General features: G+C 41.9%; 5 protein-coding genes across 7 annotated transcripts in view; 2 read left to right on the top strand and 3 right to left on the bottom strand.

The window, feature by feature from the left end:
- Positions 1 to 1,320: 1,320 nt before the first annotated feature.
- Positions 1,321 to 7,416, bottom strand: LOC134080497 (protein shisa-5-like). The gene is made up of 4 exons (XM_062536977.1): positions 7,355 to 7,416; positions 3,299 to 3,444; positions 2,663 to 2,890; positions 1,321 to 2,392 (listed from the first exon to the last, which is right to left on the bottom strand). The coding sequence occupies exons 2-4, from the start codon at positions 3,432 to 3,434 to the stop codon at positions 2,331 to 2,333; spliced, it is 426 nt and encodes a 141-aa protein (XP_062392961.1). The 5' UTR covers positions 3,435 to 3,444; positions 7,355 to 7,416; the 3' UTR covers positions 1,321 to 2,330.
- Positions 7,417 to 11,365: 3,949 nt separating this feature from the next.
- Positions 11,366 to 22,259, top strand: LOC134080495 (kinesin-like protein KIF12). The gene is made up of 20 exons (XM_062536975.1): positions 11,366 to 11,452; positions 11,629 to 11,680; positions 11,760 to 11,838; positions 11,973 to 12,097; positions 12,440 to 12,515; positions 12,833 to 12,967; positions 13,577 to 13,712; positions 13,966 to 14,057; positions 14,800 to 14,941; positions 15,205 to 15,323; positions 16,072 to 16,176; positions 16,398 to 16,539; positions 16,827 to 16,935; positions 17,569 to 17,676; positions 17,995 to 18,121; positions 18,463 to 18,534; positions 18,921 to 18,998; positions 19,184 to 19,302; positions 20,617 to 20,782; positions 22,041 to 22,259. Exons 2-19 carry the CDS (start codon positions 11,652 to 11,654, stop codon positions 20,768 to 20,770), a joined length of 1,947 nt encoding a protein of 648 aa, XP_062392959.1. The 5' UTR covers positions 11,366 to 11,452; positions 11,629 to 11,651; the 3' UTR covers positions 20,771 to 20,782; positions 22,041 to 22,259.
- A 91-nt stretch (positions 22,260 to 22,350) lies between these two features.
- Positions 22,351 to 27,300, bottom strand: vtnb (vitronectin b). Its single transcript, XM_062536976.1, has 9 exons — positions 27,142 to 27,300; positions 26,821 to 26,937; positions 25,836 to 26,078; positions 25,592 to 25,731; positions 25,166 to 25,322; positions 24,613 to 24,768; positions 24,005 to 24,227; positions 23,614 to 23,771; positions 22,351 to 23,242 (listed from the first exon to the last, which is right to left on the bottom strand). The coding sequence occupies exons 1-9, from the start codon at positions 27,197 to 27,199 to the stop codon at positions 23,121 to 23,123; spliced, it is 1,374 nt and encodes a 457-aa protein (XP_062392960.1). The 5' UTR covers positions 27,200 to 27,300; the 3' UTR covers positions 22,351 to 23,120.
- A 4,678-nt stretch (positions 27,301 to 31,978) lies between these two features.
- On the top strand, positions 31,979 to 43,543 carry slc13a2 (solute carrier family 13 member 2). 2 transcript variants are annotated; one of them, XM_062536974.1, is made up of 13 exons: positions 31,979 to 32,120; positions 35,237 to 35,358; positions 36,603 to 36,731; positions 37,311 to 37,447; positions 37,862 to 38,082; positions 38,545 to 38,731; positions 39,130 to 39,252; positions 39,594 to 39,800; positions 40,131 to 40,324; positions 40,575 to 40,687; positions 41,690 to 41,851; positions 42,319 to 42,456; positions 42,603 to 43,543. In XM_062536974.1, the coding sequence occupies exons 2-13, from the start codon at positions 35,257 to 35,259 to the stop codon at positions 42,735 to 42,737; spliced, it is 1,848 nt and encodes a 615-aa protein (XP_062392958.1). In that variant the 5' UTR covers positions 31,979 to 32,120; positions 35,237 to 35,256; the 3' UTR covers positions 42,738 to 43,543. The 2 variants fall into 2 exon arrangements, with proteins under 2 accessions (XP_062392958.1, XP_062392957.1); XM_062536973.1 differs by lacking the exon at positions 31,979 to 32,120 and adding an exon at positions 33,607 to 35,150.
- Positions 43,544 to 45,531: 1,988 nt separating this feature from the next.
- unc119b (unc-119 homolog b (C. elegans)) overlaps positions 45,532 to 57,726 on the bottom strand; it is a 21,729-nt gene continuing 9,534 nt past the window's right edge. Inside the window, exons 2-5 of one of the 2 annotated variants that reach the window (XM_062536971.1) lie at positions 48,677 to 48,790; positions 48,152 to 48,242; positions 47,309 to 47,481; positions 45,532 to 45,799 (exon numbers count right to left, since the gene is read on the bottom strand). In XM_062536971.1, coding sequence (XP_062392955.1) covers positions 45,687 to 45,799; positions 47,309 to 47,481; positions 48,152 to 48,242; positions 48,677 to 48,790 — 491 coding nt within the window. In that variant the 3' untranslated portion in view covers positions 45,532 to 45,686. The remainder of the gene's footprint in view (positions 45,800 to 47,308; positions 47,482 to 48,151; positions 48,243 to 48,676; positions 48,791 to 57,726) is intronic. The other variant, XM_062536972.1, reaches the window with a different exon arrangement.

Genomic DNA, 57,726 nt, shown 5'->3' with positions numbered 1-57,726 from the left:
AGTCATAGGGTGAGTGTTCAGTTTCAATACGTGTGCTGCCCCCTGGTGGATTGAGAATCCTTTTCAGTTTTTCAGCCAAGCGATGACCTGTAGGCTTACAGAAAATGACTCAACATGAAACATTTTTCAAAACAAACAAAAAATGCTATGTTTTCTAGATCATATAGCACAACAACTTTCTAGTAGAGGATTTGAGCACTGTTCATTATTATTATTATCTTTAATAATTCAGTTTCCCTATACTGTAAAGAGTTTTTGGTTGAGGGTTGAACACACTGTGACAGAGTCTTGCTTCATAGAATGTACAGCAGAAAATATTGCTGCAGCAAAAGCTTTATTAGCAACATGAAATTGCTGCTTATGGTCAACAAAATATCATACATACATGGCTAAGTAAGTTAAATGTATGTTATAAGGCACAAAATACAGTTTACACTGACCACAGTGCCATACAGGTGCAAATTAACAGACAGCAACATATAAAGATTAAAAGAACACATCAAAATAAAAGTAATATAAAATAAATAAAATATTTTTTTAAAAAAGAAACGCAATCATACACTGACAGGGAATGTCAGGGAGAAGAGGTGTGTTTTTAGCCTAGATTTAAAACTGGTGATGGAGGGTGGCAGCTGATTCCACACACATCGTGCAGGTATCGCAAAAGCTCTATCACCTCTTTGTTTGAGTCTGGGGCATGGGACGTGCAGAAGACCCATGCTGCAGGATCTGAGGGCCCTGGGGGCTGAATGGAAATGGATGAGGTCTGTTATAGGTTAGGCCCAGACCATCAAAAGTTTTAAAAATCTTAAAATGAATTCTGTACTGGATTGCCAACCAGTGGAGAAAGGCTAGGATGGGGGTAATATGCTCCCTCTTTTTAGAGTCAGCAGTCAGCAGTCTTGCTGCTGCATTCAGAACCAGCTGTAGGCGTGAAATGAATGTCTGAGGAAGTCCCAGGTATAATGAATTACCGTAATCCAGCCGTGATGTAATAAAATAGAGAGGGTTTCAGTTTGTTAATTACTCTGAGCTGGTAGAAGCTGTTCTTGACCACTGTAGCAATGAGTGATGCTTACAGTCACTGATTTTGAAAATCTGACTGTACTGTAGATTATACAAAAAAAGATGTTGTATAAGTTGTAACATGACAAAACATGAAATAACATTAAAATAGTCTTCAGTGCTCTATTTAACAAGACATATGTGGCCCATGGGTGTGTAGCGACCAGAATTCACATATAAAAGATACATTTAACACAAATCAGAACTGTCACATAATATGGGTCCATGCGACAATTAAAACCACAAGACTCCCTATTTCACTTCCAGATCACAGATTTTATTGGCAACAGCGAGAGAGACTTGGATACACATATTTTTTTTTATTCCTCTGGTGCTCACAACACCACAAACATCACGTAACCCACACCCCTGCAGGAGTCTGGGTCTAAATGCACATTCCTTTGGGCACTTAAAGATGCATAGAATTAAAGGGTGATTCAATTTAGAGTTTGGCTCCAAGATGCAACATCTCCATTTTTAGGAATATAATAATGGATAATGTTATTTCATTGTGTATTTCGGAGAATATCAATAAAATTGCAGTTGTGCTATTTTGATTGAGTAAAGATAACTCAAATAACAACAACCCAATAGTTCCACATACTTGGAAAACAAAGTCATAATAATAATAATAAAAAAGTTTTGAAAATTCATTAAAATGGAGGATATACTGTTTTGGAACCAAATTCTTCATAAATAACACATAAGATAAGGAGGCACAGAATGTAAAGGGAATTCAAACAAATAACATTGACAAGCAACAATCTTCACAGCCCAGAACACCATAAAGCAATACAACGATTTAAAAACATACACATTTTCCACAGATCAACCCACACATTTTCGAACACATTACTGAGAAATTACATTCCACATGAAAAAGTATTCAATCGTTTCAGGATAGAGCTGGATTAGCCAAACCCACAAACATTTTCACATTAATAAAAATTTATGCTCATCATAAGTGTTCCTCTTCCCCCCTCGCTGCTGGTTGTTAAGTGCTATGATATAGCAAAACATCACATAATTGCTTCAAACAGTGACCAGTTCATCTGTAATTCCATACAGTCATTACTGAATCATAAGTGATTCTGAACAATAAGACCAATATGACCAATATGACCATTATCTTCGAAAATACACTCCAATCCGAACTGAAGTACACTTTGTAACTGAAAACTGAGTAACCATCTTGGAACTATTTTGCAGTAAGAGCCCTCGGTGTTGGTGGGTGTCCACCAGTGTCTTGACAGAAGGGTGAGTATTTAGCAGTAAGATGGTGGACCTTGTGTGAAAGCTTTCTGGTCGTGGTGTACAGGTGTGACAGCTGTTGGGACAGACATAACTCTGTGACAACCAGCACAGTGGAACTTACTGACTAACAACAACAACAGCAACAGCAACAGCAACAGCAACAGCAACAACAGCAACAACAACAACAGCAGCAGCAACAGCAGCAGCAGCAGCAACAGCAACAGCAGCAGCAGCAGCAGCAACAACAACAACAACAACAACAACAACAACAGCAACAACAGCATAAACCATTTAAGCAGCGTCATTGCTACCCCTGTTCAACAGATCGTATGTCTCCACTTACCACTCTCCGAGTAGGGGGGCGGGGGTCCAGGGCCATAGAGGTCCTCCAGCATGGGTGCAGATGGCACAGGGTGCCCCCCGTTCCCGGCAGGAGCTCCAGGCCAGTGCTGCATAGGCACGGGTTGGTACCCTGGGTACTGCTGGGCAGGGACAGGAGCATGGTGCGGTGCCTGGGACGGGACTGGGTTGTTGACCACCACCACTGTGTGAGTATTAGAAATCACCGCCGCTGTACAAAAAAGATAGTAAGTCAATGATGTGATGCTGGGTTTTTTTTTGTTTATTGGTTTTTACCATGGTGTTTTGTGTTTTGCTCCATTGTGTGTGAATAACTAAAAAGTCTTTCTAAAAAGTCAAGGTTGAATATAAATGCTACATTTAAACAACGTGTGTGTGTGTGTGTGTGTGTGTGTGTGTGTGTGTGTGTGTGTGTGTGTGTGTGTGTGTGTGTGTGTGTGTGTGTGTGTGTGTGTGTGTGTGTGTGTGTGTGTGTGTGTGTGTGTGTGTGTGTGAGTGTGTGTGTGTGTGTGACTTCTGTGAGGCAACTGTTGCTACTGTAATTTGCTGTTAGGCATTAGTAAAGTGGTCTGTGTGCCACCCAGAGCAGACATGGCTGTGTGTGCCAGGCGGGACTTACGGCGAGGCTTCCGGCACATCTGATAGAGGCAGCAGCAGGGGCACACGCAGCAGAACACGACGAGACCGATGAAAATGACGGCGATGATGATGACAGCAACAATCAGGAGCATCAGGACGTCATCAAGATCCAACATATCTGAATTACTTGGAGGAAGAGAAATGTTTGATGTTAAAAACCTGATATTAGGTTCGTCAAATAAACATTCCTCTTTTAAACACACACCACAGTACACACACAGCCTCTGAATAAGAGGTTAATTTCACTGGATGCCAGGATTCCAAATAAGATGTTACTGTAACTCAAGCCTTGAACTGTAACACAAGTAAACACTGGGCATTGAAAAACTCCTGTTCTATGTCATCTCTGGTTTCTCTGGTCTGCCAAAGAGACACTAAACAAAATGCACCCCAGAAGCATTACTGATATATGCCTTGGGCTTTCTTGGGCAACATAACGTTGATGTGAAAAATAATGTCAGGAATAAATTAAATTACAGAGGAGGTGCACACAATCAGGAAGAATAGAGTAGACTTGCTTATTCTAATGTTATTACATGATGACAGTTAGCAGCCTATTCAGCTAGACTGTATGATGCTGGTTTAAATGAAAAAGAAAGCATGAAGGCGTTGTGGTTTTCTATTACAGTTTTTGTTTTCAGTAGCTTAATGCACCATTTTGAAAGAAAGGGCTGTTTTGTCAAAGCACTATACACCATTAGCACAACACCACACCAGTGTAGCAGAACATCTCAGATCTTTTGCAAATGAAACAATGCAGTCAAAATGTTGCTGACATATTTTCTTAGGATGTAGTGTACACTTGCTTTTTTTCAGAGAAATTGTTAGAGTATGATTACTGGATAATTTAAAGGGTAAGAATATTGACCAAAGACAACAAACAAGACCAGACCTGTTAACTGAGGACTGGACTGTTTTCTCTCCACATATCCAGTGGTGTAGTCTATGATACACAGGACCAGTTATAAAGCAACAATATTTGAGTGTACCCACTTAAAATATCCAAGGATACGTATCAACACACTTTGGTGTCAAATTGCTGACATGAGATATTTTCCCACGAACAAGATGCCACAGTAATCTGAGTGCTGTATATGGGGAAAAAAAACTATCATTCATAAACAGCATGCACCTCACCCTCCTTATCATCCTGAGCACTTTACTGGCACTACTCCAGGCAACATTTCTAAAGCCTGAAACGGCGGAGAAATGCAACTGCGGCTGCACGTGTGTCAAAAACATTCATAATCAAATAAAACTCTCAATAATCAAGCCCTAAATGCGTTAACAAACAAAACATGTGTGATACTGAATTGAAATGTCAGCTGTTTATAGTTCAATATGCCTGAAATTAGCCATGGTTGGCCTACTGGCTTTCATAGCTTTCACCACATCACCTATTCATGGGTTTCATCAGGTCCCTTTCCACAGGTGGGTTAATCAAGCACCATACAGTCTGCATTCATAATCTCGGTGCTTGATGTTTTACACCTGTGGAAAGGGACCTGGTGAAACCCATGAATATTTCGGGGGATATCCTTCTAAACATCACCATGAGAAAACTACTGTATGGGTGACAGTGCCAGAGGTGGAAAACTCCAGTTTCAGTGAGTAAAAGTCGCAGTAAAAGCACAGGTGATCTCAATTAGCTGCTCTGCTAATTAGAATCAGCTGGTTTGAGAAAATGATGGCTGATAGTGCTAAGAGATGAAAAGCTGTGGCATGCTTGGTTAACATCACATAATATTGAGGGGTGAATGAACAACTTGCAGTATAGTGAAAACATAGCCTAGTATTGTGCTGATAAATCAAAAGTTGCCTATGAGTTGCAGTCATTTCTAATACAAACTGATTCTAGCTCTCCATTTAGTGTGTGTGCTTTTAAAAATAATGATGTAGCCTACACAATCCTACACAGTCCAGTCCTTCATATTGCTCTCCTTCTCACGATGAATATAAATTGTGTCTATGCCTACTGTTTGGATTTCCTTCATGAATTGCAGGTGTATGTGATGTGAATGCATATACAGTAATCTAGAGTATGCATTGGTCATAGTGGTGGTAGTCTGGGACTGCTTGGTGCTGCGCTGACGTACAGTATCTCTGGAGAGGAGGTGTGTGTGTGTGTGTGTGTGTGTGTGTGTGTGTGTGTGTGTGTGTGTGTGTGTGTGCGTATGTGTGTGCGTGTGTGTGTGTGTGTGTCTGGGGGTGTAATCCCAGTATATCCCATGCAGCAAACTAGACTACACCACTGCATAATATCCATTCATGAATGTACGTGGCTCAGAGAATCAGAGCAGAATAATCTAAATAGAATACACTGCAGTGAAAGTGTGGTAAAAACAAAAAAAGAAAAAAGACCCCCTTTCATAGACCCTGTATAAATTTGGTCACATGACTCACTCAACCAATTCTTTACAACAAATGTTGCTCAAATGCCATCTGATACATCTGAACCTCTTTGTCCACATAATCCTCCAGGTCTACCTCTATGGCTGAATCCCAAAGTGGACTAAGAACTAAGACTCACAAGCTTAATTGATCTCAGGTGCTAAGTGAGTGAGTGTGTGTGAGGCCACATGGGCTCAGATAGGTATAAATAGAATTGGGACAGCACTTCACAAGATCACATGGACCGTGGTGATGTTTAATAACAAAGACATTGCTTGACACTTGCACCATGCATGTGTGTCGTGCTGTTGTTTACAATTTCCAGATTTTCCTATGGTCTCTGTAAAAGTCACAACACTTTTGAACTGTGGATAATTCCCTGTGAAATCTGCACTGATGCAGACTGATGAAAAGGGCTAAGTAAGTGTGTACTCAAACCCTCACACCCTTAGAAATTTGACATTGGGACTAAGCCCTTACGAACGTGCACCAAAGTCTGTGAGTCTATGGGTGCCTCTCATTCGTGTTCTATACATCCTCCCTTCCTTCCTCGGTCCTCGTTGATCTAGATAAAGAATGATGGGGCAGCAACAATGGGATAGTCTATCTATCCAGTGCTAGTTGTAGATCAGTGGGAATGAGTCTGGAGGACCGAGCATCGAGGATCGAGGAGGGATGTTGAGAGAGGCCATATGAGTCCGGACTTTGGGATTGGGCCTATCTCTTCCTCTTCCTACGTCTCTACAGACTTCCCTTCTCACTCATCGTCCTCCCAATTTAAATGCCTTCCATTTCTGTTGAAGACATGGGCTCACCTGTTGCCTTTTACAGTGCTTAAGACTGATTGTTGACATTACAGCTATACAGTTGTCTTTACAAAATTGATCAATTGGTTCATGAGTGTGGTCATTTGGAAAGCAGTGCCTTAAAATAGTAATGAAGACATATAACATAAGAATTCTGTGGCAAAAGTAGAGCAATGTGTTATGTATTTACAAAATCACAGGGTGTAGTGTTTCAGGCTGAGAGGGTGCTCACAGTTCTGTAGATCTAGGCTGATGTTTTGCTCCTTGAGTGTAAGGTTTTGCTAACTGTGTAATTCTTGACTGAGAAAACGGTTGGTTAAAAAATATATGTCGACACAAACATGGTTCCATTTCTGCCCTTAGTTTCGTTTCCTCGTAGAACTCTAACAGTGGTGCTTTAAATTGAGCTGCGACGAGAAAAAAATATTTCTGTTCACATTTCCTAAACTTCTTCAGGCGGTCCTCAGGAGTTCTTTTATCTAATAAGTCTACTCATTAAACACTAATAACACCAAATTGAAGACGCGTGGTACTGGAGTTCATGCAGTAGCAACATTTTCCAGCTATATGAGCTGTGTCAGCTAAGAACACTAATAACTGCTATATTTATAAAACTAAACTATAACGGCTATATTTATCTATACACACAGTCAGTAGGCTTATATAGCACATGCCACTGCAACAATATCTATACATACTGCATACGAGCTAGTCCATGCATTCCCAGACCATTTTGCTTTTGTGTTGTATTCTGATGAAGAGGCTAACCTTAATGCACTCTAGTGCAGTCTAACACATTCCCTCTCATTCCCACCCATTAGTGTAATCTGGGCTCATACTTGGGACAGGCGTCCTGGACATCTTCACTGAGATTAATGATGTCACTGGACACCAACTCGAGCAGGGACAAAATGGACAGCAGAGTCTGACTTTGCAGGTGCCACAGCAGGACTGTCCAAATTCGCATACATTAGGCCCTTCCATCTTTCCAAAGGCATTATAGTGCCTCTTACAATTGACTTGACAGCTAAAGAAACGACAAAGAATGATATTAAATACTTGTCATACTTGAAATTTAAGCCAAATATGAGAAACACCACACATGTGTCTTTTACAACAGCATTTTCTTCAGCTCATTAAAATTAAATGTCTAATTCAAATGTCTACAGACATAAACTAAGCACATTTGGAATAGTTGAGGGCAGAGTGGGGGTATTTGGAAATTTACAATGAACAATGAACCAGTGGTCCCTAAACTATCTCAGATATACCCCTAAAAGCAGCCAAAATAAAAACAAACCATTAACGAAATGGGGCATGGACCATTTCGAGCTCATTAACAACCTTCACTTTTAGAGAAAACATAAGCCTATACCAAAAACACGAGCCTTTCAACTTACCATCTGTCACCTGCAACAGTGTCCTACTATACAACATCAGCGCAAACAGATACGACGTCATTGTCGAACAACTCGATCCAAAATGCCACTACAGCTATTTTACGAGGGCACTTCATATTTTAAGCCATGACTGTCTGGTACATACAGGTTGTGCATCTTCAAAACGTCTGTCTTGAACGAATCATATCCTTCCCAGGCTGTATATTCCTAGATGACATAAACGCTAGGTACTGGAAAATTTCAGGTAGCCCTACACCGACTTCGATCCAGCAGTAGGCAAGGCAGCTCTCCAGTTGGCATCAGCGTGAACGGCGTGACTTCACGACACCGGCGCGAGGAGGGGCTGGCTCTGTCGGTTGCAGATGTAGGCTATCGTGCCGAATATCTTGTCGAATAGATTTACCTTGTAGTGATACGTCGTCAGGCCGTAGCCTAGATCTAGACTTGCGTGCGCGATTTCTGTCCACAGGGTATTAACTATGCTGACGACATACGGATCCTTACGCACAAATCACAGGTAGCCATTTCACACCAAACATCGCATCTCAAAGGTATTCTGATGCAAACCCATTGCGTCGTTGTAAGCCTACAGGTGGTTACTTTCCATGCATGTCAGAAATAGGAACATATTGAACAAATGTGCATGAATAACTGTATACTGAAAGAAGGACATCTCTTCAGACGCCAAACGAAGCACTTGTAAGCAATGACCAAGGACAATATAAACCACACCAGGCAAAGTTTTATTTAGAGTTTGTTGGACATTGAAATGCAGTTGGTGCTTTCATTAGGCCTACAGTCATGGTATTGGAGGTGCTGTAAATGTTTCTTTCGATCAATTTAATTAGTGAACTCTTATAAATGCCGTCGAGTGCACTTGCTGATGATACACTGCGGTCCGAGCACTGTATCCCTCCTCGAGTATGCTAAAAATGCCCCTCCCCCTCCTCAATAAATTGGTCATAAATTGGTTTACAATAGCCTATCACCCACCACTGTCTGAAATAATCACTTACTGATGTAATCACAAACTAAACTTACTAAGAATTATTCATCAGAATAAATTCTTTAGGCCTATGTAACTAGCCACCAGCCTATAACGTAAAGCGATGGGACATTTATTGTAGCCTATACCAACACTTCATTTACATGCAAAAAAAAAAAAAATCCTGTGAAACAGGGTTTGTTATTTCTTGGCACATTATAACTAATCCACTCACATTTACACTTGGCTGTGATTGATGAGTGAAAATCCAATAATTGAACGCTCTGCTCTGAGTGCATTCGAGGTTCACACAAGCTGCTCATACCAGTATAGGTCTCAGGCATGGGCCTACACATTTGTCTGTCACATTGCTCGGTCTGGTGATAGCCAGGCTGGTGTTTTCATAGATATTTATCCTTCATTTCATTTTTTTTACACTTTCAGAAATGCCTTATCTTGGAGGCCATGGGGATTAATATCCTGACAGTAATATTCCTAGCCTGCCCAAATGTAGTATGTTCTCAGTATGGCTGGACCTTTACACGCCATTTGTACTGCATGCCCATTAGTTTTATGTAAGGCCAGAGCTTACTGTATATGGTGATATTCAGGGTCTTGTCATTTTTTTGTACCCACATGGCATTAATCAGTTAGTCTGCAAATACGACTTTATTCATGCTGAGCCAATATTTGAGATCTCCGTAACAAATGCATATGAAAATATGAAGGACATAACAAGGTGTGATTGCATTTTCCGGTAGTATTCATAGGGTAATATGTTTAATCAGGGCAGCAGTTTTCAGATTACATTATGTGTTTGTTTATAATTGCAAAGGGGTTCTTGACGTTGCCCATTATAATCAACCATTCATCAAATTTTCCAATGGCACATTCTGTTTACTAATCAGATATTATTTTAAAAGCCTAACTGAAAACAAACATTGGAGAACCCTTTTGCAATAAGTAACTAAGCACATAGTGTAATCTGAAAACTACTGGCCTTATAAAAAAAAAAAAAACAGTGCAACTGATCTCGGCTGGTATTCTGTCTATAATGGAGTGGAATGGACATCTCTAATTGACCCCAAACGTTTGGCCGATAGTGTACATTATATCAACACTTTTTTTGTATTGGAAGTTTTATGAAATATTTATACATATGTAAATTAACCATTATCTAATGAAATATGCAATAATTTGCATACATTTCAAGTACAGATATACTAACATAGGATGAAATCATGTTCAAAATAGCTTTTGTCCTTAATTTTGGTGACATATTTGAGTGAACATAGCCTACTTTGTCAGTAGGTGGCATCAGTTTGTAGCCTTTCTTCTTTGTGTATGTATCTGGTATCATTTGTGCTAGTTACTTAGTGCATGCCTTCTCATCAGCAAATACCTGTTGCTTATCAACCAATGACAGTGGCCACTGCAAGCATGCTTGTGCAAGAATAGACGTCAACCATAGCAACACAGACTTTCTCTTATCTTATGAGCTGTCACAAGCTTTGCCAATATACTGTAGGCCTTTAAACAAGGTTGTAAAAACTGAAGTAAAACAGATTTTGTTCTTTCCAGGAACTCTGTGGCCTGAATGGGATGACATACAGTATTTCTGTCATATTACACGCAGCAGGAGCATGCACGCACGCTGACGCACACACACACACACACACACACACACACACACACACACACACACACACACACACACACACACACACACACACACACACACAAACAGTTTACTTCTTTATTTGTATCCACAGTTAAGAATAAATATCATGTAAGGATACAAATTTGACAGATGCAATAATTGCTCAGACAAGATTCAGTCATGTGATCCTGCTGACAACAACCAAGCTCAGTACAGCAATGTTAAGGGTATACACAACCTCCTTCTCCAAATGTGGCGACTTTCAATAATGGAAGAGATTGAACAGTATTTAGAGAGTTGTTTTGCTTTCACTTTTGTAAATCCCACCATCCTGAGTCCTCTGGTGACAAGCCTATGTACATGGCCCAAACTTCCAAATATGAGCACAACATATTGGCATTTATAACCAAAACTACAGATCTGCTGTACAAGAGGCTGGTATTTCACAAACTTTGTTGAATAGGCCTCCTCGAGACATGGGTCAAAACAACATCCTACTTCCAATATGAATACACTCTCATTGCTCATCAATGACAACAATATCAGGTCGGGTGGCATCAGTATCAAACAACACAGGCATCTCCGCATGACACAAAGAAAACATTTGGGGCTTAACAAAGCAGATAATACACACACACACACACACACACACACACACACACACACACACACACACACACACACACACACACACACACACACACACACATTATTTTCTTAATAAAATCTCCAACTCCTTCCTTTCTGGTGTTCTACTGTTTGTGAGGTCACAGAGGCAGTCTGTGCCGTGGCCAGACAGAACAGTGGACTGGACTGGCAGCCTGCCACAGTGAGGGGGCTATGAGTTCAGGACTAACTCCTGTTTTACTCATGCAATGACAGACATTGTGTGGTAAGAAATAGAACTTGCCTTTTTGTTATTTGTTAACAGTTGTGCTGACGTTGTCTTGTTACTGTCTGAGGTCAATTAGATACTAAAAAAAATAAATCAACAAAGTTGGCCATTTCTCTCTGTATGTATTTGATTAACAACACTATGTCTATACTCTTTTCACCAATCTCTGTCAGATGTCCATTTGGGAAAAGCAGAAATGGAGTCAAAGGTCATTGTGGCAGTAAGGTACGAAAGCACAACTTTGAGAGCAGTTTCATCCATTGCTGTAAGCTCATGAATCTCAGCTGTACATTTTTGTTTGCAGGGTGAGACCACTCAGTGAAGATGAACAGGAGAGGAGTGAGGAAAGCATTGTCTTCTGTTCCGATAAGCACAGTGTATTGGTAAGGCTGGCATGGTTATCTGTGAACTGCAGTGTTCACTTCTACACAAGCGGCACATTGCCAACGCGTGTGTTATTTGCTTGAATTTTCCCAGTGGCAGTGGCAATGAATTGCATGTTGTTTACATTTCATAGGTTAGTCAGGAAGGCCTTGTGGAGAGAGAATTCTCATTCAACATGGTCTTCCGGCCAGAAAGCTCCCAGCAGGAGATATTTGAGACCACGGGAATGAGGAAGCTGATTGACATGGCAATTGAGGGGTGAGAGTGATGAGAGTGTTGTGTGTCAACAGACAGAACCATTAGAAACAACTCTTTAGCACTTTGAGATCATTGAGTTAATGTAAAATGCATTATAAATAAATGTATTATTATTATTATTATTATTATTATTATTATTAACTCATCTTGGAAGATTTAGACTGGTGATCTGTGATCTACTGGACTGTAATGTAAACTGAATATTGCACACTAGACTCCAAGACAGTATGTTTATCGGTGTGTGTGTGTGTGTGTGTGTGTGTGTGTGTATGTGTGTTCAATTGTATGTGCTTTAGTCTTTACCTTAAAAAATGGCCAACTGTAGCTGTTTGGACTTTACAGGTACAGCTGTACTGTGTTTGCCTTTGGCCAAACAGGCTCCGGGAAGACCTACACCATCACTGGTCCACATTCCCTGGTGAGGGTATTTTTAACCTCGCTCATTAGATCACAAGCAAACAAGGAAATCTAATTTGAAGCGATCATGTGACATTGGCCCATGCATGCATCTGCCATTGCCTTGTCATGTGCATATATGGTGTGTGCTCTGCTGAGAACAGGCAAGCCTTAAGCCTACCGTACACAGACAAGAGTTGGGAAACTGTAGGAGGACTGTAGTTTTTAAACTAATGCCCCTCATTCAAGCTTTACTCAAAAGACTACAATCTTTCAAGAATCTTTCCCAAATCTTGTCAGTGTAAGGTAAGCTTTAGCTGTTTTGTGGGTTTTGTGCAGTTCTCAGAGGACAGTCAGGAGAGTGACCTGGAGGGCCTGATGCAGAGGTCCGTGGCTTATCTTCTGGAGCGAGAGCAGCGCTCTGATGAGGCGTTCCAGCTGTGTGCCTCCTACTCCGAGATCTATAATGAACAGGTGAAGGACCCTTCTCCCCAAACAACTAGAAAAGTACTCAGAGAGCACACACCTCCACCAAGCAAAAACATAACCGCCTCCTGGATCCAGATGGTGATATGAATCACTCCCAAAATGTTATCGTTTCTTCCTTGGGTCATTTCAGACCTTCCCTGGAAATTTCATTGAAATCCATCCTTAGCCTTTTGAATCATTTAGCAACCGAACAAACAGACAAACAGACAGACAGACAGACAGACAGACAGACAGACAGACAGACAGACAGACAGAAAGACAAACAAATAAACCCCGATGGAATCACAACCTCCTTGGCGGAGGTAATCAGAGTGTATTCATGCATTACTGGCCAATAAGCATTCCTGCAATGACACTTTAATGTATGTGCGTGTGTACGTACATAATGATTTATAATACAAAGCATGTAGTGTATAGTAGTAAACTGCTGTAAGCTGATCACAAGTAACAAACACTAAATACCAGTAAATGTAAGAAAACTCCTCTTCACAGAGTTATTGAAAATAAAAAACAACAACATAGTAGCAGTACTATTATATTATATATATTATTTTAATATGAAAAAGTCAAACAGGTCTTTGTATCGTTTTCCAGGTTAGAGATCTGCTTAACCCTTGGCTGACCTATTCTCTCGCTGTCCGAGGCAGTACCACCTCTGGGTTCTATGTGGAGAACCTGTCTGTGGTTGAGTTCTGCAACCTGGAGAGCTTCATGACTCTCTTGGAGAGAGGTATGTACAGTATATAACGGCATAGGTGAACTAGAGGTGAAGGCCTCAGTCAAGATAAAGGAATGTAGGTGAAAGGTAGAGGTTACTGTAACAGTATGGTTTGGGCATGAACTTTTAATGACAGGAATAAATGTCACATGGGCAAATGTTACATGTTGCTACAGTATGTCAAAGGTTTATTTTTTACGTTTTTAAGATGATGATAGCTATCAAATATGTTAAATATTCTCTCAACCCTTTCTTTTTGGTTCAGGAATGCAGAACAGACAGACGTCGTCGCAAACCCAGAATGAGCATTCCAGCCGCAGCCATTCCATTCTGACTCTATACATCAAGCACACATTGGTAACTGCCTCCACACTCATGTTGTTCAGATACACACCCAGCTACACAGCTTTAAAGGATTACCGCTTATATATACACACAACTTTAAAGGAGTACTGTTTTTGTGTATGCACACAATGTTAAAGGGTTAATGTTTTGTTTTACACGCACAACTTTAAAGGGTTACTATTTATATTTATACCGACAACTTTAAAGGGTTATTGTTTTTGTTGATGCACACAGCTTGAAAGGGTTACAATTTATGTTTATACGCACAACTTTTAAAGGATCACTGTTTTTGTTTATGCACACAACTTTAAAGGATCACTGTTCTTGTTTACGCATCACCGTTCTCTGAGTCCGTGGTGCCCCTGGCTGGCCCTCCCCAGGGTTCATACGTTTTTGAAAACCTGGAAAAGTTATGGAATTTGAAAATGCCAATTTCCAGGCCTGGAAAGGTTTTGGAAAACAAAAAACACCCCACGTTTACGTTTTGAGAGCATTCCTTCTAGGTATACCATCCCGTTATCTCACGCGTCATATCTATTATTAATGTAGCACTAGTTGATGTGAGGTTTTGAGAAATATAAGGTCATGGAAATTTGTGAAAAAATCATGGAAAAGTCATGGAAAAGTCATGGAAAAGTCATGGAAATTCTCTGGTGGAAATGTGTATGAACCCTGCCTCCCATCAACATTTTTAGACACGCCCCTGAATAATATTTTCTCAAGTTTGTTTCTTTCTCGCTGACCACCCACCCAGACTGGGGCAGAGCCGGTCGTGGTGACTCAGGGGAAGCTGTGCATTGTGGATCTGGCGGGGAGCGAGAGGGTCAAAGACGGAGACACCACGGAGAAGCTGCTGGAGGAGACGGGGAACATCAACCGCAGCCTCCTCACCTTGGGTGGGTCAGACTCACACAGACAGACATTTAGGCCTACATATCAACTGAGGTCAGGAAAGATGATCACAGTAGGATTATTTGTCTTCGTATTTATATAACTTGTACAACATTACTACTGGGACGTGAAAAGGCTCTTGGATCCTTGTAGACGGTAAAGAATTCTGTTTTTTTTTTATGCAATGGTTTTTCAGGGTTGTGTTCAGGTTCAGTCAAACAAACAGGAGCCTGCAAGATGTTTGTTAGTGATTTGTTTTGTATCCTAGGCAAGTGCATCACAGCGCTGGTGGACCCCAAAAAGAGGACTGGCCACATCCCATACAGGGACAGCAAGCTGACCATGCTCCTGTCTGATTCACTGGGTGGAGACGGCATCACTCTCATGGTATATTCAAGCCTTTACAAATGGAGTATATACTTCGATAAGTGCATTATTTTCCTATAAACGCACGGTGCGGAGTTGATTATCCCGCTTATACCACTGCTACTATCACTTTAGTTTATATTGCCGCTGTCTTAGATACAACGTTGTTGTTTTTACCGTTACATTGACATTGGCGAATTAATATTCAAGTGTAATAAGCCCAAAAGTAGGGAACTACTTCATAGCCGTGCGGTATATAGAAAAATAATGCACGTTCCAAACAGCGCATCACAATAGGAAATTTGACCAAGCAGTGGTATAACAGGTGTTTTATGTATGAACTATATGTACGTATGTACAGGATGTACACATTCATTAAGTATCTTGCAGGAATTGATGGGAGTGTGACCCAACCTGGCCTAATTCCTATTTTAGGGCGGAAAGTCTGCACCTATCTGATAGACATCTCATACCTGCATGTCAGGTCATCATAGCTGTTACCACGTTATTACCAGGGCTGTAGGGAGGGGCCGCAGGATGTGAGAGTGAGGCGCTAAGATCAATACGAATGATACAGGCCGACTAGAAATTCTCTCGATTACCCCACTGCTGTGTGTGTGTGTGTGTGTGTGTGTGTGTGTGTGTGTGTGTGTGTGTGTGTGTGTGTGTGTGCGTGTGTGTGTTTGTGTGTATATATATATGTGTGTGTGTGTGTGTGTGTGTGTGTGTGTGTATACCATATATATTGATTGATTGATTGGTATAACAGATTGCATGTGTGTCTCCAACGGCTGACAACCTCCAAGAAACCATGAACACATTGCGGTACTCCAGCAAAGCCAAGAGGATTAAAAACAAGCCAGTGGCCAAAAGTGTAAGCAAGAGGAAATATATGTTTGCTGTTGGCTATTTCTGTGTTTCCATCTCTCTCTGTCTCTGTCCTTCTCTGCTCACCTCTCTCTTACCTCTCTCTTATAAACACAGACAGAGTAAACGCACCATTTGTTACTCACCATCTTTTCCCATTGCACCCATTGTTTTGTTTATCAATTTATCTAGACATCATGTGCTGTCATCTCTTTTTTCCCCCTAAAGAATCTTCGTGAACAAATCCTTGCTAGTCTACAGAAAGAGATTCGTATTTTGAGGGAAGAGAATATGACACTGCGGCAACATCTTCCAAAATCCCAAGAGGAGTTCGAATCTGGAGCTAGTGGCAGCTACACAGGAAGCACTGGTATCTGTCTCGCTTCTCTCTCAACCTTCTGACGTTTCTTTTAAATAATCAATCTCTTATTTACGTTCTGTCATTTGTGCAGACCTTGAGTTTGACTTTATGAGTACCACACCATCATTCTTGCCTTCTGAATAAAGTATGGCAAGGCGTAACGGTTCCCAGACAATCTGCCAAGATATATTTCAGTTCATCAACTTAAGTAGTTTTACAGTGTGGATTATCAGCCTTAGCTCGTGACTAATTCATCTAGTTCCTGATGCTCTGACATTGATCCTCCTCCACCGTAGATGGCGCTGCTGAGCCCATATATTATGTTGAGAGGTCTGACTCCACTGGCTCTGACGCGGGCCTCATGAGCCTCCTGCAGGACCTCAAGCGTGAGATTGATAAACTGCAGTGAGTATGGAGGGAATATTACTCCTGTGATCCACTCTGTTCCAGTCATACATCAATGTTTGGATCTGTTTGATTTGCCTATTGTTTACTGTTTATAGGATCCCCAATTAGCTTAAGTCCCAGCTATTCTTCCTGTAGTCCAACAGTACAGAAAGATAATAGAAAGTGTATAACATTAGGTTAGCGAAAAACAAAATACAAAAAAATTAATCTACAAAAACTCAGAAAAGAACTGTGGAATGTGGAGTATCAAGAAGCATTTATTCATCTCTATTCATAATCTGTGTTGTGTTTCAGGATGGCCTTTAAATGGATGAATGAATAAAAGTGGGGTAGGAGATGTTTGGAGCATGCTCTCTGGAGGATTTTTTAACATATTGCTTGAAATACTCAAATACAAAAATGAAAAGTTTTAGTGGCCTCTAGAACGAACAATCCAGGAATAACACTATCCAATCATACTGAATGGACTGTTAACGATGATTGGATTCTGATGTATCTATCAAACTGCAAATCTGCTCCTCCCTCCCGCTCGTGAATAAGCATTGCATGCTCTGGAGCCATGACTTCGGGGGAAGTCTGAAGAAAATGTAAAGTAAATATTTGAAATGTTAGTTTGGCTTTCTTCCTCAGGAAAGATAAGAGATTACTTCTGGACAAACAGCAGTCCTCCGACCAGAAGAGGGAGTGCTTGTCACAGGAGAATGTCAGGCTTCTTCGCAAACTCAGGGATCTGGAGAGGTAAACAATACTTGAGAGTCATGGCTTGTTACTGGTTATGCTGTCTAATGAGCATGAAATGAAATGAGTTATTTGACTTGCTATCTATCAGTCTGTCTGCATGTTTATATGTACATGTGGTGTATATGGTGTGTGTGTGCAGTTATTAGAGAGAGAGAGAGAGAGAAATAGAGAGAGAGAGAGAGAGAGAGAGAGAGAGAGAGAGAGAGAGAGAGAGAGAGAGAGAGAGATAATAAATAGTACAGTAGGGAAGAGAGAGATCATATGCTAAAACAGCGGCCTTGATCCCCATTAAATCGCCCTTCTCCGCCCCCACAGGGTGATCTGCAGCTCCCCCCACTCTAACAGCAGCTACTCGGGCATTTCTCTGGACGACGAGGCCAGCAGTGGCAGCAGCCCTCAGTGGGTCCAGAACCCCGCCCTGCCACAGCAACACCCCCCACCCGTAAGACCCCCCCTCTGTCCCCTGCACTCACACTCCTCCTGGGAGAGACAGGTACAGTAGCAGGTCTATTATGGCCTTGAGCACATCAGGGTAGCAGGAACTGATGAGAACCTTCTGACGCATGTTTGAGCCAGAACCCAGTCTGTGCTGTCACAGTCAAAGTAGCCACTGAGGATGGAACATCTACCGTGAATAGAACACGAATAGAAGTTTCTGAACTGTGAGACTGTTGGCACGTCTACTGCTACAGCCTGCTGTAACTGGTATGTTTTCTGTATGTAAGCGTGTTGTGTTGATGTGTCTGTGGTGTTTTGCCAGTCAAGTCCTGACGTGTCTTTCAGGAACAGTCTCCTTCCCAGGCACCTTATCCCATAACCTACTGTTGCACCTGCTCAGTGGAAGCTCACCAGCAGGTAACTTTAACAAGGACAATAAAGCTCCGACCTATAAAGTCCCTCTCACTTTTATCTGTAATTCAAACGCAGAGCAAATCTTCATTTGGATACCACAGTCAATTAAGATGTCATCCTTCATATAAAACAGAGATGACCTGACAGATAATGAAGCAGCAAGTTTTGCAACAGTGCAATTCAAAACAACTGCTTGTCAATTGCCTCTACAAAGTCTCTCTGACTTTGATCTGTATTTGAAATGCAGGGGAAATCTTACTTTGAATACCACAGTCAATTAAAATGGCATTCTTCTAATAAAACAGACATGACCTACTGGATAATGAACCAGCAAGTCTTGCAACGGTGCAATTCCCAGGAAGAGCTTGTAATTTTCCTCTGCTTTGCAGGGCCAAGGCTGTCCTGAACTGTTGGAGAGATTGGCATTACACGAGGACAGCTATGGATCCCACTACTTAAATCCACAGGTAAACATTTGCACAGTGCTGGCTTTGCTATTATCATTACAGTAGCTTCTCCCTAAATGTAAACACTGCATATGTGTTAGGTATCTAATTTCATGTTACCAAAAATATACATCAGTGCAAGTGAAAATAATAACAGTTGTTATAATTTGTTACTGTGTGTTTTTCCACTCAAAACATTTGAGCAGAAGCTCCCTCTGATCCAGTATGGTGACGCTGCCAGAGCTGTGGAGGGAGGCAGCCAGCCAGGGCTGGAGCCCCCAGGAGAGGAGCTCGTGTCTGGGGCCCGTCCCCCACAGAGGAGGAGGTGAGGGTCGGGGAGGTGGGGAGTCAAACTGCCCTGAGCAAGAAGGCAGATACGATATACAGACAAACACACAGACAGATAATATACAGACAGACACACAGACAAAAATACAGACACACACTCACAGACAGACACAGATGCAGACACAGACACACTAGCAGACACAGACACAGACACAGACACACACACACACACACACACACACACACACACACACACACACACACACACACACACACACACACACACACACACGCACACACACACACACTCACACACGGACATGGACACAGTGATATCATTCAAGGGCTTTGGGGTCAGTTTTGTGTAAAAATAGCCTTTATCTTTTTTATTCAGATAGCTGGTGGGTGCCCCAGAAAAGCAGGATTTATGTGTAACCCAACTCCTGGTTTAGCTTCCAACAAGCTCCCCACAGAACTCAAGAGCTCAGGCCTTCAGTGTGTTTAAGCAGAAAATTAGCACACTCTCATTTATTTACTTCCGTAAGGTTCAGTAACCCTGACAGAGCACAGACACAGACACACACAGACACACACACACACACACACACACACACACACACACATACGCACACGCACACGCACATGCACACACACACTCACACACACACTCACACACACACACACACACACACACACACACACACACACACACACACATATACACACACACACACACATGTATATGTGTGTATGTACTTTATGTATGTATAGCATGTACTGTATGTATAGCAGTTCCATAATATTGGAATTGAAATTTATGAGTAGTTTATGTCCTGGTGTTTCTGTTATATGTTCTTCCACATACAGAATGAGATGACTGTTGTTATTTTTATCTGTTCCTGTCCTGTCCCTGTGTTTAGAGATAAGAGGGAATATTATGTTTTTTGCTGTTCTGCATTGGCGCATCGGCATCCCCTATCTGCTTTGGATTGCCAGGTTGGCAGTAATCAGGCTATGAGTCAGTGTGGTCCATGCAAAATGGCATGACTAATGCCATCTCTTGTCAATCTGGAAGGATACTTAAACTTTAACTACTTCCTTGTGTAGTTAGCTGGTGGATCTCTATGCAAAGTCATGCTGTCTCTCCCTTGATTGGCACCACTGTAAAAAACACCCCTCTGTTCCTGATTCTTCCTTCCATTGGCCTGACTGGGTCTTCATTCACCTGTGGTATCATGATCACCATCAATTAATTCGTCCTCTGTCCATTTGAGTTGACGTGTATGCCTGTGGTGTGTACAATAGAGTCTTATCTGATTGGATGGCTACCACCATGTTGTCTCATGTGAAGGAGTCAGGTGGAGAAAAGGGGCTATGCGGAGCGCTTCCAGGACCTGCTTGAGGCCCGGGGCCAGAAGGCCCCTGTGGAGGTGACCGCTCGCAGGCCTCAACAGGGGGACCCAGGACTCCCCCTGCTGGTCAAGAAGAGAGGTGACAGCATCTAGTTAATTTGGGAGGTAAGCACTGTGGTTTGTGTTTGTGTGTGTGTGTGTGTGTGTGTGTGTGTGTGTGTGATGCCCTTCTTCTAAAAGAATGTATCCTCCCTTAATTAATTTGTCTGTGTGAACCAATGTGAATCACTACAAATATAATAGCAAACATTAGATTATAATGGATTATTTGAATGAAAGGGTGAATGGTTTATAATGAGCAGTCCAAAACTGTGGATGATTGTGTGTGTTCTGGGCTGTGTAAGCTTTCACATTCCGTGTCAAATCAGACAGAATCCTGGGAAATGGTTACTGCACCATCTCAGAACAACTTTTATTGTTTTTAACACATCCCTATGTCCAGATAGAAACAACACAGTTTGTGTTGTTTGACACATTCGTTTTAAGAGAGAAGACCTGTTACATGTTTTTGTTCATTTCCAATGTTTTCATTTTTTCTTAGCCCTGATTTTCACACTCTGAAATGTTGAGAGTCATGTTTGGGCATTACAATCTTTAAAAGTAATATGCCTAGCCTGCCCAAAGTGTGTAGGATGGAAGACAAACCTATTCTCAGTATGACTGGATCATTAATAGTTTGCGTGCCCTCTGCTTTTATATAAGGTCCTAGATTTGGAACAAAGCATAACCCTTGTGATATCGAGGGTATCATACTTCTTTCTTATACCCACAACTACCCAAATATTCAGTCCTTGGTTTTGGGGAACCATTCATGACATAGACAATGTTTGAACAAAGTCTGAGATGGTGCAGCAACAGCCTTATCTGATTTGTCACCGAATGACCCATCAGCTACTCAATAGATGGAGAGAATGCAGCCGTCTCACACGGGCACAATGAGTGGTCTAGTTCCGAGTCGCCGTGTGGGAGGGATCCGTTGGTGGATGAGCCTGGGAGACGTCAGACAGCGGCAGTGATAAATTGTCTGTCCTGCAGTGCAACAATTCCTATTTCAGAGCAATTCCGGGGCGCATCGGCCAATTTTGTGATACACAATACATCACTGCCGTGTCTGAATAGGAGGAAAACTGATGACCTTGTTGTCTTCTGAAGCCATGCTGAGTCACCAAGTGCCCATGTGACGTCTGTGGTGTTGTCAGGGCCAGGACTGGTCCATGGCTCTGTGTGTGTGTGTGTGTGTGTGTGGTTGTTTGAGATTATGTTTGAGTAGAGGAGCATATAGCCTGTTACACACACTCATGTGATTGATGCTGCAAGCCCAGGATGATTAGGCTATTCTGATGAGTCAATCTTTAACCAACAGCTGGACAGCAGGGAAAGACTCACAGCGGCCAATGGGACCTCACTGTAGGCAGTCATGATATCCTGACTTTTCAGCGTTACACCTCAGTTGAGCAGTCCCTGACTCATCCTGCCATAGAGAGAAATGTCAACCCTCACCTAAATACAGAGAGAGAGAGCGAGAGAGAGAGAGAGAGAGAGATGGCTTTCATCTGTCTGGCTCACAAATAAAGACAAATCACTCTGTTCAAAAAGGCATGTGATCTAATTTTGAAGCATTTATGAGAGAAGCTTTTGTAGTCTCTGTAGAATGAAGACAAAGACAAAGGTGGTCTGTGTTCATAATTTTCAAATATATTAGACTACTTGTGCTGAGGTAAATGCAATGTGTAACATGTATCATATTCCATGATGTAATTCAGTCTGCAGTGCGTTTTCACAGAAGATCCATTTTATGTATACAAATGTTTGGTTTCACATCAAGCAAACAAATCACTGTTCTAATGAATTATAATGGCCCCTTATTTGTGTACGTAGGATTCTATTATGGAAGTATGCTAAAGCACACTAAATATACACTCTTATCTTCCATTAACTACCCAGGGTTCAGTATTCAGAAACATACAATCTGTTCATGGATTTCATAGACAGTACATTATCAGTTGTGCTCCTAATATTGCCCTTTTTGAAGTGTGTTTGCTAAAGATAGATGGAAGTGCATGATCCCATGCCCAGCAGGGCGCAAATGGGAGCAAACACAAACACACTGATAAGATCGAGATATCAAAGCAAAGCAACGAGGGGGGAGTGTGTGTGTGTGTGTGTGTGTGTGTGTGTGTGTGTGTGTGTGTGTGTGTGTGTGTGTGTGTGTGTGTGTGTGTGTGTGTGTTTGTGTGTGTGTGTGTGTGTGTGTGTGTGTGTGTGTGTGTGTGTGTGTGTGTGTGTGTTTTGTGTGTGTCCTCAGCTGTGTCTTCTAAGTCATGTTTCAGATCGCCATGAACCTATATTTTTAAACCTAAAGTTTGAGTGTATATCTTATTTTTGATTCATCAAAGAAGAAAATATTTAATGTTTGTTTTCATGGCACAAAGTTGAGATGATCTCATTTTTCTGCCTTGCTGTCTTCCTTGCTGCATCCTAGCCAGTATTTTGCGATGGATCTGGGATAGGGAGGATTTGCATAGTCAATCCGCTTGGTCTGCAGATCCACCCGGTAATATTTATCTTCAGGAAAAAAGAGAACCAAAAACATCAGAGTTAGCATCATAACTGGCTTTGTATTAATTATGTATATGATTTGAATATTTAGGAAATATTTAGATTAGTTATTCATCATGGTAGTTTTAAAAAGTGATTAAAAAAAAAAAAAACTTGCTTGTATCCACACCCCCTTTTTTTATTATTATTTTTTTATATATATTTTTGGGCTTTTTATGCCTTTAATGAAAGGACAGCGGAGCGTGACAGAAAGTGAATGGGAAAGAGAGCAGGGGTGGGATCCGGAAAAGGACCACAGGGTGGGAATTGAATCCGGGTCACCGGCATATGGTGCAGGTGCCCCAGCCAGTTGCACCACAGCTGGGGCCAACACGTACCTTTTTTGAAGAAGTAGACATTCTGAGCGGGCATGGCCTTCTCCTCCACCTCCACCTCATAGTCGGCGTACTCCATTGGGGTGCCGAAGAAGAGGTCCGTGAAGGTCTCGGGGCGCCTGCCTCGCTCCTTCTTCTTATTACGCGTTGTGCCGTGGTACCTAATGCACACATTTCATACAAATGTAAAAACATCAATTAAATTGGATAAGTATTCTTGATTTAAATAATATTTTTGTATAATAATAATAATAATAATAATAATAATAATTTTCACATTAAATAAAATATTTTGGTATCATTTGTTAGGGGGAAAAAGCTACAAAAGTTTGTACATTTTAAAGGCAGATTAATTTCCCTCTGAAACTAACTAACCACTATGGTCACTTCTCACCTCTCTTCGTAATCCAAGCCGAAGTCCTCCCAGAAGAGCGAGCGACTCTCCCTGGTCCTCTGGGGCTTCCTGCCCCTCTGCCTGCTCCTGCTCCTCCCTGTGGAGGGCGCTTTGGTGGGGGTGGCGCTCATGTACAGCTGGCCCACCATGACTGCATCCACTGGGGGCTTGATGCCTATCCAGTCCTTGGAGATGAAGTGAGGGCCTTTGTGGTGTTTATCCACTGCGGATGACAAAGCACTGGGGGTCAGGCGGGGAGCATTCGTTACACTGCTGCACTGCTAACGTAGCAAAGGAGACTTGGGGAACTGGTGAGCTGAAATTCTACAGACATGCAGACACTACGCTTCATGTCTGTAGACACATACACACACATACACGTACACGTACACGCACACGCACACGCACACGCACGCACGCACGCACGCACGCACGCACGCACGCACGCACGCACGCTCACTCACTCACTCACTCACTCACTCACTCACTCACTCACTCACTCACTCACTCACTCACTCACTCACTCACTCACTCACTCACTCACTCACTCACTCACTCACTCACTCATATACACACACACACACACACACAAACACTCCATTTCTTACCTCCATGGAAGAGGAGTGTGAACAGGTCGTCGAAGGGGTTTTGACAGTACATGTCGGTGTAGCTGGTGAAGGACACAGAGGGGGAGGACTTGCTCATTTGGATGCACTCCTCATGAGACGGCTGATGCTGGAACTCATAATGGTAGTACTGGTCACCTGAGAATGAGGACACAGCTACTGGTCAGCCACCCAGGAACACAGCTATGGGCGTTACAGCACAACAGGCTTTGATGGCATGTATACATTAAGTCAGGGATCACCTTAGCCAGCGGCAAGCGGCAGCAGCAAGCATAACGCAACACTCTGACCATAATGATAATAATAATAATAATTATCCAAGACGTTCTATCTCGTTTCTAAGTTACACTACCTGAACATTCTTAAACTGTCATTGATGAGCACTTGAAAGTTGAACCAAGTTCAACGCTCAGCTTGTTCAATGCTAGTGTTACGCCAGCGTTGCCACCGGTCCGCTGCCGAACCATAGAGGACAATAGGAAACCTGCCGATTGCCAACGTGATCCCCGCCTAATCCCTGCCCGTTCTCCCTCACCTTTGAAGAAGTACACCTTCTCTTTCCCCTTGTGTCCAGGAGCGGGTATGGCAAACGCAGCATCCACATCACTGGGAATCTTCTGGAATCCCACGGCTATGTCCCTTGGGTAGTCCTCATCCAGGACATCTCCATCAAATCGCCAGTACTTGTTGCCCTGTGAGAAACATTTCCATGGAATCATACAGTCACCTGTAACAGCTGAAGTTTGCCGGCACGTTCAAATGTGTGATGATTAGATGCAAAAGCAAACCTTGAGATTTGGAACGTTCACACAGTTCACACATTTACAATTCTGAAAGCACCAGGGAACCATGACCATATCAATGGTCTGACATCTTCCTCACATACGACAGCCCATCTGGGCACTTTCACTGCAATGTTTACTTTGTCTTAACCAACACTTCCAGAAGTATAGAAGTGTACCTTGAAGAGGTATGTTTTCCCTTGGCAGTTGATACGGGTGAAGGCTGCATCAATGGGGCCTGATATTCCCCAGACATCCTTGATGCGTTTGGGGTAGCCAGGCTTCACGGACCTCTCATCCAGCTCAAAGAAGTAGTCACCTGAAACGTGCATCAGACAAGTCATTGTCAATATCATGCAAACAAGCAAGCAAGCACATACACACAGAGATAAATATTCATATCGACACTGCAACTCCACTGACCTCTGAAGGCAAAGATGGTCCCATTCTTCAGTTGCATGAAGGCGTCAAATGTGCGGCCGCTGCAGGTGACAGCATCTGGGTCAGGTGGATCGGTCGGTGCCTGGTGGGTGGTGGTGGGTGCGATGGTGGTTGGGGCTGCGGTGGTCGGAGGGAGGGTGGTTGGGTCAAGGGTGGTTACCACAGTGGCCTCAGTGCTCATTGGCTCCGCCCCCTCTGGTACCTCGAAGGTGTCCCCGCGGGCAACTACAAAAGCAGACCACACACTTGGTGACAGGTGAAGATTATGTTGTCAGACGAAGGGACCAAATGCTGAGGCAATGCAGTGTGTTTGTTTCTTCAGACAGGAAATATCTTGGGACAGGATGACGGATGTTCCTGACTTAAGGCTTTGATGAACTGGGTGGACTTTCTAAAGAAATACTCCAGACTAGGAGTGAAATAAGAGGGATGTATACAAGGAATAAAAAGTAGCTATTGCATGTGAAAATGCTTTTTGGTCAAGATGGAAAATGGATTTATGCTATTGGGCATGTCTAGCATAGTCTGGCTATTACCATACTAAGCTCAAAAAGGCCGGCAGGTCAGGCAGGGTTCACCCAGCCTAAGTCTAACATGCAGTAACCTGGAAAAACCTGTGGGTTCAATTCTCGCCTTTCACCGTTGTGCGCTTGAGGAAGGCATTGTATCGTGTGTAGCTTCGGGGTCAATAACCCTTATAATGTAATTGACAAATGTAAGTCGCTTTACAATCGTCTGCTGAATGAATACACGCATGATGCTCTAAATGATAAACGCCGGGTTTCCCAGAATTGTTAAGAAACTCTTAAGTGCTAAGAACTTCTTAGGAGCTTCTTAACGATTCTGGGAAACCCGGCCAAAGTCTGTGGCTGGGATGGGATACCCTATTGATGAGAGTGAAGCTTCTGAAATAAGAGCATAATAGTTCCATGGCACACGGTTTTGAAATCACTTAGGCCAACTGTACCTTTGTTACGGCATGTGGTATCGAAATCCTCACAACAGCTTCCATAGTATTTGCACATGTTGTCACATTGACATTTCTGGCTAGCATCAAAGACCTGACAGCGGCCGACACATGACTCTGTCAAGAATATAAAACAATATGATGGGCTTTAACACGGATATAACTTTCTCTGTCATAAAACAAACAAACTTATACAAGTATACCGAGTGAACTTGACCACTCCTTACTAGTTATCACTAGTAAAACTTAAAGCATCAATCGTCAGCGCTTTGAATCAAATCATATGAAAACATGCATGCATAAATTATATAAAACACTCACGTTCTGCGGCAAACGTGGTCGTCACCACGAACAAGAGCACCAAGGCTGCTGTTTTCATTTTGTATAGAACTCAGTGAGTCAAAAACAACACCGAGGAATGAACGCACCCGAATCCAAACTGTGTTTTACTGGGGCATTCACACTGCCCCTCTGGATCAATAGCTCCAAAAGTCACCCAGCTTGTTTTGTTTGTTTAGGGTGCTTTCAAATTTTAGGCTCTTGCACAATCAATAAACCATCTGACATTGGCAATTTCACTCCACAATATGCCTGTAAAGCCTTTTGAAATACGCTACAACTCTTCTTTTTGCCGCATAAAACAAACATTTCAAGGCTACTTTTGATTTATAGGCTACATTATTTACAATTACTCCAGTATTTTTGTGTTCGGCTGGGGATGCACCATTAATTAGGTTAGGTCAGTGATCGTCATGGCACGGAGCAGTGTGCAAGATAAACAGACCAAAGAGGATATTGATTTTTCTCTTCATACACTCTGACCTTTAACAGAGAAACACTGTTTATGACCAAATTTCAGTCAGCGATAACGTAAACTAAAACTTTTTCGTACTTGGAAAGAGTGTTCCTGCCATGGCTAGTGCATAATTATATTTTAACTTACAGTAATATGAGTGTGCTGACCATGGTCCTGAAGCAAACTGTCCGACCTACATGATGTCAAACGTAACGGCACAGCCGTGAGTGTTAGTCGATATTTTTCAGGCAGGGTTTGTGATTGTTTCTTTTTCTTTTCTTTTTTTAGGGGGGTTGTTATAACCAAAACTCCAACAGTTAACATTTGCACGTGTCATGCAATAATAGGCCTTGTCTTGTTCTGGATTCAGTGGATTGCAAGGCCATAGACTATACATTACCTTGCTTGACCTGATGTCAGTGGAGGGTATTCATTGACAGTGTTATCCTCGTGTGCATCTCATGCTGTGATGTTATATAAAAAAGAAGGAAATACATGTTTTCTTTTGTATTTAAAACTTGAACGTACAAGTTTTTAATACATCTGTGGTTGTCTGTAGACTGTTTTGTGTGATAGTAGTTTGTCATAAGTTCTGGACATGTGTAGTGATTTCTGACCATTATCAGATATGGATTCTTGTTGTCACAACAAGTAACACTAATGTGACCAGCACAAGCTCTCCTAAAGATATTTAAAGGTGACATAGAATGGAAATCCTTTTTTTCTTGGTTTCCATGAATTATGAGAGGTTGTGCATAAACAAAGAGCTATCATGAACATGAGGCATGGTTGTGCCCTCATTCATATGAAAATCTTGAACTTAGAAATAGACACAAAAAAATGGGCGATTCAGCAAAACTGCTTGCTTGTGATGTCAGACATCGCAAAGCCATTGAAATTCAATTGGGGTTGCCAAAGAGGGCGCCATTTAGTCAAATGGACCATTTCAATACACAGCCTGAATATATGTTTTTAATTCGTCTTATAAAATTACAATTTAATTTTTTTTTTTTAAATCACAGTTGAATATACTATTTTAACATCAGAGAACACAGTGCAATACTCAATACATCCATTCTATGTCCTCTTTAAAGTTTTCTGAGACGTCAATATGCTGGTGTCTGGCTATAATAGCATGTTCTTTGTTTGTCCATTCAAGGTCGTACGAATTATATAAATAAATGAGCTGACATTTCATCCATGTAGTTCGTAGAGAAAACATGGACAGTAGTTTTCCTTTGGGTGTGGCCAGGAACTTCTTACATTTTTTATTGTTCTATTGTTATTGTTATATGGCCACTTACATACAATACACAGAAACAATTCTTTGGACAATAAAACAACAATCTGAAGAAAATATAGTTAATCTGAAACACACACACACACACACACACACACACACACACACACACACACACACACATTTTATCTTAGTAATTTCTCTGCACACATAATTTTCACAAGCATCCAAACCATTGCCTAATGTTTCTCGTGTACAGTCTTACCTTCTTTATTTCCCTAGTTATCCAGTTTACTAAAGTCAATGAGTAACCACTGAATAAGAGACTGCAATCAGATAGATCATTACGTTGGTATTTTTGGATTTTCTTTTTGATAGCAGTAGTACAATAGGCAACTGGACTTCCATCAAAGGCGTCACAGTCACCAATGGTTAAACATTTATGAGGTTTAGCCTCCACGAACATTGCAGATGGGTCACAGAAAGGTACCAATGTTCTCACTCTGACAACTGATTTTGTTTGCTCACGAGAAGATAAATACATCTAAGAAAGGGATTAAATCCTGGAAGAGCAAAAGAATAAAATAAAATAAAAAAAAAACAGCAACAAATAAAAGAACAAACCAGTTTTCACTCTATAGAAATTGCAGTATGATCTAATCAGCAACTTCAAACCAGCTAACAAAAGTGCTGGCAAAAGTTTTCAAATTAGTTCATCTTGAAGTCTTTAATATCAAAGTTATGTTCATTTAACACTATTAAGTACATCTGAATGCCTACTCTCAGTACATGTCACCTCCCTATACAATGATGTTGAAGTTACATTAAATATTGTGCAACTGATGTGCACAATAAAAACAAGTAAATCCAGAGGTTTTGCATTGTCTCTGTACAGTTTGAAATGCGCTTTACTATTATACTAATAAGCCTGTGTTGCCTAAGACCTTTCACATGATAAAAATAGCACTCAATTGCCCTCAAGTAGACTTCACTTCACCTTTCCAGATTAAGGAAGTGATGTATCTCATTAATAGGAAAGGCTTTATGATACTGATAGACCTTGAGAACACCTTCAGCCATTTAAGGAGTCATAAAGTTTGTACTCCACTGTCCAGCACATGTTGTGATTGAACTCAGTATCTGAAGAACACCCTTAAACTTTATTACAATTTAATTGGCTTTACACATTGTGCAGCTATTGGCTAGTGATACATTTTATAATAGTGATTGTGGAGGTAAGGACATACACTAAATATTGCACAGATGTATGTATATTTCTGTGTGTGGAACATGGTAATATTTGACACATTTAAACACGCACATCTATGTCGCTTTTCGAGGAATTTTTGTTTGACATTATGTAATTGTTGTTATTGTTGTTGTGACATTAAAGCAACAGTATGTAACATTTGTACCTTAAAGTAGTGGCTTTAAAATCATTTAGACGGTACACTGATTCATACGTCATGTGTCATGTGAAAAATGGTTTGGCATGGCAGGTAAGTCTATCTCACTACGTGACATGGTGTACCTGGCAGGAGTAGAGATCGTTTTATCATTGGGTTAGCCTGACCACACCCTCCAAGATGTCCATTCAGAGAGATATTTGTCTGGAACACCACAATTCATTAATGATTCTTTTAGTCTGCAGAAGTCCAGTCAAGAGGGGAGGATGCTATAGTTTAGAAATGGGAAGTGATAAACGTCAAAAGCAATGCCTGCAAACATCAAAAATTGCAGTCACAAGAATGTGTACACTTATCTACACCAAAGGTACACCTTCTTTTTGTCCTGACTGCTGATGCGGTTTATTGGTAATTAGGCCAAATTAAAAATGTTGAATATTAAAAAAAAAAAAAAAAAAAAAAAACTTGATAATAACAACAGTGATTGTAGCCTCACATTAAATTTTATTCAATGCAATGGCTGCCAAATAAGCCGAATAAACCTGAACGCACTGACTGCAAAGAATTGAAAGCAAACTCAAAATGAGTGAGAGGAGATATAATAAGTGAGAAATATAGATATGAGTCAGAGTAGAAAGGGGGCAACTCCTATTTGGGGTTGCATACTGACTCCTCCATAGCATGTGATGATGCGATGATCATTCCAGATGTGTGAGGCTTGTGTGAAGCAACACATTTCTTGAGAAAGCCATTTCCTGTGAGTTACTGTGAGGCATCCTCTGTTATGTTGTGTTACCTCCCTACAGCTGCGCTCCATCTGTTGTTCCCCCACTACCAACTCCTACCAGAGCAGTAGCTTCCCTCTCTACTGTACCTTCAAAAAGCTCCTGAAGGCCAAGCTCTTCAGAGAGTATCTCCTCTCGAAGCACCCACAATGGGGTCATCCCTATCTTCCCCGGGTCCTTTGTTCCCCGGTTTTCCCTGGTTCCCCAAAAGGGTCCTATATTCGCCATACATACCAGGGAACATAGGACCCTTTTTGGGAAAATTTCCCCCCAAAAAAGGGTCCTATGTTCCTCAGTCCCAAACAAAGTGGGGGACATAAGACCCAGGGAACATAGGACCTGGGGAGCATACAGTGGGTACGCCCCCCTACAACTAGCCTTGCTAATTCTAACACTTACCACCTGACTTGAGCTGACACTGACACGACTGTATGGAAGTAGCTCTCACTGCTGCACTAACTAACTTGTCCTTATCGTACTCTACCTTGATTGTTTCCCTTGTTGGGAGTTGCTTTGGTCAAAAGGCTTCAGCCAAATGTAATGTAACATAATGTAAATGAATCACCTATTGAATTCCAAGTCAGACGTTTTTAAATCAGAGAGTCCATTTTGTAGATCCGATCATTTTCAGCAAGTATTATGCCTTCCTCACACCTCCACATTGTTGACTTAAGCTGTCAGACCTTTTTTTCCCAACAGTGTTGACTGTTGGGGCTTTTTGGAATCTAGGTTGTGTCAGTTCCACAGTAGAACAGCTGCTGATAAAACACCCACAGCCATACATTTTTGTCATGCCAAAAAAATGAAATCAAAGTATCAGAGATTGTGGTGCTCTATCAGGGGTATGTAGTTGACTCTTTCTACTTTGAAGATCCACTGCTCTCCACTCTAATTTCCTTTCACTGCTTCATAATGGAAAACTTGTGTATACGTTCTCTCAAGAGTCCATATTTCAAAGGTTGTGTCTTGGTAGTTATGTAACAGGACTCGGATAAGGACCATAACCACCGACTGTTAGAAGGCTTAAAATAGACTACATTCAATTTCTAAGTTAAACCAAGGTGTCAAGAAAGGTAATTTTAACCCGTGTGTGTGTGTGTGTGTGTGTGTGTGTGTGTGTGTGTGTGTGTGTGTGTGTGTGTGTGTCTGTGTCTGTCAGTGTGTCTGTCAGTGTGTGTGCATGTGTATAACACGAAGGAGGAGACAACACCATGCACAACAGATGATTGGCATCTGACAAATGTCATCATGATATGAGAGGACTTTAAACGTACACACGCTTTCATTTCATATTTAAGGTATATAGTAGGAAAAGGTTTTCTAAACAAATGCACTGACGAAGTGCCGTTTTTTCACCTCAAATGTGCATTTTTTTCTGTGAACCAAATGCTCTGTAGTCCATTATTTATCTCTTACTTAAACAGACACTTAGAACCTGTGAGGTGCCGCTGGGAATGCAAGTGATAGGGCCCATTCTTCTGTAGACCAAAAAAATGGGTGCAAAATGGATGCATTTACTATCAACAGCAGCTATACAGTATGTAGCTCTGTTGAATGAATGCAATTCTGACATAGTATGTGCACTGTGACATACAGTAGATCACTGATGGACACTGCTGTAGCTGCAATTTATACAGTATTACTGTGTCAGCATCAAAGCTCAATTAAATCCTCACAGTGGACTTTAGGACTTAACTGAAGCAAGGGGTATGGGTTTGCCTTATCTAAAAGCTGTCAGAGAGGAGGAGGCTGCAGAGCAGAAGAAATCAAATAAAAAGCCATTGATGTAAGCGAGCTATGCCTAATCAAAAAGAGAAGTTCTCTTAAGAAAGGAAAAAAAAACAACTAAGCTTCAGAGTTACTGGATTTCAGTGAATTTTCTTGAAACGTGATTTGCATTTTAAAGGCTTGGTTCTTTTCTAGATGCTTCTAATTTTCAGAAAGCACTTGATATAATTATGGGATAGTCTCTCTGTGTAAGACCAGCTGTTATTATTTCCAACATACATCCATTTTTACAGTCAGTTCTTTGGGGAGTTTATTTAAATGTTACGAATCACTTAGCCTAGTTAAAACCAGACTCATTCACTTTGTGAATATGGAGGCTCATAATTGGGAAACGTTTCCAAATGGTGATGGGCATAGACATACTGTAGCGTTAACTTTGATATCACTGGTCCAGCCTAACCAATCACATTGATCAGGGATTCCCAGTGTTCCTTCCTACTTTGCCTAAACTTAACAAACTGATAATAAACAGCATATGCAGTCAACAGTCAGTAAACAACACTTTGTTGTAAACACATTTTTACATTCTTCCGACTTCTTCTTTTTTCACTTCACTGTTGCCATTTTTGTTTACCACAGTCTTTTTCAATTGCAAAACTATAGCGCAATTCCCTCTTGTCGGTGATTGGCCTGACCAGTTTTTGCAATCTGATGGAAAATTCAGTGAATAATGATGTCCCAGACTAGTATCTGCCTGAAAGGAGATAAAGGTGGGTGGGGCCAGACTATGAATCATTAGGATATTTCATTCATGATTTAATACAACTGTACAAAGACTTCCTTTGTTATCGACAACAAAATTGCTAAAAAACAAATCCTTCACTGAGATGACCTCTACAAGACCTTACCTGATTAAAAAAAAAATTCAAGACGGGTGAAATCAGTTGCTGCCATTCTATGTACTACAAACTCACAAACACACAGGGTGGTAATATGTTTTCTTTTAAACCATAATGCCTAATAATACTGTTGGTCTCATTTTTGTGTGCCATTCTATCTTATGCCATTGAGATTTGGACAAATCACAACCACAACTATAATAATATGAATATAAACCTATGTATTGGTAATTCCAGCTATTATGGTCAAAGTAGCATTTTTTCAAAAACTTGGTTGTGCAACATCTGCATGTGCTTTCTGGGCATGCCTTTGTGTGGCTGTATTTACCATAGTTCCATGTGATCATGTAATGTAATCTTGTATACAATATAATCGAGTCAACAATATTTTGTAGTAGCTAGTTAAGCACTACCCTAGTTTAACTCAAAAAGAGCACTGAACACATGCTACAGGAGAGGAGGAGGGCAGAGAGAGAAGACACTGTTATTTCTCAGAAGTAGGCCAACGACAACGTCACTTTTTTCAATTGGTATTTCACAATTTCATGATGCTCTACAACTTTCACTTACAGGAAGCGATCGGTCAAGAGGTCAAGCCAGACAATTCTCTGTAATCAAGTTTCTTCACTTAACTGAGATCACCTCACCTCGGCGTTGCCTTTCTCGGTCAAGTGATTATTTTGCACAACAGTGAGTAATACTGTGTGCAGTGATGAGTTTACTAGAGTGAGTAACTCTGAATACCTCGTGGTATTGATGAAAGCCTCGGTACTCTCCCTCTCAGCACTTTTCAGTAGGCTAATTCTTCCAGATTCAGTTACATAATATAAGATCAAATGCTTAACAGCTAGTTTTATAGAGACAATTTACCTATAAAGAAAGACATATAGCATTTCAAATGTTTCTCCAGAAAGCACTTCAGTGCATCTCCGGAAGATCACTGATGTAAAGTGCATAATAAATGAAATGTATTATTATTATTATTATTAAAATGACACAGAGACATCTGTGTTAGTCTTTTTGTTTATTCTGTCTAGAAGTCCAGCTCCATCACCCTTCATCCTCTGAACCGTGTGAACTCTGCTCATACAAACACACAGAAACTGGGGTTTATGGGCAGGGTATTCTCCTGACGAGATTAAGTAGAGGAGGGTACCATGTGGAGGCCATGCAGAGGCAAGCCACCGCCTGGATGGCTTCTTAGGCACCCAGAACTCTCAGATAGCGCAAGGAAAACCTGTGAAGGTGTATTCCTTGTGCTGATAAGCCTGTTGGGTGGTAAATCAATCAGCCATTGTTCGGCGATGTGCATGCACGCCGTTTTTTGTTGTACTTCCTGCCCCTCTCACTACCATCACCTCCCTCTTCTTCTTTTTTTTCTGCTGAGGTTAATATTTAATTTATTGCCCATGAGGACGGGAAAAAAATACATATAAGGATTCAGCACCTGTGGAGTCATTTGGAATCCACCAGCAAGTTAGTAGACATCACTGCTGTTCCTCAAGACTCTAGACCACATCCAGACTCCAGCACACTCCAGATTCTCTTTTCCTCTACGTTAGGAGCACTGAGAAGAGGAAGCATGAATTCCTTTTTTAGATGGCTGTGGTGTCAGAAGAACTATGTGATCGTTGTTCTGGTCCCACTCCTCTTCCTTCCTTTGCCAATCGTAGTGCCAACATCGGTGAGATTTCTGAATTTATTGCTACTATGTTTGCTGATCATCAATATCAAAGAGCTATACTTGAACTGTTAAGATGGAAGAGATATGATGTTTAAATTACATCCTTTGTTTTGCCTGATAGAGAAGTAATGTGAAGGATGTCCAAGGTTAAAAGTCTTAAAGTTTAAAAAGTATATTTGCACTGAAGACGATCATTAGGGAATAGGCCTTTTGTGTAAGTGCATGACCACACATAATTATTACTTATGGAACTGCATCAATAGAGCAAACCTTTACCAGATTCAGAGTTGGACTCTGGATTCCCCAAGGTAACAAATATTGATCATTCATGACCTTAATCATAATAACCTTGCTTGGTTTGACGTTGTGCTATAGAAATACATGTGTACATATTAATTGTGTAAACTAATGGCACCTGTGTCAAATTTACATATTGAATTAAGTGGAAAAACCCATGTTGCATGAATTTTTAAAAATCTTAATTGGTTTACATCAAAAAAAAAAAAAAGAAATCATGAGACAAGATTTTCTGACATCATGGGTTTGGGGTATTCATGCATCACAGTGGAAATTTTCAGTGAAGCGCATTCAAACTCACTTGACTTCTGCACAGCTCTTTTGGAGCCATAAAACAAAACAAGATATGGCGATGACAGGCGAACACATGAAAATAGTTTATGATCGTTTATGGTCAAGGGTTACTATTATCTTTGTGTACAGAGCAGTAAACCTTCCTTAAAGAGACCTTAAGGAGATCTCCTTTAAGAGATACAGTAGTTAAAAGATATAGCCATCACGCCGCTACACCAACTCCAATAACAAGCCAGGAGTTTTGTGTTTGAAGACCCATTAATTGCAAAACAAACTTGGGGCTTAAGGAGGGCTCTTCGTAAAAAAGACATTGAGGCTCATGATCAAACAGTGACATAATCTTTGTGCATCAGTTCATGCGGTGGTGTAGTCTAGTTAGCTGTAGAGGGCATACTGTAATGTAGTTTAGTTAGTTGTAGAGGGTATACCTTGATCAACCCCAAATGTTACCTATCCTTGCCTATTTTAAGTGGGAATACTGAGATGATGATGCTTTTTAAGTGGGTATACTGAGATGGTGATGCTTTTTAAGTGTGTATACTACATAGTCCCTCGTATCACATAGACTACACCACTGAGTTCATGCTTAGTTTGGAAACAGAGGGGTTACTCTTGCCTTGCTGATGCATTTCTCATTGCTGCGTCTGCTGCAGGAGGCTAAATGTGGCTACGCGATCATCGTGATGGCTCTGTACTGGTGCACGGAGTGCATGCCACTGGCGGTCACGGCTCTGCTCCCCGTCGTTCTCTTCCCCTTGATGGGCATCATGGAGCCCGAACAGGTGGGTTTCGGTGGTGGACAGGATAAAAAAAACTGCCATCACTTGTGTTCCTGTAGCTCATCTTTAAAACAATAGGGATGTATACAGTACATACATGCATTTAGATATCCATACAGTATGTCTACAACACGAGCACTGTGAAAAATAAGGAGCTATCAAGGTTTTCACTATAGAAAGTCCCTCTCCACCATTTCATAATTGCCATTCCATGACAGTGCACTTTGTTAGAGGAAATGTCAGACTTGTGTAACCTCACCGCACAATCTCTGATGATTCATTTCATTTTATGGCTTGTAAAAACCTGCTTATGACTTAAAAATGTCCTTGAAGTCTGTTGTGCTTTCTTATTTGTTGTTATAGTTTTTTTTTGTTGTGAAGGTCAACATCTCGCCCCCTCATAATAACCATAGTGTGCAATGGATACAGCTAAGGCTTTAAATTGTTGAAAATTCAGATCCCATTTACGGAAAACTCCAGGGATTTTTAAAGATTGAACTCTATATTGTGCGCCTGGCCTATCTCGCCCAGGTTATCAGATTCTGAACCCTTCACCTATCTATATTCCTTGTCTGTCCACAGGTCAGCGTTCAGTACCTGAAAGACACCAACATGCTGTTCATCGGTGGGCTACTGGTGGCCATCGCCGTGGAGAACTGGAACCTGCACAAGCGCATCGCTATTGGAGTCCTGCTGCTGGTGGGAGTGCGGCCTGCTCTGTAAGAGTTTACAGCAAGCACACACACACGAACACATGAACACACACACACACACACACACACACATACATTATTCATTATTTGATTCCATATAACAATTCAAGGTTCATCACACACACATACACTGTATCTTGTATCACGTCCTCTTGAGCACAAGTCAAGTTTCATCACACACAGGCACACAAAGACACACACACACACACACACACACACACACACACACACACACACACACACACACACACACACACACACACACACACACTTATTAATAGTTTGATTCCATATAACAATTCAAGTTTCATCACACACACACACACACACACACACACACACACACACACACACACACACACACACACCCTCTTGAGCCCCCTCACTCATCTAACCCATCCCATCTCCATGTTCTCTCAGGCTGATGATGGGTTTCATGGGCGTGACGGCCTTCCTCTCCATGTGGATCAGTAACACGGCCACCACGGCCATGATGCTGCCCATCGCTCAGGCCGTCCTGGCCCAGCTGGCCACCACCGAGGCCGAGGGCGACGAGAGGGAGTTGCGTGGTGGCACCAGCAACCAGGGCTTTGAGATGGAGGACGTCAAAGACAGCAAGCCGCCCGCGGAGGACTTTAACAGTAGGTCACATGAGCTTTGTGTTGGGATCAGAAAAAGGTTCTGACAGGAACGTTATGCTTTAAGTAACATAACATTCACAACACAAGACAACACTAGACAACACAACACAACACAACACAACACTAGACAACACAACACAACACAACATAAAATATAAATATAAATATACATTTAAATATAGTTTTTGATGCCATCAATGGTGACTTTTTTGAGCCTGTTGTTTGCCATCAACGTTGTTGATATACAACAAGACTTCGATAAAAACCTAAATGCAGATAACAGTCTCTCCCAGGCTCTTCCTGAAAGCTGATTTCTTGGCATGTTTTAACAGTAGCATGCAGTAAAATGTCTTGGAAATCGCATCATGGGTTAATGATTCATTTCTCCGCTGATATTGTTTTTTACTGTAATTCTGCGCACTCCTGAACCTACTGTATACCCCTCACCGCCTGCCTCCTCAGAAACCCACACGGATATGGAACAGGGGGCTGACTCGGCTGTTGAGCAAAGGAGGAAGGCACGCGAGGAGAAGTACACGCTTCTGGGCAAAGGGATGAGCCTGTGTGTGTGCTACTCTGCCAGCATCGGGGGCACTGCCACTCTGACGGGCACCACCCCCAACCTCATCATGCAAGGCCAGCTCAATTCGTAAGACCTCTTACATATTGTCCAGTTCCTTTTCTCCATGTGTCGTGTTTACCGTTCCCAGATATCAGTGCACAGTAGCCTATAAGCACTTCCTGTCTACACTACTATTTGTGTACACACGCATGCATGCACACACACACACACACACACACACACACACACACACACGTACACATGCAGACACACAGACAGACACACACACACTCACTCACACAAACACACACACACAGACACACACACACACACACACACACACACACACACACACACACACATACACCCCTCTGCAACACCTGTACTTTTGACTCTTTACATTACAGTAGTTGAATGCAGAATGATAAAGGCAGTTTTATTTAGCATTGGCGCTTTCTAACTGTTGCGGTCTGCATGTCTTCAAGGATCTATCCAGATAACGGCGGCGTTGTCAACTTTGCGAGCTGGTTTGGGTTCGCCTTCCCCAACATGGTGTTGATGCTTATCTTCTCCTGGTTGTGGTTGCAGTTCATGTATCTGGGTTTAAAGTAAGTCTCACTCCTGTGCTAATCCAACACACCGCAATGAGGAATTTTCTTTTGTAAAGACAGCTACTACTGTATGTGGCTTTTAAAAGAATTTTCATAGATTATTTATTTTTTCAATCACTTCATCAATTTAGATCATTTGTGAACTACAAGTAATATCAATCAAACTGAAGATGGTGTGTTTTGATTGGTTTAACTTTTTTTTTTTTTACTTCAATATTTTGGCACATTACAGTAACTCCTCATAGTGTCCTACTCCTATTGCTGAATCTGAGACCATTTGAATGATTTGACCAGATGTCTCATTTGCAACTTTGCTTTGCTGTCCATGTCTCTAACAGTCTGAAGAAGTCCTTTGGTTGTGGCACCAACAACGAAGGCGACAAGGAGGCCTACCAGGTGATCAAGGACGAGTACAAGAAGCTGGGCCGCATCTCATTCGCCGAGGGCTCTGTGCTGGTCATTTTCGTCTCCCTGGTGGTGTTGTGGTTTACCAGGGAGCCGGGCTTCATGCCTGGATGGGCCTCCGCAATCTTCAAGGGCTCAGAGTGAGTAGCCCATAGGTTCACACACACACACACACACACACACACACACACACACACACACACACACTTCCACATGGCGTAGAGCAGGACGTAAACACACAAGTTCACATGAGTGTGTGTACAGTTGCCGGGCAAGTTGAAAGCAAAGGTGTTAGACACACGCGCGGAGTAGACCGTAATTTCAGCCATTGTTGCCGCGTGTTTTGTTTATAGTTTTCCCATCCAAGTGGATGTGCTGCTGTTTGTATGATGTCAAGATTGTTAAATCTGGGGAGAATGTGAGTGAATTCACAATTCAAATCTGATAATCCTGCACCCTCATGTTCACAGGTATGTCTCAGACGGCACCGTGGCCATCTTTATGTCAGCTCTGTTCTTCGTCATCCCCTCTAAATGGCCATTCACATGCTCAAACGGCAACGGCACCGACAATGACGACAGAGACAGTGACAGCAGCAGTGACAGTGACAGCGATAATGATGAAGAGGACAACAAAGACAAGAAGAAGAAATCAAAGAAATCAGGTAAGTTTACGGTTTTCATGGCGGTGAGAAATGATATTCTCTGCTTCAGACAACCCTGAGATGTCCTCACACACTAACATGGAGAGTCCTCAAATTTCATGAAATATGTGTGTTTCTGATCATATTTTTCCCCCCCTATGGATTCTAATGCCCCATTGGTGGCTCCACTGCCACACAGTTCAGTGTTTGAATTACTGCTAAGCATGCCATGCGGTGCGAATCCACTGAAGGCTCTTGTTCTGCCCTGCAGCAGGACTGAAGGAGATCCGACCGCTGCTGACCTGGGACGTGGTGCACCAGCGCATGCCCTGGAACATTGTCCTGCTGCTGGGTGGAGGCTTTGCCCTGGCCAAGGGCAGTGAGGTGAGTGAGTGCCCCCTGTTCACACACGGAGAGTTTAAAGATACAGCATGTATAGTACATCCAAAAATGTTACAAATACTGGATGCTAGACAGAAAAGCAGATGCAAAGATAAAAGATAAGATAAGATAAGATATACTTTTAATGTCCCCCAAGAGGGAAATTTGTCTTGGGCTGCAGTCACTGATGAGTCCGCACACCAGAATCTGCTCATTAGTGGGTTTTTTTTATTGGTATCACCATGTATAACGTTTGGGCCCCTAGCCCTTCATCAGACATGAAACAAGTGAGTCTCTGTGTCTGATGAGGGCCAGGGCCTGAAACGTTATACATGGTGATATACCAATAAAAAAATATACCAATGAAAAACCGCTAAGGAGATGCTGATGTGCGGACTCCTCGCTCTTACCTGTTCATACACAGACCTCCATTTTTATGGCCAAGCCTCAGTTCTTTCACCTGGAGTACATTTCACCGTTGGATCCTACAGTAGATGGATCCTAGGTGTTCTTATTAATCCCAGTTGTCCACTTAACACTTGGATCCTAGATGAATCCCAATTCTAATGTACTTACATGTTAAAGTCACTCACATTGCTCAGCTTCAGTACAGCACAGGGAGAACATTTTGGACATTTTTGTCAGTAGATGCTCCTCCTGAGATTGATCAGAGGCTTGGACATCCCTATGTCTGCTGATGTACCCAGGCAAATATTAGTGTAAATACCTGCTCCTTCCATGCTGGCAGAGGTGGAAAACTCCAGCTTCAGTGAGTAAAAGTCCGATCATGTATTGGTTCTACCTGTGCACAGGTGATCTCCTCAATTAGCTGCTCTACCTAGCTGAAGAGTTGTGCTAATTAGAATGAGCTGGTTTAAAAGACTGGTTGCCACAGATTTGTGGTAGGACTTTTACTCACTGAAGCTGGAGTTTTCCCACCCCTCCATGCTGGATAACGTTGCCTGTATCCGTGTGTCCATATCTCATGTCTTTGTCTCTGACCAGGCGTCTGGACTGTCCATGTGGCTGGGGGAGAGCCTGGCTCCGCTGGAGGAGATCCCTCCGTTCGCCATCTCCCTGCTGCTGTGCCTCCTGGTGGGCACCTTCACCGAGTGCTCCAGCAACACGGCCACCACCACCCTCTTCCTGCCCATCCTCGCCTCCATGGTAGGGCTGTTAACCTTTCTTTTTTTTTTTGGGGGGGGGGGGGGGGGGGCTTTTGTCTCTTTAATCAGATAGGATAGTAGAGAGAGACAGGAAGTGAGTGGGAGAGAGAGTTGGCATGGGATCCGGAAAGGACCACGGGGCGGGAATAGACCCTGGGTTGCCAGCGTGCGGTGCAGGTGCTCCAGCTAGTCGCTCCACAGCTGGGGCCAGGGCTGTTAACCTGGCACAGCTTTTGTTTAAGGGCAACTCTAAAGTATACAGTTTGAAATCACATAGGTTTTTGTTTATGGGCAACTCTAAAGTATACAGTTTGAAATCACATAGGTTTTGTTTATGGTCAACTCTAAAGTATACAGTTTGAAATCACATAGGTTTTTGTTTATGGTCGACTCCAAGGTACACAGTTTGAAATGATGCAGGTTTTGTAGATGGGCAACTCTGAGGTCAGTTGTGTTTTCCCTCCGCAGGCCACTGCTATTAAGCTCCACCCCCTTTACGTTATGCTGCCCTGCACCATTTCCGCTTCGCTGGCCTTCATGCTGCCAGTGGCCACACCCCCCAACGCCATTGCCTTCTCCTATGGCAACCTCAGAGTCATGGACATGGTGAGAGAATTTTGTCTCAATCAGAACGATCTTATTCATGCCTTTTACACTAGGCTGTCATTGGTGCTGTCATGTACGGTAAGCATGGCTTGGCAGGCCATGATGTTTTTGGTGTTTTTAACACTTGTGTTCAATCTGTTCGGCAGGCAAAGGCTGGCTGCATTCTCAATGTGATTGGCATTCTCACAATCAACTTGGGTATCAACACCTGGGGCAAAGCCATGTTCCAACTGGATACCTTCCCAACGTGGGCCTTCAACACAACTAAGCCCGCTATATGAACCAAGGAGATTATCGCTGCTACACTGCTAAAATGAACAGAGAGAGAGAGAGAGAGAGAGATAGAGAGAAGTGTGAAAGTAAGTGAGAAAGTAAGTAAGTAAGTTAAGTGAGCAAGTTAGTATGTTAAGAAAGAGAGAAAGAAGGAAAGGAAAAAGAAAGAAAGACAGGAAGTGAGAGAGATGTACTGTACACGACAACGCACACACAGAAAAAGATCACCTAGTATTTATTAACTTTTTTTATTCTTGTGTGTTAATATGTTTCATCCTTGATGATAAAACTTGATATAATGGCATAAACAATCAAGGATAGTGATCATAAGGTCCAAAGGTTAACAAGGTATTTATGGCTGTAGGGCTAGGCTTACTTGTGTAAGTCTAACTGAGCTCATTGTTAAACTGATAGAATATATTGAATTAAACATTTGAATTATCCTGAGCCACTGACAGAAAGTGCCTCAATATAATTCAAATGAATTAATAGACGATTTCTGTAGATTTCAGCTTGGTCCTTTTGGGATCTTATAAATCACCTGTGATGTGAATTCATGATGTAGGGACAAAATGCTGATGCTGGCGGCAGGTATAAACACGTACCGCCATTTTAATGTCTTGATAGATAAACTATCATAGACACATGACACTTTATGGTTGCTTAAAAAGATCAACAGAGTCAGCAAATTCCAGTGTTTCCTTGAGTTATGGACAAAATGAAATGTTTATACATAGTTTTATAATATATGGCCATCATATTTAAAGACATTTTGTAAGACTAAATAATGTATTTGTATGTAAATAAAGAGTTGTAAAATGTTTCATACAGACTACATTGACTTCATTAGTCACCTTTGCGGTTGCATGGGTACTGTAAGTGGCACCTGCTGTTCATATTGAGTAAATGCTCTTTTGCCATTCAAACCTATTTACATGTAAGTTGCTTACAGCAGGGCTACAGTATATGTAACCCCGAAGAGATTTTAACTCTACAATGATAAATGGCAGAGAAGACTTGCAAAGGGTATGGTCTGATGTCTATACCGAACACTAAATGAGGACAAAGGCTTGTGAGTCCTTCCCTTCCAGTGGAAGTTAAACCACAATATTAAAGATATTGGACAGGAAACCAACATGAAGCATCATTTACATGTGAGATTACACCAAATCACAATGCACTCTCTTTAGAAATAACCAACTACAAAACAATCCGTTTAACTCAAAAATTCACATTTATTTCCTTTTTAAATCCAGACTGGCATTGGAACTGTCCAAAATTGTACATATGTTCAGTTTCTCAAAATCATTGTAAAGCAAGTCACAATAATAAATAATGCTGTTACACATTTGACTAGAAACAGTATTCAAGTTCATCCATTTTAATTCCCATGGTTTGAGTTGAGTCTTTGAGAACATCCATGCTATTACTCAAATGCTTTTCTCAAACTGTTCTCCTAATGCACAACGCACTACATTAAGTGGTTCATAGCTACAACAAAACAATGTAACCAGCTTCTTCTATGTACATAGACACAAAGGACCTAACTCACTGGAATGTCAGAGATAGATAGATAGATAGATAGATAGATAGATAGATAGATAGATGGAACTGGAGGAGAGAGAGAGAGAGAGCCAGAGAGAAAAAGAGAGAGCATTTTTAACAGGAAATGTCACTATCTAATATAGAAGCCTACCCCTTTTTTTGGAATATTTTAAAACAGTTGGTTGTCACATTGTTTATATTGGAGACGTACAAAAAGTGAGCACTCTAACCAGATTTCAGTCTGATTTGAGGCTTGTGGTTACATCTATTTATTCTTTTTAGTCTAGTTCTTCCATTTTGCTGTCAAATTTAGAACCATGGAAATCATATTTTACCACCAATGCAGAGATTTGAGATGGAGAGGTTTTACAAGTTTAAGGTGGATGTCATGAATATAGACAGTTCACATTCTCTTTGCATACTTTTTTGCCTCCCTTTTAAATATTGTGCTTATGCTTATGTGAGTCTGGATCAGGCTGTTCTTGAAAACAAAGTCATGTCAAAATGACAAAAAAAGAACAAACATCTTATCAAAATACCTACCGAGACACACGTATATCAAACACTGTCGTTTGAATACCTCCCATTTCTACTGAGAGTACTGTTCTGTTTATCTACCATTTTGAGAAAATTATGCAGATGATCATAATGAAGGTGAAAATAACTAAAAGATCTGTACTCGTATACAGTATACTTCCCTCAGGTCAACCATTGCAGAGCAACACACACACACACACACACACACACACACACACACACACACACACACACACACGCGCGCACGCGCACACACACACAAATCTGCACCCCTTATTCACAGGCATTCACAGACATATGCATGCGTGACTGTACACACACGCACGCACACAAAACCACACGTGCACTCACACACATACAGTGGCGCAATCACTTTCACATCAAGTAATCGGGAGAGGTTTTTTTTCTTTGAAATTGAAAAACTACTCCAATGGGAAGTTGGGATGAAACCTCCACTTTCATTTATTAACCAAAGAACCAGCCACAATACATTGTCCCCCATGCATAAAACTCTAATAGACAACACTAGCCATCCTCAGCCCTCAGACACATTTAGATCTTGCATACTACAGCGAGTCCCATATAAGGACTTCCGCATATGCTGGTGTTCAGTGATCTATGGCAGTGGATGACTACAAAGAGCTGATATGTACTGTACAAGTACACGTGTGACTAGCAGTTGTGTTTTATGCCATTACCCCAGGTCCCCATAAAAACAGCCGTATGTTTTTTTTTTTTTTTTCACTGCAAGTCAGTGAGCCAAGTGATGGAGGAAACATAAATACTGGCCAATGGGTGGTGGTGGACACATGGCATATGATTGGTCCTAAGGTCTTCCCTGACTGCCCTCCCATCCCTCCACAGCGCACAGACGTCTAGGGTCCCCCGCTGTAAGAATAGTCGGCTTTGTTGTGCATGACCAGCTTGTTGTCCACGAAGTAGAAGCTGTCTGATTGTGTCTCGTAAGGGTGGAGGATCATTTCACGCACTGAAAAAAAGGAAATAAAATTATTATTATTAAGTACAATATACTGATTACTGATGTTAATGGCCAGGATAACTGTATGATTGTGTACAATTGAGAGTAAACCGGTGTTACACAGAGGCCTGTTGTACAATGATGCCAAAGAGCAATTTGATTCCAGCAGAGCACACAGAATTGATTATCACGTCACAATACATAAGGAGCTGTTCTACAGTATGTGCACTAATATGTGTCTACTGATCTGCAACTGGTCTAAGTGCACTAATATGTGTCTACTGATCTGCAGCTGGTCTATGTGCCCTAATACAGTATGTGTCTAGTGTACTAATCTGCAGCTGGTCTATGTGCACTAATATGTGTCTACTGATCTGCAGCTGTTCTACAGTACAGTATGTGCACTAATATGTGTCTACTGATCTGCAACTGGTCTAAGTGCACTAATATGTGTCTACTGATCTGCAGCTGGTCTATGTGCCCTAATACAGTATGTGTCTAGTGTACTAATCTGCAGCTGGTCTATGTGCACTAATATGTGTCTACTGATCTGCAGCTGTTCTACAGTATGTGCACTAATATGTGTCTACTGATCTGCAACTGGTCTATGTGCACTAATATGTGTCTACTAATCTGCAGCTGGTACATGTGCACTAATATGTGTCTACTGTACTAATCTGCAGCTGGTCTATGTGCACTAATATGTGTATACTGTACTAATCTGCAGCTGGTCTATATGCACTAATATGTGTCTACTAATCTGCAGCTGGTCTATGTTCACTAATATGTCTACTGTACTAATTTGGAGCTGGTCTATGTGCACTAATATGTGTCTACTAATCTGCAGCTTGTCTATGCGCACTTTTATGTGTCTACTGTACTATCTGCAGCTGGTCTATATGCACTAATATGTGTCTACTAATCTGCAGCTGTTCTACAGTATGTGCACTAATATGTGTCTACTGATCTGCAACTGGTCTAAGTGCACTAATATGTGTCTACTGTACTAATCTGCAGCTGGTCTATGTGCACTAATATGTATCTACTGTACTAATTTGGAGCTGGTCTATGTGCACTAATATGTGTCTACTAATCTGCAGCTGGTCTATGCGCACTTTTATGTGTCTACTGTACTAATCTGCAGCTGGTCTATATGCACTAATATGTGTCTACTAATCTGCAGCTGTTCTACAGTATGTGCACTAATATGTGTCTACTGATCTGCAACTGGTCTATATGCACTAATATGTGTCTACTAATCTGCAGCTGTTCTACAGTATGTGCACTAATATGTGTCTACTGATCTGCAACTGGTCTAAGTGCACTAATATGTGTCTACTGATCTGCAACTGGTCTAAGTGCACTAATATGTGTCTACTGTACTAATCTGCAGCTGGTCTATGTGCACTAATATGTATCTACTGTACTAATTTGGAGCTGGTCTATGTGCACTAATATGTGTCTACTGATCTGCAGCTGGTCGATGTGCACTAATATGTGTATCAAAATGGAACTCACTGGTGTCCTCGGAGATGGGAGGGAACTCGTAGATGTGCTCGCAGGTGTTCTTGCTGCTGGGGATGCAGAAGCCAAACTCAAAGTCAAAGCTCTTCAGCAGCTGCTCCCGGAAGTAGTGCCTCTCGATCATGCGGAAGTTATTGATGGGGATGTCGCCCACTGTGAACTCCACACTGGGGAGACGGAAAGATATGGGAGACGGAGAAAACAAACAGATAAACACACAAATAAACACAAAACATTTCAGTCGACCCAAATCAATTCATAATCCTCCATAGAAAATGGCTCTTGGTGTGCTAACCTATGTCATTTACAGTATCTTTCAACACATGAAGCCCAAAGCAGTGACATACATTCTGGATCAGTAATTGTGTGCGACTGCAGAGGAAGCACTGGCATACTGAATGTCACAGTGCTCTCTCGGCCCAGTGTCCAATTAGAGACAATGTATATTTGGGCTGTTAGCTCCCATCATACTCCATATTTATGTGCCATATCCTGACAGGCACGCACGCTTAACTAGGACAAACTACTCTGTGTCGAACAAGCTTCCACTGCTTGCTCTTGCCATTATGGCTTAAATACTGAATGCAAACCATTCATTTCAAACTCCTGCTAATAAATTGGCCTTTGTGTCCCTGACTTTCTGAAGGCTTAGCTTGTACATAGGCAGTAACCCAATTATGACAGAAACATTCTATATTGTTTCTATATTGGGAATAACAGTATAGAGTTTAGATGTAGTGTCTTTCCATTTATTATTATGCTATTCCTTTAAGCCAAAAAAACCAAAATATCCTCAACAATGCATTCACGTGTTATCTAGGACTTCTTCAGACTTACGTGGCTCCGACTTGGCGTAGTTTCAGGAACGCAGGGGTGAACTGGTACCGCACAAAACGTCCAGCGTTTGGGTCCACGTCTCGCTTGTCTGCTTTAAGTATAAGCAAATGACAATACACAAGATTTGTTATTAGGGTGCACTTGTACATGTTGTGGAAATACATTGCCATCACTCAGAAAAAAAACAATAGCTTGACCTCAGTCTCTTGTATGTCAACTTAGGCGTGGTGTTGGTATGTCAAGGGTCAGCTATATGCTGCTTCAGATTATTGATGTTTCAAAAAGATATTGAAAACACTGATTTGACATCTGTATCTGTATCAAAATTTGTGTTCAAATAAGAACTACAGGCAAAAAAGATAGGTAACACCTGAATTTAAAAAGCCATTTCTAAATACAGAAGTGTCCAGAGTTATCTGAAGAAGAAGAACTGTAATGACTAGAGAACAGCAGAAGAAACAGAACAGAACTGTTCTCGTACTAAGTGACATGTAGGAGTAGAACGTGAAAGCACTGCGGACTCACTGGAGGAGGGAGGCTTGGTGATCTCAAACAAGACTGTTCCCGTCTCCATGTCCCGGATCTTAAATCTCGTGAAGTCGATGTTGTACACATTGTCCTCGGGGCCACACAGGTAGTCTGCAAAACAGGACATCAGAGGAAGAATGATTAAGACAACGCCGAGCTCGTATCCCTTAAGGATAATCCCTTCAGTCAAAACAACAATATCACTTGCTGAAATCAGAGGAAATAAACTCAAAGTTGGCTTGTATACATGAAAGTTATGGATTACATTATGATTATGAAACAATGCTCATGTTGCATTTGCATCAATCAGTTCTGACAAAGATGAAAGAATGTTTGCGCTGATAATAGTGATGGTATCTCGTGTAAAATCAACAGTTTATCCTACTGTTGTAAAATACTCCCAGCCACCTGTCATTCAATTTATTATACACATACTGTGGACACAATACACTGACACCCCCCCCCCCCCCCCCACCACCACCACCACCACCACCACCACACACACAGAGAGACAGAGAGCCACAGAAGCTACAGGTGGCATTTAGTCCCTAACCTTCAGGGGAAGTGATAACACCAGAGGGTACTACAGCTGCATGTGGATTATCTAGATTAATCACAAATAACACAAATAACACTCACTCACGTTACGCTTTCCTGTCTTTGAATTAGATACTGTATATGTACTGAGGCAGATTTAGTTATATACGTACAGTATCCTCTTAGTGAGATACTTTCACAATAAGTTGATGTATATATTTGTGGTATGAAGCGTCCAAGCTCTAAAGTAATCCCTGATCTATGTCCAAAAATAGCAACAGCCGCTAACTAAACTAATGGCCTTTCACACCACAGTTCACTAACAACATAAACAGTTCAGATGAGGATAGCAAATGAGGATCTGTACTAATATCATTACAGATACTAAAAGGATGAATGAATGCAGCAAAAGGGCAATGAACACAGAAAAAATCGTTTAAAGACACAAAGGTACAATTTAGCAGCTGAGAAGCTTGGAGTCGGACTGGATAGCACTGGTCTGCCAAGTGAATTTGAAATAAGGTAATGAAAAGATGCTGCCAAACTAAAAGCGTCCACTGCATCTAGAAACAGTGTGTGTGGTTTCTTCCTTTATTCGCTTAAATAACCTACTTTGCTTAATAGTCATATGTGAATGCCTTCCTCCAGACAACATAAAAAGATGTTAGACAACCACGTTGGCAACAGGTCTGGGGTGGCACTCCTGCGCTCACATGTAAGGCTTAGTGCCACCTCCCGTGAGGCACGTGCTGCGTGTGCCCCATCCCCTCCCCTCCGGGCCACCGCTGCTCTTCACTCCGGCCCCAGGCTGAGATTAGGGCGTAAGTGGCTTAGGCCGTCTCAGCGTCACAGGGGCAGATTGGGAGGAGGATCAGGGGATTTGGGCATGTCACAGGTCCCAGGCACCTCGCTCTGCTCTGCTCTGCTATAGCTATGGCAGCAGCAGCAGCAGCCACAGCCACAGCCGCAGCCGAGGGAGAGGGCGAGGGAGAGTAAGGTGATGTAACACTGTGGTTTGGCACCCTCTGCCTCAGCCTCTCTGGAGGGGGAGCGAGGGGACTGCGCTGCAAATACATACACACACATACACACACACACACACTTTTAGAGAGAGAGAGAGCGAGAGAGAGTAAGAAAGGGTATGAAATAATAACAATGCCTGACTGCCAGGTTAGTGAAAAGTCACTCAAATCAAATCCAGGTATAAAAATAATAGTGAGTGATAGTAAAGTTTATTGCAGGCAAAACACATAATTACCAACACAGAAGAATCTAATATAGTTTATATTTTCTTATTCATTTGGCTGACGCTTTCATCCAAAGTGACTTACATGTGTAAGCTATTACAAGAGCCAGTCGCCCGGAGCAACTCAGGGTTAAGTGCCTTGCTTAAGGGCACGTCGATGGCAGCCAGGCCATCGTGGAACCCCATAATCTTTCCATTCTGTTTCTGCTGCGGGCATAAACACGGCACTGGGTCCAGCAACACTAACGTGATAGCGGATCATATTGTGGTGCGCCACTGACCATATTAAGACTACCGTCTGTTGCAGTCACTCCTTTAAGCTCAGGGCCTAAATCACTAGTGACTACAGAAAGCTGCTGACTAAAATGCGCTCTCCCTGACAGCCAGTCTCAGCCTGTCAGTCAGTCAGGAGGTAATTGCCTGTGACACTCCTGGGCTGAGGTCTATTTCAGGTCTTCAGGCGTTTAAAGGCCAAGATGCTTCCCAGTTAAGGCCACAGATGGCCCCAACTCACCTCACCTACCAGTGTGCACAGACTCAAACCTTAAGAGGGGGACTTCTACCTGTGAAATGACAACAGGTACTCTGTAGCGCAAAATATTACTGCTTTTGAATGAGGAGGATTTTGATACGCATTGTCTGAATGAATGGTGCAGGTTCCACAGAAACTCTGAGACTTACATTTTTTTAAGTAATCACTCATCAAGTTAGTCAATGTACAATGACCTACTTTACACTCTGTACATTGTATCACTGGCAGTGATTGACGAGCTGTCAATTAGGAGGAACAAACTGGAGGGTTCATCATGGACATATAGAAACTAGAACATACTGGAACCTCTGACACAACTCGTAACTAGTTGTTTTGTAGTTGAGGCCAATACAGTCCATGACAGTGGAATTTAGGGGAACAGATGAAATAGAACCACTGGTGTTTGTGGATTTATATTCAAGAGGGCAATGACTAGAGAGTCCTGAAACATATCACACATACATAACACACCGAAACCATACAAAGACGTGTTGCTTAGAGAAAAAATAATCCGATATAGGGGAGCTTTTACTTGAAATGTTTGCAGTGTAACAATGCAATGTTTCATGCTTTGGTGGTTCAACAACTTTTTTTTCCCTTTCAATATGATTCCCTCTCTCTCCCTCTCTCTGTGAGTGTGTGTGTGTGTGTGTGCTCTGCCTCACTCTTCACACTGCTAACAGCTTACTCTGCACATGCTGGCTGTCTGCTCCCATCACAGGCCCTCCTCTCCTCTCCCCTCCCCTCCTCTCCTCTCCTTTCCCCTCCTCTCCTCTCCTCTCCTCTCCTTTCTTCCACATTAGCAACATGACATTAGCTGTAACACAATGTCGGAACATTCCTTCACATTCCTTTTTTTTTACCCCTGTGAGTGATTCACATGGCCTGCCTCCAACATACCCATTTACCAGCAAGGAAATGGAAACTCAGAGAGAGAGAGAGAGAGAGAGAGAGAGAGAGACAGAGAGGGAGAGAGAGGGAGAGAGAGAGGATATAACAGAATTTGAAAATCTATCTCCACAAATGAAAATGTATATTATTGGGAGATGAAACAAACTGCTCATGCCTACAGTAGCTGCAGATTGTATTATGATCTGTCATAAAACAAGAGAAAAGTTATAACTTTCATGTATGTGATAACTTTCATGTATGTGATAGAGTATAGCACTACTGCTGAAGCTATTACTGTCCTTTTAATATCATTTACCACTTATCCTTTTTAATATGACTTATTATTTTTCCTTTCATTATTTCATTCCATCTCTATATACCGGTATTAATGTAAAGTTGATTATTAACATATATGTAATACTTGTAGCTTTTGGTAACAATGACTTACTGTAACTCATTCATGTCAATAAAGCACCATTGGATTTGATTTGACTGAGGAAGAGAGAGAGAGAGAGAGAGAGATAGGGAGAGAGAGAGAGGAGAGAGAGAGGCAGAGAGAGACAGAGAGAGAGGCAGAGAGAGACAGAGAGAGAGGGAGAGAGAGAGGCAGGGAGATGCAGGGAGAGACAGAGAGAGAGAGAGGCAGAGAGAGACAGAGAGAGAGGGAGAGAGAGGCAGAGAGAGACAGAGAGAGAGGGAGAGAAAGAGGCAGAGAGAGATGGAGAGAGAGAGGCAGAGAGAGAGACAGAGAGAGAGGGAGAGAGAGAGGCAGAGAGAGAGAAAGAGAGGGAGAGAGAGAGGGACGGTTTGCTCGGTCTCTCTGTGAGGGTTGCTGGGATCGGGCAGCCGTGTGTTTATCCGTCCATCTGTCCAGCCCACTGGCCACCACCGCATCACGAGGCCCGCTGGACGGCGCAGGGCACTGCGGGGCTGATTATCTAAATGACATGAAGCTTGGCACGAGGGAATCACATGAGGCAGGCCAGGAGGACTGCAGAGCACCATCACAGCCCTGCAGGAGGCTGGGAAATGACACCCCGGGAGCCTATCTCACAAAGTAGGTTTTGTTTCACCGATATGGCCCAGCATATGATGAAAGCCATGTGGGTTCTGTGTGCGTTTACGTGCGCATCGAGGACAGAAGGGACAATGTCCGCTTTCAGATCCATGGAACAGCAGGACAGTTGGTGGTGATGATTCAACTGATGTGATATGTTCCATGCACTATTAGCTCGTGTGATGACAGTGTTTTTGACAGAGACTGGGAACACATGCAGACCCCAAACACCACAAGAAATGTCAGAAAAAAATAGGCAACCCCCGTAAAAATCCAAAATCCATCTCTGGCCTCGTTCCAGTGGTTTATCTGCAGGTGGGTTAGCATCTGACAGGAAGCCAGCAGAGAGAGCAGTGGGGTTGTGATCTCAGTGTAAAACAGGGCACTCACTCCCCTCCTCACACAGACATCAAACTGGGTGTCAGACATCCAGCACTCAAGCATGGGCTCAGGCCAACATACAACTTATTTTTTTCCCTTCCACAGGGAGGACCAGATGCAAAACCAAAGGAAGAGAGAGAGAAGAGGAAAAACTGGGCTTGTTAGTCCCACGAGTACCACCCCTGCAGAACCAAAACTAAAGGTCAGTCTAACTAAAGGTGGTGGGCTAAAGTAGCTTAAACAGTACAACATACATAATACAGTAACTTCATAGAGTGGGCATACCTGGATAGGATGCTTGTTCTAAAGATATAAAGGCAATCAATGCTAACTGGATTACACTGGGAAGCTGTAGTGAAAATGACATGACCCAAAATGGACGCCCTGATGACCTTGTGGCAGCAGGACAGTCAGTTCTCTTGGAAAGACTTGCGCACAAAAGCTTCAATTTGTGGGCCGAAGAAGCCGTAAGTCCACCAGCTGTGGCTGTTACAGGGGAGCTACACCAGACGCGTAACTGAAGCGCTCCGTTAGCGACGCGTATGTTGCAGCCGGTCGCAGCAGTTAATTATCACTGTAGTCAATGGAAGTAGCTACACCAGACGCAACAGTGGCGCGTACATTCGAAAAAAATAGACCCATCTTCTAAAATGGATTTTACGCGTCGCGAACGGAACGCTTCAGTTACGCGTCTGGTGTAGCTCCCCTGTTACACTGACTTTTCTTCCCGCCTCTTACTATAGAAGTTCTTGGAACATGGAACATCAGTACACTCTAAAAACAGATTGGTGAAACAAGCCACTAATATTATTGGTTAAGACAAAATTGGTCATTTCAACCAATATGTTTGTTGGACACATATTGTGTAATCACATTGGTTGAATTTGACTGATATATTGGTTATTTTCAACTAATCTATTTTTAGAGTGTACAAACGACCAAAGCTTGTGTATATACAGTAGGCTACAACCGATAGTCAAAGAGGGTCATAGGGATGCCCTCTGGCCGCAGCTCAAGGACAGCGGTATTCCGATATTGATTTAATAAGGAGAAGTGCACCCAGACGTCCTCTTACATGTACAATTGAGTTACAGGACATCCTGATGGCTCCTCTCATTCAGCCAGAACGCCAGCTGAGTTGATAGATTGTTTTACTGTATGTCTACTCCACTGGCCACTTGCTGCTTTGGCCAGTGTGGTGAGACTGAGGCATCCTAACCAGGTGACCTACTCAATCCCCACTTCCAGTCTCAAGAGTTCTACATCTCCCTTAGACAAGAAAGACAACAACTTCAGCAGTTCTTCATGTACCTCCGTGTCAGGAGAGAATATGTCTTTATATGTACACACAGGCAGAGTGTACAGACAGAGATTAGCATAGAGGTTGAACAAAACTCACATACATCATTCATACATCATAGATACATCATAGGGACTCAATAGAAGTAGAACACACATCGGAGTCTGAAGAAAAACTGAAAAGATTCTCAATCCCTGTGTGAATCCTACTGGTTATGGTCAGGCTTGTGCAAAATTCATATACATAATTCAAGGGTAGTGAAACAATGAAGTTTCACAAAGTATGTCAGATATTATCGCAACAAACACAACTTATAATTGAAAACAGTAATCAATTACATTTCCAAAGTAACCTTCCCAAAACGGAATGCATGTGAGATTCAACCCATTCTTCCTGTTATGGGACTGGAATTGTTTTGAATTGCCATGAATTGAATTCCACTTCCTGTCATTCCAATTCAAATTCCAATTAACTTCCTGTGGGGTGGGGCCAATTCAATTCAAATGCCAATTCATGAATTGAATGGAGGTCAATTCTAAAATATGGGCTCGTCCACAAATGATCTGCAACAAAACGTAGTTTGAAACATGCAGACTGTGTGGACTAATAAGGTCATGAAGACACAGGCTGTTTCACCACACAAACAGGAAGCAAGATGAAGGCAGGTGCAACCACCACTGAAACTTTTGCACCACAACCTACAAAAATATACAACTTCACAACCATTTAGTGCACATTCAGATCAACACCATATGGTTTGTTAAAGTAAATGATTTAAATGATTTATGCAGTAGGTAAAAAGCTAAACTTTTCTCCTCTTGTATCATAGCCGAATCATTATATCAAAATAATAGTGGGTGATATGAAAGGAACATGATGATCCCTTCATGTAAAACTTTAAATTGATACTTAATGATACATAATGATGAACAACAGACATACTGAAATTTCAATTTCAACATTTCAATGTTGATATTCAGAGTTTGCATAATTTTCCAACACAATCTGCAGGAACAGCATGGCCTACGGTCTCAATAACTTGTCTGGAGAGACTTCATATTTACTGTCTAACCTTAACCCTTACCCTAGTCCATATCTGGTCTACGTATATCCAGCAGAGGCTAATAAGGTCAGGGACAACCTATTGAAAAGAGGAAGATAACTTTTTAACAACCAGCATTTAACCGAGAAACATAAAAGGATTCATGTCCGGTGCATGTGACTCGTGTAACTGCAAATATCGCAAAACAAAAGTGACCTTTACAAATGAAAGATAGAACACAATGATGTTTTTCCTTTACTTTTAATAAATAGCCAGAACAGTTTTATCTATCTGAGGTCACTTCAAAAGGGCTCTTCTGAATAAAGTAAACATGCTCAGCGGGTAAAGACAGAGATGGATATCAGCGCAGGGAGGGGGAGGGACAACAAAAAACTGTATGAACGGAAGCATCAACACTCAGACATCTGAATTCCTTAGTAGACAGAAAGGCACATTAAAGAACAAACGAGGCACAGATGTCACGTAGCCATGCACCAAGAAACCTCAAAGGTACTTTTTGACACGTGTCTTTGAGGTCTCGTTTAAACCTCAAAAGCAGCCTGCTGCTTGATAAAAGACACAGGCTGAACCTCAAGTCTCACAGCAAAATTGAAAACAACATCTAAAAAAAGAAAGAAGGCTTCAAAACAAGCTACATTATGAGACACAAATACAATTTAGGAGAGAAAGATAGATATGACTGGATAGAATTTAAAGTCATTAAGTCATGTGTTTACAGCCTGATATTATTCAAGTTTTTCTGTTATTTAGCATTACTACCGGTACACAGCCCCTTCAAGCCATTGGTATGCTTATGGAGTGGTCAATATTGCACAACGTTAATCTACAAATTATTGACCTGTCGCCCTCAGAGATAGCCTGTTTGCTGTGTGCTAATAACATTGCCCGGCAGGTTAAGTGTGCATGAATGGTGTATCTCCACAGGGGTGGAATGAATTTGAATATTCTAAATAGCCCTAGTAAACACACACACACACACACACAGAGACACACACACACACACACACACACACACACACACACTACCGTATCTCTCTCTCTCTTTCACACATACACACACACACACACACACACACACACACACACACACACACACTCAGGCATAATGTGCGAGGCGGTGGCCGGCCAGCCCTTTCACACCTAACCAGCGTGGACACTCTCTGGCTCTGACACGGTCACCTAGCAACATGCCTTTTAACACCTCTGCTGGATGCTGCTCTGCTGCCTTCCCTTCCGCTGCCCTCCCCATCAGGGCTTGTTCCACACAAAAGCACAGGAACGCACAGCTCAACCAACAACAAAGAGCCCAACCTTGCCAACAACTGAGCAAAACCTGTTGAATATAAAGGAACACTAAACATATGACCTCAATAATGCTTGATATTAAAAATAGCTGCAAAGGCAGAGGTAGACAGAGACAGAGGGGTTGGCTGCGTGTCAACTTTACACAAGGCAGCCATCTGAAGATCAATGCACTGAAATGATCACTCCAGTAATGTTGGCACCAGATGGCACTTCTGATTGCATTTTAAACAACTCATCGTGTGAAATTCATCAGAGGGCTCTCCACAGTTCAACACTCGAAAGCCATCATGACGCTATCTGGAATCAATATCATCAGAACCACTTTCTTGCCAGTCTTGCCATGTCTATGTATTCATCAAACATAAAAAAAATATTAATCATGTATTCTTCACTCTCTCTCTCTCTCTCTCTCTCGTGGTGTGTGCATATGTGTGTGCATGTGTGTGTGTGTGTGTGTGTGTGTGTGTGTGTGTGTGTGTGTATGTATGTGAATGTGCCTGTGGTGATTGGCAGGACAAAGTCATTCACATAAGACGGAAGCAAATCATTACTTAGTTCATAAATGGTTCATAAATGGTTCCTGCTTTATTCTTCTATCAATAATACTCCCTAGAATTCTATCAATAATATAAGTCACCAATAGCTGAGAACACGATTCACTGGCAATGAGAGAAATCAGAAATCTCCAGGGGATTTCTAAAGCAATTCACAGACATACTGCATGTAACAGCAAGT

The sequence above is a fragment of the Sardina pilchardus genome, chromosome 5 (assembly GCF_963854185.1).
Source record: "Sardina pilchardus chromosome 5, fSarPil1.1, whole genome shotgun sequence".
NCBI classification, from domain to species: Eukaryota; Metazoa; Chordata; class Actinopteri; order Clupeiformes; family Clupeidae; genus Sardina; species Sardina pilchardus.
This window is presented reverse-complemented; position numbering and strand designations above follow the sequence as displayed.

Coding starts and splice junctions, on each gene's coding strand:
- LOC134080497 (XM_062536977.1), bottom strand. CDS start 3,434: ATGTTGGATCTTGATGACGTCCTGATGCTCCTGATTGTTGCTGTCATC. Junction 2,891..3,298: donor GATGTGCCGGAAGCCTCGCC/GTAAGTCCCGCC, acceptor TTTTTTGTACAG/CGGCGGTGATTTCTAATACT. Junction 2,393..2,662: donor GCCCCCCTACTCGGAGAGTG/GTAAGTGGAGAC, acceptor CTGTCCCAACAG/CTGTCACACCTGTACACCAC.
- LOC134080495 (XM_062536975.1), top strand. CDS start 11,652: ATGGAGTCAAAGGTCATTGTGGCAGTAAG. Junction 11,839..11,972: donor CCGATAAGCACAGTGTATTG/GTAAGGCTGGCA, acceptor TACATTTCATAG/GTTAGTCAGGAAGGCCTTGT. Junction 16,936..17,568: donor CGTGAGATTGATAAACTGCA/GTGAGTATGGAG, acceptor TTTCTTCCTCAG/GAAAGATAAGAGATTACTTC.
- vtnb (XM_062536976.1), bottom strand. CDS start 27,199: ATGAAAACAGCAGCCTTGGTGCTCTTGTTCGTGGTGACGACCACGTTT. Junction 23,772..24,004: donor GGCTTGGATTACGAAGAGAG/GTGAGAAGTGAC, acceptor TGTGTGCATTAG/GTACCACGGCACAACGCGTA. Junction 23,243..23,613: donor TGTCTACTTCTTCAAAAAAG/GTACGTGTTGGC, acceptor TTTTTCCTGAAG/ATAAATATTACCGGGTGGAT.
- slc13a2 (XM_062536974.1), top strand. CDS start 35,257: ATGAATTCCTTTTTTAGATGGCTGTGGTGTCAGAAGAACTATGTGATC. Junction 39,801..40,130: donor GCAATCTTCAAGGGCTCAGA/GTGAGTAGCCCA, acceptor TCATGTTCACAG/GTATGTCTCAGACGGCACCG. Junction 42,457..42,602: donor ACCTCAGAGTCATGGACATG/GTGAGAGAATTT, acceptor TCTGTTCGGCAG/GCAAAGGCTGGCTGCATTCT.